The sequence below is a fragment of the Impatiens glandulifera genome, chromosome 6 (assembly GCF_907164915.1).
Source record: "Impatiens glandulifera chromosome 6, dImpGla2.1, whole genome shotgun sequence".
Taxonomy (NCBI): Eukaryota; Viridiplantae; Streptophyta; class Magnoliopsida; order Ericales; family Balsaminaceae; genus Impatiens; species Impatiens glandulifera.
The window spans coordinates 35,939,650-36,011,738 of NC_061867.1; the positions used below are offsets into that span (position 1 = coordinate 35,939,650).

The window sequence follows — 72,089 nt, forward strand, 5'->3', positions numbered from 1 at the left end:
TTTGAACTTTCACCAGCCGGTGCAGACGAACTGGTTCCTTTTGATGACTTGGTTCTGGATGACTTCGGCCTAGCCGCTTTAGTAGTTCTTTTGCTCATCTGCTCAGAGTTTATAACATTACCGGATGGAAGCGGTTCACCTTCACCGAGTTCAACTTGAAGGAACTGCAAGATCTTCCCTATTTGCACAGCGTATGCATGAACCCGACCGTCCTTCTTCACCACCATTTCGCAGAATTGTTCGAACAGAACGGTTCCCTAGTCAATCTTGTCACCGCGGACAATTGCCATCAGCATCTTCAATTTCAGTTTTGTCAGGTTGTCGAAGTTTCCTCCTTTACCCTGAAGTGATTTGGAGATTATATCCACCAGCCATCTGAACTCTAGCTTGAGTTTGTTCTTTCGGCTGGAGTGAGACACCAGATCCTTGTCATCACTCGATATGGCTAGCCGGACAACGTTAGATTCCGCATCCGACAAACTTGTTTTGAAGTCCAGCCCGGTGTTCGGCAAACCAAGCGCTTCTGAGAAAATTTCTTCAGTTACATTAACCGCCTTGCCGTTCATAGTGGCGGAGACCTTCCTCTTCGTTAGAGTCGCCGTCGTCAAGAACTCTTCAACTTCCGTCGGATGCACGACGAACGGGCCAGAAAGATACGTTTCTAACCCAGAATCTCTAAGTGATTGCATCACATCCTTGTTTTCTTCTGCAGCGTGTTCATCGATGTCGTTTAAATCAACCTGCAACATGTTTTTAAACGGTGTTTTATCTAGATCCATGGCGAGATTGTGAATAAAGGAGATGAAGAACAAAGATGATCGGAAATCATGAGAGTTTAAGATTTTAGAGAGAGAAAGCTTTTGCAAATAATGAACTGTTTTTGGTCTTATATAGGGAGCGGTTTTGAACGGTTAGAAGTTGAACTGTCACGTTGTTTTGAGTTTTGGCGCCAAATTTCCCTCCAAAAGTTACTGCAGTAACTTTAGGCGGTAATTGCGGAGAGTAACTATGGGCGGTAACATTGTGGGCGGTAAACCATGGGCGGCAAATTTTGAACTCTTTCAGACATTGTTTGAGATTTTGATTTATTGTAAATTTTGTTAACCGGAAACTTTGATTATCATGAAGTCTTTTGTTTATTCAGAGTAGAACCGGAAGGAAACTAATGTGAAAAACCGGAGACTTAAGACATGAAATTTTATAAATAAAGCCGAAGCAGAAAGAGATTAAGTGGTTATCTAGTCTTACAATAAAATGACCAGATAACCGGAAAGTACATAAACTTAAAGAAGATCGAGCCACTCCCCCTCGATCATTTTGTCAACCCACTTATCCACAGTGTTGTAGGTTGTTCGTTCTTCAATCCTCGATATTCATCTGTTCAGCATGGATAGAGTCATGGTATTGGCCGGTCTGACAGGAACACCGGACCCGAGGTTGCGACGATGAACCTCCAAGTATCGGGTGATTTGGGGAGCGAAGCCGATCCTTCCCCTTAGAGAAGAGACAAGTTTCTTCAAGTTGTTGAAGAGATAGATAGCCCAGTTTATGGGAGATTTACGGACGATGGCTATCATGATGTTGATAGCCTCCCGGTTGTAGTTCTGGTTAGGCATTCGGCCCATGATAGACTGCTGGACCAAGTCATGAAAGACTTGGTATTGAGGAGCAAGGTCGACCTTTTCTCCGTGGTCATCGACCGGATGAATGGAGCAGGAAAAGATGAAGGCATAGTCTTCCTTAGCCGGAAAGTATGGCGTTGGGAAGTCCGAAAATCCTTCGGTTGGAAGATCGAAGAACTGAGCAAAATGTTCTTCGGTGATCCGAAGAAATCTCCCGTCAATGATGGTCCTTAAGTTGTCATCATCAAGAATGTGCCCATTGTTCAAGAACTCATACACCTCCTCTTCGAGAATGGTGTCCGAGCCTTCGAGAAATCCTTGCAGCCCCAATTCTACGATCGGTGAGAAAATGGTTTCTTGAAAACGAGATCTCATCATTTCGTGGAAGTCGACAACTATTGTGTTTCTCAACTCAACATTCATTTTGGAAGAGGATAAGAGTAAAGATCGAATGAAGATTTTGAAATTTCGAACTTAGAGAGAGAGAGGAATATCTGAAGTGTGTTTTGATGAAGAAGTATGAGACCCCTTTTATAGTGTGGGCGGTTGGTTGCATTTAATGAGAATATTTGAAAAAATCAGACCGTTTATGTCTGGTCATAAAAGCTTCATCAGTTTTCAAGAGGATAAAGGCTTGTCTGGTCTAATCGGATCAGGCATGCTTCTTGGAAAGTGAATAATTCAGTTTTTCAAGACTAATTTGATTTGGTTTGATACGGCGCAATTAATGTTGGTTATTTCTTTAGGATTCCTTTGTTTTTGATCGAAAAGGAAAGTAGAGATTTTCATTAATAAAGCGTACCAAACCGGTAGTACAACAAAATTACCGGTTTGGTGAATGGGAAAAGAGATGAAGAAAGTTTAAACAATAGATGAACCGGCAACTTGATTCCTCTTGGCCTTTGCTGATTCCCACCGGTCGATCAGTGCTTCGGATGGAGAGTGACGAAGGGTCCGGAGTGGATATCCAAACTAGCACAAAAACCGCTTAGCTAAGGAGCATTACCGGTTTTGTTTGAGAGAATCATCTTCTTCAGATTGCTGAAGATGATCCAGGACCAGTTTACTGGCGTCCCAACCGTGACGGCAATCATCATCTCAAAGAGCCTCTGGGTGTAGTAGTAGCTTTTCTCTCTACCCAGAACTGACTTTCCCAGAATCTCACATAGAATCTGGTACTTGTGAGAGAGTTGGCTCTTAGCACCCCAGGGCTTAATCGGGATGTTAGAGTTGGAGAACCGATGACACATTTATTCAATGGTCACCAGGGAATAAGTAAGGTCGGTTACCCCTTCAGTGGGTAAACTGCAGTATTCAGCGAAATCCGTCTCGCTGAATAAGAAAGATTGACCATAGACCCGTGCCACGATTATGTCTCGGTGCACCTCTTTTGCAGTTTTGAAGAACTCATCGACTACTAAGTAGTCGATGATGAATCTGTTCTCCAAAAATCCTCTTAGCCCGCTTCTTTCAACGGCTAAGAACATGTCTTTGACTTCATGGTCTTCGTATTGGTAGATAGAGTTGAAATCAGCCAACAGGATTTTCTTGACAAGTGGATCGGAGTTCATGATCTTAAGGTAGTCTTAGTTCAATAGAGTTTTTGTGAATAGTGAATTTTGTGAAGTGTTGTGAGGATTAAAGGGTTGTTTATATAGCCAGGGGTCCGGCTAGATCAATAGGTTAAGCATGCTTAGTGATGTCATCGATTAGTTAATAGGTTTTAACTTGTTGAAGTGTATAATGTTTATTTCCAATGCAAAGTTAATCATTACTAAGATATTCATGATGACAAATAATCTATTGACAAGATGTTAGTCTCCCTCTCTTGATGATGGACACATGTCGTCATCTCGATTGAGATAAACTATTTTATTAATTACAGGCTTCATTTCTCAAGGTTTGCATGAAAACACGGTTAGTTATCCCAAGTTAACCGGAAAAGTTCAATTCATCTAAACCATGATGCATTTATACTAATCGGTTTTCCGTGACCGGTTTTTGTTTGATATTTTATTCCGGTGTGAAGAAATGTTGAATCGCATCAACATTTGTTCAGCTTTGGATTAAGTTTATCCACTTTTGTCAGGTCATTTCAACCGCGTAGTAAGTATACATGTGGTTTGATATCATGAAGTAATCAGGTATAATCGGAGACTTCCTCCCGGTTAGCATCCTTGAATGTTTAATGGCCTATTTGAATATGGTTTGAGAAGAGAGAGCTTCTCCCTGAACACATATCCCGGTTTTTCATGATAATGTATGTATAAACAATATGCATGTATGATCATGGTATAAGTTGCTTGATATCAGTAATTCCTAGAATGTTTCTGAAATGAGAGAACTTAGTTTCCTGTAGCGGTTTGGTGAAGATGTCAGCTCCTTGTTGCTCAGTTGAGACATATTCCAGTCGGATGTGCTTCTCTTGAACATGCTCCCGGATGAAGTGATGTCTTATGTCAATGTGTTTCGTTTTTGAGTGCAGCACCGGATTGTATGTGATCGCTATCGCGCTGGTGTTGTCACAAAATATTGGTGATTCTTTAGCTATTACACCAAAATCCCTTAGTTGCTGTTGGATCCAGAGGAGTTGTGCACAGCAGCTTCCGGCTTCTAGGTACTCTGCCTCTGCGGTTGATGTTACAACTGAGGTTTATTTCTTGGTGCTCCATGTAACGAGTCGGTCACCCAGGAATTGGCAAGTTCCACTTGTACTCTTTCTATCGATTTTGCATCCTGCGTAATCTGCGTCTGAGTAACATATGAGATTGAAGCTTGAGTCCTTTGGGTACCAGAGTCCCACATCTTGAGTTCCCTTCAGATATTTCAATATTCTTTTAGCCGCAGTGTAATGTGATTGTTTTGGATTGGCTTGAAATATCCCGCATACTCCAACCGCAAACAGGATGTCTGGTCGGCTGGCTATTAACTAGAGCAAGGATCCAATCATTCCCCGATATGCTGTGATGTCAACTGCCTGACCATCCTCATCTTTGTCTAATTTTATGGAAGAGCTCATTGGTGTAGCCGCCTCAGCGCATGTATCCATTCCAAATTTCTTCAGCAGTTCGGCTGTGTACTTTGGCTGGCTTATGAACGTTCCGGTCTCAATCTACTTAACCTGGAGTCCTAGGAAGAAACTCATTTCTCTCATCATACTCATTTGAAATTTGTCAGTCATCATTTTTGAGAATTTATCACATAACTTTGGATCGGTTGATCCAAAAATAATATCATCAACATATATTTGAACAAGTAATATGTGTTCCTTTTTCTCAAATTTGAAAAGAGTTTTGTCGACTGAGCCTATTGTAAAATTGTGATCAAATAAGAATTGTGTTAACGTGTCATACCAGGCTCTTGGAGCCTGTTTCAAACCGTAAAGGGCTTTTTTTAGCCGATAAACATGGTTTTCATATTCTGGGTTTTTGAAACCTGGAGGTTGATTAACATACACCTCTTCATTTACCTTACCGTTTAGAAAAGCGCTTTTAACATCCATTTGAAAAACTTTGAAATTTTTGAAAGTTGTAAAAGCTAAAAATATTCTAATTGCCTCAAGTCTATCTAAAGGGGTAAATGATTTTTCAAAATCAACGCCTTCTTCCTATTTATAGCCTTGAGCCACTAAGCGGGCCTTGTTCCTCGTAACTAAACGGTCTTCATTGAGTTTATTTCTGAATACCCATCGTGTTCCTATAACCGGTTTGTTTTTCGGTATAGGGACTAGGTACCAGACTTTATTTCTCTCAAACTCGTTTAGTTCCTATTGCATTGCTAAGATCCAGTCGGGATCTGACAATGCTTCATCCACCTTTTTCGGCTCAATTTGTGATATGAAAGCTGAGTTTTCATAGTGTTCCAAATTCGGTTGCCTGGTTCGTACGGGTGATGATATGTTACCTATTACTTGATCATTAACAAATCGTCTGAAAACCGGAACCTCATCTTCATAATCAGAATAGATATTGAAATTTTCCATTCTGTTGTGAAGATCGAAGGGTAATGCAGTGTTTCGTTCAACCGATTCATCAAAAACAACGTGAGATGTTTCTTCAACTATTAAAGTCCTAGTATTATATATTCTATATACCTTACTTACAGCCGAATATCCCAACATTATTCCTTCATCGAATTTAGCATCAAAAGCGGTCAAATAATTTTTGCCGTTGTTGTGAACAAAACATTTACTGCCAAAAATCCAAAAATACCGTATGTTTAGAATTCGATCATAGTATATCTCAAAAGGAGTTTTGGAAAAACGTTTAGTTACTAAAGACCAGTTTTGAGTGTAACATGCGGTGTTGATAGCCTCGGCCCAAAATTTTTAAGCAATACCCGAATCGGCTATTATTGACCTTGCGGCCTCCTTGAGAGTTTAGTTTCTTCTCTCAGCCAGACCGTTTTGTTGAGGAGTTCTAGCACCAGACAACTCGTGTCTAATACCGGAATCATCAAGAAAAGTAGTTAATTTGCTGTTAATAAACTCAGTTCCTCTATCACTTCTGATTTTGTTTACCCGAATAAATTTTTCATTTTGTATTCTCAAAATCAGTTTGATCAGGTTTGGTGTTGCTTGATTTTTATTTTTAGAGGCTAAAAATATTACCCAATTAAATTTAGAATAATCATCAATAACTACCATGGTATATTGCATGCCTCCTAGACTAGTTACTATAACCGGTCCAAACAGATCCATATGCAGGAGTTCTAAGCATCGTTCAAATTGATGATTTCCTTTGGTTTTGAAGGATGACTTTATTTGTTTACCCATTTGACATGCATCACATACTTTATCTTTTGAAAACTTGACATTTGGAAAACCGTAAACCAATTCCTTAGAACATATGAAGTTTATTGTTTTGAAATTTAAATGGTTTAGCTGTTTATGCCAGAGCCAGTTTGGATCATTTCCCGCTATCATGCATACAAGTTTTTCAAAATCAGTTTTCCAATCAACTTTATAGATGTTTCTCATTTGGTTACCGGTTAATAGAATGTCATTTTGATGATTCTTAACTAAGCATGCATTCTTATGAAACTCAACTTTGTATCCTACATTGCACATTTGACTGATGCTTAACAAGTTAAAATGCAGGTTTTCTACCAATAGTACATTATTTATAGACAGGTTACCATGGACAATCTTACCCTTGCCCACGGTTCTACCTTTTGAGTTGTCACCAAATGTTATGACTGCTCCGGTTTCATATGTGATATCTGCTATTAGCTCACTATTGCCAGTCATGTGTCTTGAGCATCCACTGTCCAGATACCATTCCGAGTTCTTTAGCCGGTTGCTTCTCCTAACCTATAAAAAAGAGATATTTACACCCATTTGGTACCCACATTCAGTTGGGTCCATGGTTGATTAGTCCCTTTGGGATCCAGACTTGAATAAGTCGGATCACCTTCCCGGTATCTGTTCTTATGGTATTCGGCTTAACTTCTTGATCCTTGCTCAAGAATGCCTTATATCGCGGTGATGAGTGTTTTTGAGGTCGAGATGTACTTGTTTTATTTTGTTTATTTTCTATCTGGTTGGCTTTCCTTCTCTTAGGATGAAGCAATTTTTCTGATTCAGTTGGGTTTACATATTTTAGTTCGGTTTTATGACAGTTTCTGCCTTATTATTGGTTGAAGAGCTCTTGACAAATCTTATAAATGGAAGATTGTGTTTGTGAGTTTCATCCTGTTAGGTTGTTTTAGTTCGTTTGATTTGTTTTGTTTATATCCAATACCAAATCTACACTTGGGGTGTCTTTTATAATTGCACATCTGATTTACGACTTGACTAGATCTTTCCCAAGCAACCATAACATACAATGTTCGTTCATCGACTTCAGTTACCGGTTGAACTGTCTCCTCATTTTCTAAGGATAGTTCAGCGGTTCATACACTGTGGTTTCGCATGACTCATCAGCGATACCACTTGACTCTACGGTTTTATGTTCCACCGGAGTCGGTATGTATGCAGATATGTTTCTGAACTCATCGATCATTTCGTTGAGTGCAGAAATCAAATCTTCCTTAGTGAACTCATCATAAGAGAAATCAAATACCTCTTCGTCGTTTGTCATGAAGCATGTTACTCTTTCCTCATCATTCTCGTTGTCAGAATACGCCCATTCACTTCCACCGTCGGATGCAATGAGTGCCTTTTGTATTTCCTTCCCTTCATCGGATTGCTGGTTATCGTTTCTCCGGTAATAGTTATGTTGGTTGTCATTTCTTCGATAATCATTCCCTTGGTAGTTGTTACCCTGATACCGGTTGCCTTGATAGTTGTTCCTTGATAGTTGCTTTCCGGTTTTTTGTCGTCTCTTCTCGGTTTCCTACATTCTGACCTGAAATGTCCAAAACCATCACAGTTATAACATCTTTTATTTGATTTATTGACATAATTATAACTAAAGTTGTTGTTAGATGGCGGCTGGTTCTTCTTAATGAATCTTCCAAATTTCTGAGCGAGCATCGCCATCACATCTTCACTGATCTGATCAGCATTTTTGACTGGAGCCGGAACGGTTGATACTTGGACCGCCGGTTCAACCGATGTAACCAGAGCTCTGGTTGCGGTTGACGTAGATGCTTCGTCTTCGATCCGAGACTTAATCTCGAACTCGTAGCCTTTTAGATCCTCGAACACGTCATGCAGTTTCATCTGCCTGAGGTTACTTGATTCCCTCATCACCATGGTTTTAATATCCCATGTGCTCGACAGTTATCTTAAGGCCTTAATAATTACTTCTCGGTTGTCGTATATTTTTCCGAGTATTTGAAGCTCGTTGACCACGCTGGTGAACCGGTTGCTGAATTCTTTCATGTTTTCCCCCGGTTTCATCCTGATGTTCTCATATTTTTGTGTAGCCACCAAGATTTTGTTCTCTTTTGTTCTTTCGTTTCCTTCATGGATCTGAATGATCGTCTCCCAGGCTTCCTTTGCATTATCACAATCTGATATCTTGTTTAAGGTGTTATCGTCTATAGCCTTGTAGATGTGCCTAATGCAATGATTGTCCAGGTTACTCCGTCTTCGATCTTTAGTTGTCCATTCTTCTGTCTCCTTGTTAATCTTGATTGACCCTTCCTTCAGAAGTCTGCTCATCTCATCATCCAGCGTAATCAGATATAGATACATATGCTTCTTCCAACTGCTAAACGCTTCACTGTTTAGCATTGGTGGCTTGTAGTTGTGGGTCATGCTTCCCATCTTTTTCGGTTGCTTGAGTGCTAAGATCCTCGCTCTGATACCACTTTTTAGGATCGGGGACGCCCTTGGAGGACCGGGGTGTTCCGGTTTAGGAAGGGTAGCCGCTTACAACACACAACACTATTTGGTGATAGTCCGGTTAAAGACTACAACCGTTCTCAGCACTACTCAAACTGTTACAGACTCTTGAACCGGGTTCAAGGGCGGAAATGTCTGTTTCAGTTTGAAGCAACGCACGCGACTTGGATGAGGTTTATGTGGAGTCGGTTTGAGGAATATGAGTAGATCGGTTTTGATTAAGGATTAGGATTATGTTTTGGTTAATGTATTTCGGTTTTAGAGTCAAATATGCAAGGAGTAAGTAAAAGACACGAGACAGGATTTTTTATTGATGTTCGAAGCAAACCCTCCTATGTCACCCCTTCTTCTCAGATTATGAGAAGGATCTCCACTAACTTTCAAAGTTACAAGAATCACACTGCTGGTCGAGCCTAAATCGCTAATCGCCGGTTACACCAACTCACTCTTGATGTAATACACTAATACATCACAATAAAGCTTTCGGTAAATGAAACAACAGTTTTTGATCGCGCGTGAGATTTCTTTCTCTCTCTTAACTATTTTTCGAACCGTCATTAATGAGGTCGCTTCGTCTTCCTTTTATAGTGAAGAAGATCCCAACAGTCACTTTCTTCTCTCACCGTGGGATTGGTCAGTTCAATGTCACGCTAGTTCAGAGAGGTTGCTTGCACGTTTCAACTTCCTAACACTTGGCAAGCATGCATATACCGTTCAGGTATATATGACGTAGCCGACTTGCAGTTTTGGATACGTGTCAGGCATGCACCTTCCGGCTGTCTGAGTCGGATCTTCGGATCAGCCGTTCATCATTGTCTTTATCGCATGCTTCTGATCCGGATCTTATCTTCTTTTATTTTCCTAAGACACGTCTATTTCGTCACAATACGTCATCTTTGTAGTTCTTAGTTCCCGGTTGACTCTTTTGTAGTGTGATTCGGCTGGAATGTAAACTTTTCTTTGCTAGCCGTTCTGTTGGGAATGTTGAAGTACATTGAAACCGGTTTTTCTTAATCATGACTTGATCATCTGGAACTGGATTACTTTGATATGTTCTTCAGCCGGTTTATGCTATTCTAGCCGGTTTATGTTGTTCTAGCCGGTTTATACGAGTCGATCTGTTCTTGCACATAAGAGTTAATAGTAGTTTAGTTTTCTGGCCGGTTTGAAAATTAACTTACTTAATTTTTCTATCAATTTCTCCTTTTTTGATTATTTAAAATAAATATTCAAAAATCGTAATGTGTGGCCGGTTTGAAAACTAACTTACTTAATTTTTCTATCATGGTCGTTCCAGATTAAGGTGCATTGTGAAGAATTCTATGAACACTAAATCCAATTTCTAGGTGGTCTGCTAATATACTACATTTTCTTGGTGATGCTAACATTGAACGACATCATCGAGGTATTGGGGAAATAGGTGGAGAACTATCGGTTCTCCAAGTCGTAATGGGTTCATTGTAGAGGTGTACATATTGAAAAATACAGACGAATTGCTTTATACAATGTACTTGGATATGGCTGGTAACTTGATGCCCATTGGAATGATAGCTACTTTAGCAATATTCATGGCATCTCTCCAGTCGTAGTGTTCATCAATGCTTTTTCCCTTAGCCATCTATTTCAGATAGGCTTGCATTTATGCCTGCAGGGCTTGAACTTTAGCCATTTGGCGCTCATATTTTATAGAAAGTGGTTGTTCAGCCATTGTAATGGGTCTCCCATGTGGTCCAATTGCTTTCTCGTAGAATTCAGGTTCGCCTCTATTTGTCAACAAGATGTAGTTCAAAGATGTGGACCACCTCTTGACTGATTTTATATTTCTTAAAGAACTCTTCAATTATATAACTAGTGTTTGCTGATTTGTCTTTAGAGCCACGTTCTAAACGATTTTTTCTTCCATAACACCTTGGGCTTTTTCAATAATCGGTATATGTTCAGCAGAAAAATATCTCAAATCGACCTTACTAGTCTCTTCCAATTTGGAATCAACATTTGATTTCTTCTCAACACAATCTTTGTGAAGAACCTGTTCAAAAGATGATGTTCCTCCTACGAATGATATTACGATTTTTATTATCCTAGAAATGATAACCAAACTCAATATCACTATATTCAATGAAAAAACACTAATTAGACTTTGGATCAAACTTGTTTCTATCACATTCATTAATATAAAAATATGATAAACAACCAAACACTTTCAAATAAAAGAGGTTTACTTTTTTATTACTCCAAACTTTATCTAAAATTATGAATTCAAGAGGTATATTGGGTCCTACATTTATCAAGTGGACAATAATATTGATATCTTTTGCCTAGAGGTTTTAAGCAACCCAATATGCAATATCATGCTTTTAGCACGCTTGTTGAATGTTCGATTCATTCGTTCATCTACTCCATTCCCTTGAGGTGTTTGAGAAACAATCTTCACCATACTGATCTCATTCACAACACAAAACTCTTTGAAATCTAAATTGATATACTCGCCTCCGTTGTCGGATCTCACACACTTAACCTTCTTATTTGTTTCATTTTCAACCAAAGCCTTCCATTTCTTGAAAACAACAAATACATCCGATTTATTTCATAAATTAAACTCATACTTTCTTGTTAAATCATCTATAAACGTCACATAGCATTGTGATCCGCCAATATAAGAAACATGTGCATGTCCTTAGACATCAATGTGTACCTAATCTAGCCTTTCTTTCTTGAACTCCTTCACAATCTTTAAGAAACTCATACATTTCTGTTTTTTCTATGAATGCAGTTTTCGCATAACGGATGTTCAAAAGACTTATGTTATAGAATCTAACCATTTTTCAAAATAAAATTCATCTATTTTTCTCTCATATGGCCTAACCTGCAATACTATAATTCACTATTATTTGAGTCATCAACTACCACAACAAATGTTTCTTTGCATGTTGAATTTGTATATAACATTCTAGTTTTGTGACATTCATCAACAACTATTTTTCCTTTAGTCACCTTCCACGAATTACTTCCATAATTGAAACCGTGACCTTCGTCATCAAGTTGTGTAATAGAAATCAAATTGTGCATTAAACTCGGAATATGTCTCACCTTATTAATCTTCCAACTAGAACCTTCAATTTGATGTCCCCCATGATAACAATATCTAGTGGCTCACCATCTATGAGATAAACTTTTCCACAGTTTCTAACCACATAATTCTTCATTAATTCTTTGTGAACAGTGATATGGAAAGACACTCCCGAGTCCAAAACCCATGAATCTATTAGGTTATCAACTTATAGAATTAATGCATCAGTGATAATTTATGTAACTACGTTGACTGCATTATTTTTATCACTACTGTTATTTTTCGGTGCTTTGCAGTTCCTTTTCAAGTGACCCTACTTCCCATAATTCCAGCAAGAAATATTTGCCTACATTTGGACTGACTCTTTCTGTTCTTCCACATAGATATGTTCTTACCTTAATTAAAATTTCTATCACTACCTCTACCCTTATTTTCAACATTTTAGGAAGAATTTTTAAACATTTTACCATAATCAATTTTACGAACCTCTTCAGCAAGAATATGATCTCTAATTTCAATAAATGTTAATTTAGAATTTCCAATAGAGTTAATAATTATTGCCCTCATAGGTTTCCAACTATTTGGTAGACATGCTAATAAAATCAGGGCACTAACTTGGTCTCCATAATCAATCTCAATATATAACAATTGATTCACAATTGTATTAAATTCATTCAAATGAATAGTAACAGAAGTACCATCAACCATTTTTAAATTGAAAAGTCTTTTCATTAAATGTACATTATTGTTAGTAGATGATTTCTCATTCATATTATAAGGGGCATTCATTAGAGTCATGCTAGTCTTCTCCTTTTCCACATTGTGAGTAATAGTATCGGCTAGCATCAATCGAATAACTCCCAAAACTTATCTATTAAGGATTTTCCATTCAACTTCATTCATCTTCTCTAGTTTCTCACTCAAAGAAACATGAAGTTTCTTTCCGTAGAGGTAATCTTTAATCTGCATCCTCCAAAACACATAATTTGTTCCATCGAATCTTTTAATGCCACGTTCTATATTGTTCTTGCCTTCCATCGCTTCAAATGCTCTGAACTAGCCTAGTAGCTCTAATAATAATTGTTAGGATTTAGATCCTCTAACTCGGACCTGAATGAAATGATCTAAAAGAATGCTAGAAAATAAGAATACAATAAGACAAGATTTATCGTGGTTCATTTAAAATGAGCTACGTCTACATCAGCTGCCACCCAATTTCACTATGAAGAAGAGTAATGAAGATATTTTTTTTTACCTCACACTTTATCTCTTTAAATTTCGGTCTTTAAATGTTAACCCTTAATAATAACATATTTATAGAGTAAACATTAAGATAATAAAATCTAAATAACTCTTGGTCAGGTACAAGTCCAAACTAAATCTCAAGCACAAACTCAATAAACTATAATTAACTTCTTTAGAGATCCACAACTTAACATATGAGACATTTAAAATAGATTGTGTAGGCATGCTTATTGTTATTGCTGGATATCATTGTAAATTTAGTTAGGGATGAATTTGGTGAATTCTCTAACCAAACCATTAAGTTCTAGGCTAATGAGCAATACATCGAGGGGATGAGTTTAATGTTAACAAAAAAAAATAGAATGATGGTAACCCAACCTAGCATGAAAATTATTTCATGTGTTGTAGGTTCATATGAGTAAGATCAAGTCATTTGTCAATTTGTTGAGACACTGTCACAAAAACTAATGAAAAACTCATCCTTAAAGAGTAAGATATTATATAATACAACGAAGATGATGAGTTTAAAACTCTTAATGAATCTATAACTTATATGTGAGTTGTGTGTTTGACTATATTACACTTAATATATTTCACCTATGTGAGAGTAAAGGTGAGACCACTTCTATGAAAGTTAGACAGTCTTTTTAGAGCTATCACGAAATGCAGGACCAAAATATGTTACATCGTGAGTTCATAGAGGTTTTAATCTAATCGTTATTCCTTTGAATTTTTACTCACTATTATAAGGGCTAGTTCATAGAACAAAAGACACCAGTAGTTATTGTCACGGGCTCAGTCTTTTCACTGACGATCCGTGCGACACTAGTTACGATCTTCTCAAGAACGAGTAACTAGTCAGCCTTACTCGACGCAACGCTCGGCGTTTAATAGAATTGACACAAGAATTCTAGAGAGAGAGTAACTCTTACAAAGAATAGTAGTATATTACTCGAATACTTGGTGATTTACAATGTAATACTTCACAGGTATTTATAGGACTAATTCTAGCTGTTACATTGATTGTGCACTAATTTAGGGATTCCTTATAATTATCAATCAAGGACATTCCTTATTAAGGACATTCCTTTTATATGTCAATTAGTGATGCACTAATCAAGGAATTCCTTCTAACTCTCAATTAGGTGCGCTAATCAAGGACCTTCCTTCCAACTTCCTTCCAGTCTAGAATCTTCCTTGGGTTGGGCTTAAGAGGGCTCAAGCCTCCTCCTCTTCTTGGGCCAGGAGGATTGGGTCGTGACATTCTCCTTAAGCCTCCTCTTCTTGGGCCAGGAAGATTGGGCTGTGACATTCTCCCCCACTCAATCTGGCGACGTCCTCGTCGCTTCCTCCTTGTAGGCCTGGATAATGTCTCCACATGAGATAAAAGTTTTGAGCGACGTGCTGGCTTTCTAACCCGTTTCTTCTCTAAGAAAGGGCCTTCGTATTGCCTCACAAGCCCCTTATGAATTTTGGAAAATTGTCTCTTTTGATGGAGGAGAAGTTTTACTATCACTCGGTTTCCTCCGAACTCCAAGTGTCTTCTCTTCTTTTCCTCCCATTTCTTCATTCTTTTGGCGTTCTTGGCTATTTCGCACTTCTCTTTCTTGAATGGAAACTCCTTTGGTTGCCTCTTCAATTCCTCCAATTTGGGAGGTTTAATGCGATAAAGAACCGTCACCGATGGTTTAGTACATTTGACTAACTCTTCTCTATTCTCCACCTCTCTCTTATGGTGGAGTTTCTCTGATACTCCAGCGGGCATTACATCGTGACCTTTCTCTAGGACAATTGTAACTTCTAGATGTATCTTCTCTTTGGACGCAGTGTTCTCATCTTCTTTCACAATGACAAAAGATGATTGGTAGGTGTCCTTCGCACCTTTTGAGAGTTGCATGGCAGATAGGTGCCTAGTTTCTCTCTTACCCTCTCTTGTTAGAGGTATTGTGCGAGTATTACCTTGCTCTATAATGTATATCATATTGGCAGAAGGGAGTAGGATGGCATTTACCTTGTCTAGGAACTCTATGCCGAGAACCATTTTGTAGTCATCCATGTCGATAATGGAGAAATCCAGAAGGCCGGTCCACTCTCCCAAGTTGATCTTTACATTACGAGCAACTCCATAAGTCGCACTTGGTGCCGAGTTGACTGCTTTAAGCCACCCTTTCTCTTTAGTGTACTTAATCCCCAGTCTTCTCGCCTCCTTCACCTCTAGGAAGTTGTTGTTGGCTCCCGTATCCAACAAAGCTTTAACCATGTGGTTTCTTACTTTAGTTTCCACAAATAGTCGTCCTTTCTTCGCGGACTTTGGCTCATCAAACTTTGCTGTAACGGCACTAATTAGGTTTAACGACCCCAGTCGAGCTTCATCTTGGAGGCGTTCTTGCTCCTCCATCAATGCTGATAGTTTGTTCTTCATAGGGCACTCTCTTGCTCTGTGTGGCCCTTCACAAAAGAAACACTTTATCCGGGGTTTCTCTCCACATTTCTCATCCCGATCTTCTCTACCATTGGGTTTGGTAGACTTAATTGGGTCTTCGTTGTTGTAGATATGGTTTCCACCATTTTCCCCCTTGTCGCTCCTCTCATAGGTCGACTTTGGTTTCTCTTGCCTTCTCATTTCGACGAGTGATTCAGCCACGGCAATAGCGGAGCTTAGATCTTGGACACCACGTCGTTCCAACTCCAACTTTGCCCACATTTGTAGACCATCAGTGAAGGCGAACAAGGCTTCATCGTCTAAGTAGTTAGGGATCTCAAGGAGTGTAGCGATGAACTCCTTGACATACTCCTTGATACTCCCTCTTTGTGAGAGCCACCGCAACTTGGCCCTTGCTTCTCGAATGGCGTTTTCAGGATAGAACTGTCTCTTGAGTTCATCCTTGAATTCACCCCAGGTATTGATAGAACACGTACCTCTTTCAATATCGCTACTCCTTCGCCTCCACCACAGCATTGCGGTGTCTTCCAGGTATGTCGTGGCAGTATCTATCTTCCTCGCCTCTTCTACTAGACCGAGTGCTTTGAAATACTAGTCCAGACTCCATAAGAAGTTGTCGATCTCTTTCGCATTCCTCTCGCCTAAATACGCTTTAGGCCTTGGAATGTCTATCCTTATCGGATTGGGGGCTCCCACAGACGCACGTCCGCACTCTTGCGCAACCGCCTTCTTGAGTAACGCCACATCTTCTTCGGTGGCTTGTAATTTAGATGACATTACCTCGAGTTTCTCGGTCAAGGTATTGATTTCACTAAGGAGGGTCTTCTCCACGATCCGAGTTTGCTCTTGACATTTGAACAAGCCTTCGTTTAGGGCACCTTGCATTCCTTCTCGGAGCTCGTCTCTCTCCTTTTCAAGCTCGGCAATGCGTTCCTCTAGGTCCCCGGCATTATCTTGTCCGTACGCCACGGTGAGTTCTACCTTCTCCAACCTGGCGATAATGTCAACGATAGCGTCTCTTAATCTTTCCCTTTCTTTGGTAGCTTTGGTTCCTCCCGCTTGAACTTTGCGAGAGTTCCTACCATCTTCTCCGGTCCCGTGGGGAAGATTCTCTACTTCATCCACGACCTTTGAATTTTCTTCCGATTTCTTCGTCATTTCAGCTCCGATACCAATTGTCACGGGCTCAGTCTTTTCACTGACGATCCGTGCGACACTAGTTACGATCTTCTCAAGAACGAGTAACTAGTCAGCCTTACTCGACGCAACGCTCGGCGTTTAATAGAATTGACACAAGAATTCTAGAGAGAGAGTAACTCTTACAAAGAATAGTAGTATATTACTCGAATACTTGGTGATTTACAATGTAATACTTCACAGGTATTTATAGGACTAATTCTAGCTGTTACATTGATTGTGCACTAATTTAGGGATTCCTTATAATTATCAATCAAGGACATTCCTTATTAAGGACATTCCTTTTATATGTCAATTAGTGATGCACTAATCAAGGAATTCCTTCTAACTCTCAATTAGGTGCGCTAATCAAGGACCTTCCTTCCAGCTTCCTTCCAGTCTAGAATCTTCCTTGGGTTGGGCTTAAGAGGGCTCAAGCCTCCTCCTCTTCTTGGGCCAGGAGGATTGGGTCGTGACATTCTCCTTAAGCCTCCTCTTCTTGGGCCAGGAAGATTGGGCTGTGACATTATGCATTGATACCTTACATTCTCGAAATATGCATATTTTTTAATTTTGAAATGTGTGGGGTATTGTTGGATAAATATGAATTTATATTTCAAAATAAAATATATTTAATTTTAATTAATTAATATATAACGATTGAGAATTATATATAATTATGGTCATATTTATTAATTGATTGAGTCAATTAATATTTTATTAATTTGATCGTTTGATGTGTTACAAATTTTCTGAATTTCCTATATATAAATGATCTTGGTGATTAAGAATGGACCCATATTTTTTATTACACTCCTTATACTCTTTTATTCTTTTTATACTTTTTCACAAACCTTTCATAAAATATTTTTCAAGAATATAATACAACTACATTATATACATTATTTTGAGAACAAATTCATGCAAGTTGTTCTTGAGTTCTCATCATTCAATTGTAGTACTAGAGAGATAAAACTGTTAAATCTAGAAGATGACCGCCATAAAAATCTTATTGCAGCGAGTAATTTACAAGAGGATTCATTTTGAACAACAGTACTTCTAAATTTTGGGAACTCCTAAGAAGCCCTAAGATTTTGGGGCCCTATGCAAATTTAAATTTTGGGCCCCTAAAATAGTAAAAAAAAAAATTTTAATTTTAATTAATAAAAAAAATATAAATAATTAATATATTATAATACGAGACTAAAAAGGAGATAAAAAAGTTGTTTTTATAATATATATTTAATATTAAAGGAGAAAAAAAAGGAAAAAATAATATTAATAATATAATATTATTAAATATAAAAAATAGGGCCTATAAAAGTAGGGGCCCATGCAAGGGCATTGGTTGTCTTACCCCAGGACGACTGACCCTGCTTTTAAGCATGACTCTTTCATTTAGTGTTTTAACAACAAGCTCTTTTATTCATTGTTTCTTTAAATACAAATATTAATAACGTGATTTACGTTATTTGCAGTAATATTTTCTAACACCAGAGTCTAAGTATTTTTATTATTATGAAATTTACTACTAATTTTAAAATTATTCTTGAAAGACCATCAACTGGATCAATAATTTATGGCCATAGTCTAATAAGAAAAGCATCTATAAGATGCCAACACTCTTGTTCTTTATATGAATTGTGATTTTTTATTGGCTATTCCCTATATATTTATTATTCACAAATGAATTAACTTAGGATCTCAAATATAAGGATACTTCAGTATAATTACTAATTTCATTAAAAGATTAAATTAAAAGATTAAGAGAAAGAAAATAATAGTATCTATCTTTATTCAATATAATAAAGGTATTTATACTTAAATTACATTAACTATATAAGAAAAATATAATATAATATATTATATATAATATTATTATATTATATACACTAACACCCTCCCTCATGCTCAAGGTGGAAGAGAATTGAACATCTTGAGATTGGAGACTAAATCTTGAAAACGTTGAGAAGAATGAGATTTGGTAAAAATATCAACAATCTGAGTTTGCGATGAAATGAGAATCAATTGTATGGTGCCATTAACGACATAATGCTGTGTCAGATAACAATCTATTTCTATATGTTTTGTACGTTCGTAAAATACATCATTATGAGCAATCTGCATTGCACTATTATTATCACAGAATAGTGGAATAGTAGCGGATGAAGGAACACTCATATCTTGAAGTAACCATTGTAGCTAGAGAAGCTCAGAGGTAGTATCTACAAGAGCATGATATTCAGATTCTGTACTAGAACGAGAAACAACAGTTTGTTTTTTACTTCTCCATGAAATGAAAGATGTGTCAAGAAAGAAACAATAACCAGTAGTGGATCGACGATCAGTTGGATCACCTGCCCAATCAGCATCAGAGTATGCTCGTAACTCTATAGGAGAGAGTGAGCAAAATGTAGTACATGAAATAAAGTTCCTCTAATGTATTGTAATATACGAAGAACGATAGAGAAATGAGTTGTACGAGGAGATGACATAAATTGACTCACGATATGGACAACATATGCAATATAGGACTATCAACTAGTTATCGATAAAATGTTTCATCACTTAGTGGAGTACCATCAGTAACAGCCAAATGTTCTGTGGAGTCAAAGGGTTTGTTAATAACTTTTGTGTCAGTAATACCAGCCCGAGATATGAGATCAGTTGCGTACTTAGCTTGTGATAAATAGTAACCGGATTTGTCCGAAGCTATTTCAAGTCCCAAGAAATAACTAAAATGTTCAAGATATTTCATTTCAAATTGTTGATGTAGAAAATTCTTGAGATCACGAATTCCATTCGTGTCATCACCAATAACTATCATGTCATCCACATAAAATAAAAGTAAGGTACCTTGATTTGTTTTGCAAAACAATGCATGATCATAAGAGCTGAATTTGAAACCAAGATTACCAATGGTGTAGCTAAATTTGGCGAACCACTCCCTAGGATCTTGTTTGAGACCATAAAGAGTTTTGAGGAGTCTACAAACTTTATTTGGAGAATGATCATACCCAGGTGGAGATTGCATATACACTTTTTCTATTAGTTCACCAATAAGGAATACATTTTTGACATCCATTTGAAATAGTTGTCATCTTTTACTAGCAGCTATTGCAATGAGGCTACGAACCGAGGTCAATCGTGCGACAGGAGCAAAAGTTTCCTCATAATCAATATCATATTATTGAGTATATCCCTTAGCAACAAGGCGAGCTTTATATTTTTCAACTGAAACATCTTCTCGTGTCTTAATTTTAAAAACCCCATTTACAACCAACAAGTTCCGAAGCATTTCTACAATCACTTTCTACATTCCCATGCAATCTATCTCTTATAATCAAGTAAATTTTAACTCTTAGTTTTGCACTTTAATTTCTAGTTCGAGGCACGTTCAATGATCTTTTATATTAATTTTGTTTAAATGCTCCATGAATTTCTCCTAGAACCTTTGTTAAGAAATGAATAAGGTTATCCCTTCTTTAGACACTTATTAAGATAAACACAAGATCAAACAATTTCTGAACTCATAACATAAGTGTATCAATCATTTAAACATCAACGACCAACGTCTACTTCCGAGTAGAGATCATCCTCTGGACGCACGTGTGAGCCATAACATAGAAAGCTCTTTCCCACATGTAACCAAACACCGAACCTTTTAACATAAAATTTATGATTTTCTTCCCTTAGTTTCTTTGTGAAGTAAACATATGTGACATTTTCAAGCCAATTATTTTTAACATATTGATTTAAAATCTGTACGAGTCAATTTTAAAGATTTATGTTAGAAAACTCTATTTTTAGTTCTTAACATAATCTAAGTAAATACAGAAAACGTTCTTTCATTTGCTTTAAAAGAGTACACGGGTCGAATCTACCATCCAAAATCCATCGTCACATTCCCCTAGACGGATTTTAAACGAGTAGGTAAGACATGGGGTTTTCGATAACTTTCTGTGTACCAACCACCCTTAAAATCGGGGATTTCTAAAAGAAAAAAATGAATTGTTCATGAAATGTTTTTGAAAAGAGTGCGTGATCCATAAAAAGCACATACACCACATTTATGAAGTTAAATGTTTAACTCATATATATATATATATATATTTTTTTTTTAAATTTAGAAATTAAAAGTAAAATCGATATTTTTTTTTCAAAATTTTATAAGTTAATTTGTCGAACTCATCTCCCACTTTATTTATTTTAATAAGTTATGTTAAAACAATATTTTAAAATATAGATAATATATATATTTAAATTATTTTTATTACATTTATTTTTCAAACATAACCAGTAAAAAATTGGTTTTTAAATTAAAATCAATTTTTTTTTTTTTTTAATAAGTAATAAATCATTAGCATGTGCCCGCACTAATGCCTCATCACTGTGATATGGTTACACTTAATTCATTCAGCTCTATTTTTTTAGGAGTTGAATGTCATTTTATTGGGGCCCATTGATTTGTTTGTTAAAATTATCCATATCAAATATCGGCGTGGTTTCAAATATCAACAATGTTCAAGAAAGAAAGAGTTGTCAAATTTTGCAACGGCCACTTTTCTTTTATCATCTATATAAATTTTTTTCCTAATAAGATATTGTTTTAATGCCTAAGTTCACTAATAAATATAGGACTTAATTAGATAAGTCTTCTTAATTCACTTCACGCGGTTTGTAGACTTTTTGCCTCATGTAAAGCATAATTCTTTCTTATTTCTTCCTGCCTTCACAATAGTTTGTTTTTTTGTTTATTATAGTGTTCTTGTTCTTAATTGAACTTATATATTTTATTATCCAATAATATAATTTGACATTGGAACTTCACCGAAATGGATGCTTTCCAATAATTTTTCCAACCGAGTCCTCAGATTTCACCGCCTGTCTGTCTTTTGCATCTTGAGTTTTATCTTGACATATAGCAACACAAAAATCTTTATCAAACAATTAATACACCAAACACCTTTTTAATATGTCTAGTTTAAGAGATTCAAAATTAAGAATTTACTTAAAATCATTCATAAAATCAAAATTTCACTTTAAATTTAAAGAATATTAATTATATATTAAATATATTAAAGTATAAGCGGTTTGATAAGGGTTTTTTTACCGAAAAATTTATCTCAACCGTTGGTGTCGGTTTTTCAAAATCTTCGTCTAGTTAGTAGTTAAACGTTGATTCGGTTTGGTCGGTTATAAGGTCGATTCAACGGTTTTTCAGTTTAATCGTTCAAGAATGAACAAAAAAAATATTATTTATATATAATAAAATAAATTAAAGAATAAAATAATTTATTTGAGAATATTTTTGTAGATATAAATTATGTAATTTTATTTTTAAATCACTACGGTAAGACAATAATTTATCTTAACCAATTATGAACCAGAAAGAACTCGGTTCCGTAAATTTATAATTATTTCAATCATTTTTATTAATTAGTTAAGTTCGATTTTTTCAATTTTGCTTACACGTTTCAAAATAATTGAAAATAATAATAAACAAATTACACTAAAAAGAAATAATATTTACAAAATTACATAAATTCATTTATTTGAATAAATAGAAAAATTTTAATTTATAAATATAAATTATATTTTTTTTTTCTGTAAAATCGATTTTTTTTTTTTTTCAAAACAGTAAAATTTTATTATCGTAAATTTAAAATCATTAATCTCTTTTAAAATCTTAAAATTTTAAGAGTTTACTTAAATTAAACTCATTAATCTCTTTTAAAATCTTAAAATTATAAGAGTAGGAAGATTTTTAGTTTAGATTTTGGATGAGATTAACATATATAAAACCAGCCTATCATTTTTGTTTTGTTTTTGATGCACATAATATATTTAATATATTCATGATATACAAATTCAAAAAATAAATTTTGCAACTAAAATTTATTCATCTAATATGACTTTATCTTCATGACCAATGACCATTCATTGTTATTTCCGTGTTAATAACTAATACTCCTATTGTTGATAATTTTCATGTTCATTATTGTAGCTTCAATTAATTTCAATGATCCATATCAACAGTTTAATGACATGTGATTCTCTGATTTTAATTTTTTAAAATTCACCTATCAATGTAGTTGGTTTAATGTGCCTGAATGATTTGAAGTCGAGAATATAATTTGGCAAGAATATATATATATATATATAAATAATTAGTTAGTTAAACATGCACTCATGTAAACCAATTATTAGGAATTTAACTTGAATGGACTGACTATAGATATGAAAAAGGTTCATTGAAATTGCAGATGCTGACACAGTACCAACTCCCCCATGAAGAAAATTTTTGAGATTTTTTGAAATTTTGATTCTTTTGATTTCTGTAGAAAAAGATTTCTAGTCAAATTCTAACAATCTGATGAGCACTACTGATAATGATGTTCATATGTTATTCTTGCACAACATTTATGAGACAACTTGCAGCAGCTCTTTGGTAGTGCATTTATGCTGGAACTAGATTAGTAGTTTCGTACACCACTAACCCAACTCTCTTGACTTAGTTTCATCATATTCATCAATCTTCATACAATCAATTAGTTTTTGATTCAGGGTCTTATAGCAATTTACTTGAAATATTAAGGACTTGTAAGCTAGGTATGATCTGTTGCAATAGTACAACCAAAAGAAGAAAATAATTAACACTTGATTTCCTTTCAAAACAAGAGCAGGAGAAGAGTCATGAAAAAAATAATTAAAGAGCTCCATCAAGGCTTCAATATAGTGTGGGGTCTAAAAATGCAAGTCCCATATTGCAAAAATATTGAAGAGCCAATTGATACCTTAGTGTTGAGTGGCTTATGTGAACTATGATGCATGTCAGCTCGAGCCATAATGGTTTGAAATGTAGTTTGTTCGAGACAAAATAGACCATCAAGGCATGTTTTGTTTATGTTTATTTTTTTGGTACAGATAATATACGAAATAATCGAACACCACTCCGCACATCCAACAAATCTAGGGACAGCAAATAGATCTATGTTTTTTTTTCTCTCAATTTGATTATGTTTGTGGTTGTCTTTGCATGTTAGTTCTTACTAGTATTTGTGTTGTTCTTATTTTTGTGTTCAATTAGATCAACTAAGTATATATGGTTTCATGTTCTTATCTAATAAAGGGTTTTGTTTCTAAATGATTTTGTATAATTTCTTATTTATTTACATTTATCGAATTTTTAAATAAAAATTTATAAAGATTGAAATTTGTCTTAGAGACGGATTTGACTTGTTTATTTTAGTTATATATTTTTCTACCCAAATAATTTGCAATGTTTTATGTTTTCATATAAATTGTGAGAATTATCCAAAAAAAGTATAAACACCTATCCACTTGTCTTTAATGATTGTTTCTCATTTTTTGATTAGTAAATAATAAATAAGAATTTATAAAGAAAAAGGAAATTAAAGGTATGAGGTTTAAAAGAAAAGAAAATTTCATTTCTTCTGGTGGAGTGGTGCTTTGAAATTTTAGCAAAATAATATTAAAAAGGTATTTCTTTTGAACACACGATTAAGAACATATAAATTAGATTCGGAATAGGACCGACCCGACCCGACCCGTCTAAATGTGTGAGCTGGCTCCGCTGCGTGTACCGTTGACATTAAGGTGTAGAGCATTGACTGTCGATGGGTCCAGACTTGTTTGGTCCGTGGCATGAACTGCTCAACCCTTTTGTAAATGACCTTTTGGGAGATGGGAAAGGTCATTATTATTTATGAATGACTCTTTTAGATCTTCTTTGTTGTGAGTTTTTTAGGATTCTTTTAGATTTTATTCAGCATTTTAGAAATTATTATTGAATGATATCACATTATTCTAATTACAGAATCACTCATTTAATAAATTAAAATATTAAAATATATTTACTTTATTTTTATTAAATTTAAATATAAAATAATATTATTTTTATTAAATATTTTTTTGTTTGACAAATTTCAAAAACAAAAATTAAACAAGGTATTAGCTGTGATTTCATTTGGGTTTATAATAAAAAAAAGATGAGTATGAATATTTAATTTGATATGGGAGGAAAATTGGTTAGGAAGTATTGAAAAATAAAAAAGTTTGAAGAAATAATATAAAGATAATTTTATTTTTTTTTATTGTTAAGCTAATTAGATTGTGTCACATTATTTTTTTCTCTTCTTACCTTCTTTTAAATACTATTCTATTAGCCTTTCTCATATTTAAAATTTAGAGGGATTAATTTTATATTATTTGGAATAAATATTAAAAAATTGTTTTTATTTAATATTTTTATTTCATAAAAATAAATATTAATAATATTTTATTCTATTAAAGAATTAAGTAATTTTATTATTTAAAAATAATATAATAAGAAACTATTTTAAAATAATTCAAATTAACCCAGATCAAACAAGTTTTTAAGCCTTATTTAGTTGTGGCTTACTATTATAAACAAATCTTAAAAGCTTGTTTGATCAAAGGTTATTTGAGAATTTTTATTAAATCTTCTTATATTTCATTATCTTTCTTTCAATTATTAAATTATGTAATTTATCAACTAAAATATTATTTATTTATTTTATAACATATAAATTTTAAATAAAAAATATAATAATTTTATATATTAAAAATTCAAATAATCTACCTTTTGAATAAACAATATTTTTTTATATAAAAAACCCTAAATAATTCGGATCAAACAAAATCTTATGCACTAGCATTTGAATCCAACATATATCTATTTATTTATTTTTATTGTAATTACATCATAAATATCGCTCATCTTTTCAGAATTATGTCTCTAAAAATTATTTTTTTTAACCCATTGAAACTTCGTTAAATAAATTAAAATTTATAATTAAATTTGATAACTAACGTTTATGTGAAATCTCAATCGAGATTGAGAATAAAATGGTAAATTTAATTTAAGTCTATTTTATTTTATCTTTATTTAAAAAATAATCTTTCGACAAATCTATTTTTTTTTTCACAAAATTAGGAAAAGATAAATTGTTGTATGACACCAAAATCTATTTTATCTTTTTATTCAATTTTAATCTTGTCATATCGTCCTACTATAAGTTTCTCATTGATGGTCGGCCCTTACATGAGTTTGTTATTATTATTAATTTTTATGATAATTTAATATTATTATTAACAAATTGAAAAATCATATAACGTTAGTATTGAATTATAAATGCCTTAATTATTTTGGCAAAAAATTACTCTATAATAAAGAGAAAAACGATAAGGTAATGAAGAGGCAAACAATGTCAACCGTTGGATCAATTGATGATTTTATTTAATGGTTTAAGTTCTCAACAATATAAAACTACTCATCTCTAATCTCAAACCACTTCATCCTTGATTATTTTCTCACTCTAGAATTCCAAAGCCCTCTTCTTATTTTATGAGTGTTCTTGGAGTTCTTCACTCGATATTTTCCGTTCAAAGTCGATGATAGTTCAGGTACTTTATTAAGTTCGTTGCGTAGTGATTTCGGTGCTGAATCACTATTAGATTCGTTGTACCATCGGAGACAACCACCTGTGATAAGCTCCAACACAAGGGGAGATGGTGTAACTATTTTAAGAGAAATGTGATAAGCATATGCCTTGAATCAATATTGTATATCGTGATTTTGTTTTTCTTTATATTTTATTTATTTTATTTGTAACATCATTATATATATATATATATTATCTGTTTATTTAAAAACAAGATATCTAACAATATTAAAACAGTGATATGTGCTAAGTTTTTTAGTAGCTTGGACTGTCGAAAATTTGTCTTTGGTGATTAAAAAATACGAGTTGTGATGAAGACTTATTTCAACAAGATAAAGTTGTTCATTTAAAGAAATAGAAGAATTGACTAATAAAGATAAGTCTTTATTTTATATCTATAATGTTAATTATTAATAACATTGTTTTATGAAAGCTTAATTTTATAAACTAATATATGATGTAGATATATAATCTAAAGAAAAATGATGTATATTCATTATACAAAAGTTATCTAGAAAATAAATTAGAAAACAATAATTTGTTTTCTTTTTAATTAAATATATATTGGTTACTAAAATTATTATTAATAATAAATGATAATAGAAAAAGTATATAAAAATGTTAGCTTTTAATTTTAAAGAAAAATGAATTGTTATGATTTATTAATAGTAATTAAAATTAATTATAACTAAAACATACGGTTTCAGTTTTAAAATAATTAATTATAATATATATATATATATTATTAAATTAATTAAGCGTGATAATTAATAAAAATGTAATATTCTGATTGATAACTAAGAATAGATAATATATTTATTTATATAAATATATATATTGTCTTATATATTACATTTTGATTATAATGTTAAGTTATTATTTTAAATGTGTATATATATCATTTGTTGACAGAGTTGAGTCAAATATGAAGAATAAGTTGTCTCCGGAAAGAAGACAAAAGGTCGTAAAAGTGATTGAACGATGAAAGGGCGCATTGGCGCAATGGTTCAAAGTTCAAATGCAATGGTGCGTGGCGAAAGGAAGGTCCCTTGTTCGAATTCGACAAATGAAATGATTTATTTTATAGATATTTGACGTGATAAAATAACTTTAGTCATTCAGAAACTATTCAAATTTCTTATGTAGAAATTATGAGATGAATGGGTAGTCAATGATTTTTTGGTAGAAATCAGTCTCGTTAAAATGACTTTAGTCATTGATGTTGGAACCATTCCAATTTCTTGTATAAATTATGAGATGAATGAGTAGTCAATGATTTCTTGACTGAAACTAGACTCGTTAAAATGACTTTAGTCATTGATGTTGGAATCATTCCAATTTATTGTTTAGAAATTATGAGATGAATGAGTAGTCAATGATTTCTTGGTAGAAATCAGACACGTTAAAATAACTCTATCCATTGATTTTGGAGATGAATGAGGTCGATAATGATTTCTTATAAAAAAAAATGATTTGTCTAAATGACATTAATCATGAATGTTAAAATCATTATAATTTAAAAGGACCGGTGGCACCAATAGAGACAGGGGTCTAACTATTGATAACAACTTCTGGAAAACGGTTTGATAGAAATCCTGTTATAGATTTATATCACTTTCTATTCTTCGCAAATCCTTCGAACTCTTGAAACAGATTCAAGTGCGGAAATGTTCGTCGGATTTGAAGCTTTGAACCGGTGAGAAAATGAATGACATAATTTAAATAACACAACAAGTTGTTTTGTGCATATTCGGAGCAAACTCTCCTACGTCACTCCTTCTTCCAACCACCAGAAGGATTTCACTATACTTCTTTGAATCAAATACAGTTTCAGTGCTAGCTAACACTTTATTGAAGAGAACAATCTTTGTTCAACTTACAACACACTGTTAATGACTATCAAATAGTCCAATAACTTATCTCTCAACTTCACGTAGTGATTTACAAAATACACTTGAGAATAAAATATCTAGAGAGAGAGTGTTGATTCAAGAAATCAAGCTTTTAGAAATCTGTTGATTCAATGAGAGAGAGAGAGAGCTTCAGCTTCTGTCTTGTATTTTTCTGTTGTCCATCCATTGTCTTTATACAGCAATTTATTCTTGAAAAGCTTCAATGGTCGAATCCTCCTTTTGGACACGTGGCACGCGCCCATAGGATGGACGCCTAAAGGACAAAGTACAACAAACTTTGTGCTTCTGGAATGTGGCCGTACTGAATGGTAGTGCGTCAAATATTCTTCTGTAATTGTTCTGCACAGAACAAGTAGTGGGAAGAATATTTACTTACGTTGCATTCATTCATTTGATGCAATTAGCTGGCTGTCAGACTACACAAAAGAGAGTGGAATAGAGTAGCAGACAACTAGTTAACCATGGGTAGACGTATGCTAACTTCAAACAACTGCTGAAGCGAGGCATTAGACGTGCTCCATTAGACTGCCAAGTCTAATGAGAGTTAGACATCGAACCTAAGTTTCCCATGTGGCATACTAGTGTACTTACCACTACACCACATACGTTGTTGATATTAAATATATATTTGATATGAATAACAGTTATTGAACTTAATTTTATCCATTTATTATCAAAACCATTTCATCAGTCATTAAAATCAAGATTGTTAAGTTATTTTAAATCAATTAAAAATCTTAACCCAACAATTTCTCCTTTTTTGATTATTTAAGCTAAATTATCAAAACCAGTTTAAATATTAAAAATCTTAACCCAACAATTTCTCCATTTTTGATTATTTAAGCTAAATTATCAAAACCAGTTTAAACATTAAAAATCTTAACTCGACATAATTTCTTATGTAGAAATTATGAAATGAATTGAATATCCTAACAATTTCTTATGTAGAAATTTAATTTGCTAAAATAACTTTGTCATTTATATATTGAAGCATTTTAATTTCTCTTATAGAACTTGTGTGATTAATTATTTGATGACATAAATGAATTTCATTTGTGTTAGAGATCATTATATTAATGCGTTTAAAGAGACACGACTATGCGAGTCGAAATTATCTTCGTAAAAATTATCTTGGTGAGAACGATCTATCTAGATTTGGTTTGAGCATTGTTGCTTCACGTGGATTATCGGTCAAAGAACGATAATGTAACTATTTTGATTCAGACATGAAGTACATTTATAGTTATATATTGTGTTTCTAAGTGATTGCTTATATATATAACATGCATATTAGCTAATAATATGATAATTTGTGTTAATTCATAATAAGTATGATTAACTAGTTATTTGAATATATGCATGGATAAAGACTATTGTATATATATTTCATTTTAATTCAAAAATTCTGAAAATATTTCATAAATATTATGTGTCTTTTGGTATAAAAAAAACTTTTATGAAAAGTTAAAAGTTATCTAATTAATTAAGAAATTGACGAATTGATGACATGAATAATTATTTATAATAATTAGTTAGTTTTGTATTTGATTGAAAATAAATTGTCAATATAGTCTAATTCATTGTAATAATTAATATTCTAATTAATTATAATAATTAGTATTTGTTTAATGATATATAAAGTAGTTATAATATATATGAATATATTAAATAAAGACTTACTTAATTTGATATTTTTGAATCAAATAATTACAAGAAAATTCTTGTTCGATTTGAGAAATAATGTGGCAAATGTGTCGATATTATGGGATGCAAACGTGCAACCAAAAATAAATATTTAATCGGCTTCGACCAAAGATTCTTGAAACAGTATGATTTCTTTTGTAGAAATCATGAGACATGGTGAATATTAATTTGATTAAATATTCTAATAATGTGATGAAATAAATATTTTGATTTATTAAATATTATAATTTTTATATAGAGATTATGTAAAGAATGATTTATATATGAATAAACATTCTAATATCTTGTATAGATTTTTTATTCAATTAATATTTATAATATAGTTATCTTATTCATTGCATGATAAGTATAACAAAAGAAATTTGTAAAAAAATTGTGTGATAATTTCCATAATAAAAAAATCATTGATTTAAATAATATAAACGTGTGTGATTTAAAAAAAAAGGTACCAACACGAATGTGGGGCAAATATTTTTATTGATAATAACACAAAATTATTGTGTATATTATGATAAATAAAAATATAATTTATTGGTAGAGAAATATGTTCTCTACAAAAGATAAAGTTACGCAACTTTAAAAAAAAATGACAAGAAAATGTCTTGTTTATATTTGCTAAGGTGGTGCTAAAATCGATATTTTAAATTTGTGAATTTTGAAATCAAGAAACATGTAATATTTTGACATTATTTTCATAAATATTTGAAGAATCAATGTCTTCGAAAGAATTTTATGAAATAAGTGAAAATGAAAGTTTATAAAGTCTTAATATAACTTAAAATAAATTTTATAATAATGATAGGAAAATTTAATCATAATTTGATTAAAAGTGAATGTGACAATTATATATATAATGAAGACAATGAAAATTATTTCATTATGTGTCTTTTGTACAATATATTTATCGTTGAAAATAACGATAAAAGTGATTAAATCCACTAAGGGTATGAATTGCACTACACAAAATATCATGTTGTTATCAAATGATATATTAATATTATTAATTGAAAGACTTTAAGCCTACAAGTGAATATGTTTCACTTGAAAGTGCAATTTACGTATTGAAATCTTCTAAGAAAATTATGATTGATAGATTAAACGTTATAATCTATAATTTTGACTTATGTCGAAAAATAAAATATTTGTATGCAAAATATATAATCGTTTACAAGAAGGCATAATAGTTCAAAAATAATTTTGTCTACTAATTATCCAAGTAAACAATATTTTTATAAAATAAATGTTTAAATGATAAGCATGTACGAATGACTATGCTTCTAATTAGAAGATATTCCAAGATTATCTAAGAATGTACCAACATAAACTTCTAATTATTATGATAGTATTTTGAAATTGGACAAACTTAGATTGAATAACAAGTCTAGACATAATGTCATTAGACTATACTCTCTAATGGAGTTATTAAATTTGACTATGTAAGTCAAAGATAAAATTATGGATCCACTAATCAGATTATTGAATAGAGAGATAGTTAGAAGTCTTTTGAGACATTAGCCTACCATAAGTTGGTATGAAAGAAAATTCAACCTATGTAAACTCGAGATCCCTAGAACTAGATTCAATGGGACAAACTAATTTTATTGATTGGAAAGTTATTGTTGATGATTAATCCTATAACGAAATAATATATATTTTAACAAAGATAATCATATCGTTTTTAATTATTCTTTGTGAGAAAAGAGATCACCTGTGTGAGGGAGAAGTAGGGCTGCTTCAAAAAAATTGTACGGATCAATTCTAGACCTTCTCACAAAACCAGGCGCGTGTTCCATGACCAAAACGAACACAACCATGAGAGTTGACATGTATTACGGAGAATTTTATGTGAAAGTATGTAATCGTTTACACAAATGGCAGAATAGTTCAAAGACATCAAGTCTACTAATCGGCTAGTAAAGTTATATACTTTCATATGGGAAGGTTCAAAGGGTTACACATATCTATCCTATGTACAATTCAACTGTTGAACCTTTTACCAGGTTAATTTTTCAATTTTCATTAATATGGGTGATTGTTGAAAATTTTAAACTAGTTCTATAAATTTCATTAAAGAATGGAAATTAGAATGTGAGTAATAAAATAAAATCAAATTCACAAAAAATTCAAACGTGAAATAAATGTTGAAATTTGATCCAAATGTATAATTTGAATTAATTAATAAAAAATTAATTGATCTGAAATGCCTTGATGACCAATTAATAAAATATTATTAATTTGTAGTGTAAATTACATGAATCTGTTATTTTTATTATTATTAATTATGATGATAATTTAATATTATTATTAACAAATTGAAAAACCATGTAACTTTAGTATTGGATTATAAATGCCTTAATTATTTTGACAAACAATTATTCTATAATGAAGAGAAAAATGTTAAGGTAAATGAAGAGGCAAACAATATCAACCGTTGGATCAATTGATGATTTTATAAACTAATATAAAAAAATCACAAGTTATTTCAAACCCTAAGGCCTTAAATCTCTATAATCTTTTATAAATGTACCAATAGATGTCTATGCCTTACTGAAAATTATTGTCTAATCAAAGAAGAACCCGTGTGTCGCACATATAAATCGGGAAGGAGTTGATGAAGAACATTAAGAACATTTCAGTTAACCCTATAATGCATAGGCATGTATTACATGGGTCAGAACTCTAGGCCGTGTCCATGTTAGAGTCGGTCGCTAGGCATGCGTTCCGCATGAGCATGGGTCTGGACTCGCGCCTGAGCCTAGTTTTTGGCTTGGTTGACCGTCCATCTTGATCATTGACTTGGCCCAATAATGCCTTGTCAATGTGTTCTTTCGACTGGCTTGCTGGAGGCTCGCCGATAAAGACTTTTCCGGCTAACTTAGAAGGTATTTTTTAATATACTTTCAACAATACATAGAAAACAAATAAAAATACCATAATTAATAGATAAATATATAACAATTTACCCTATTCTTTATTTTATACCTAAAATTAATTATTTTTAGAGTTCAATTGCTACAACAATGTCTCCACAATAATTATTTATTTTAAATTTGTTTAACGAGCCTTTGAATAAATTCTTGAAAATATTAGACTCGGGATTAAAACTATAATATTAATTTGGGAGAAAAAATGGGTGTCTAAAAATTATACCTCTTGGACAATGTTTGGAGAAAGTTTTTGGTTTGTAATATGCATGTCCAAATTTGAGAAATAACACACTTGAAACTCCCAATTTATAATTTCTTAAGGTTTATTTAAACAATAAAAAAGAAAAGAGAGCAAACTTGACATGTCCATTGGGACACAAGTGAAATGACTTCAATGGTTCGATCTTCGCAAATTTCACTTCATCTTCAACGTGCACATGGTTCTTCCGATACGTGTACTTGAAGCTTTCCAATGATATCATATCTACTTTCGATGTGTGAACCCACCATTTCCTCACCTAGAAGATTCTTAGCAAGGTAGAAGATTTTGTAAACAATAATGTTAACACTATTGTAACTCCATGCGTTGAGCAATATTTAAGATACTAGACCACACATGATTGAGACTTAAGACAATGCCTCCTAATTTTATAACACGCGATCAAGATTCAAGACAATAATTCCTAGATTGATCAACCATTATCAGGACTCAGGATAATGCTTCATATATCGATAACACATGAATGATGCTTCCTTAATTGATCACACATGATCAAGACTTAGGACTATGTTTCTTAAATTGATCAAACACGATCATTATTTAAGACAATGATTCCAAGATCGATCACACATTATCAAGACATATTACTATGATTACTAGATTGATCACACATGAGTAAGAAGATGACTCACTCTTTCATTACTTAGTAATTTTATCCTAAGAGATTACTTCCAAGCATTTTCAAGTGAACAAATTTCTTCATTTCAATTTATTTAAATAAAATGCCTCAATAGGTTCTTTTTTCGTTCTTCTCATTTCATTTTATTTTAAATAAAATTCTCCTAGTATTGAGTTATCGTTATTTTCGTCATTTCATTTTATTTTCAATAAAATACCTCTAGTATTAACATAGGATCTTTTGCGTTTCGTTCATCTCGTTTAGTTTTATTTTAAAACAAATGCCCATAATATTGACTCTTTGTTATTTTTGTCATTTTCATTCAAGTAGAGAATTAGACCATTTTAACCCTCTAGGGGTTAGTGTATTTCTTATTCCTTTTTGAAATGATTGAAGTCCGATCAAAACCTCTTCAACAATTAGTTTCGTACATCATTTTCAAATACCAAATGTAAATGATGTTCTTCAAGATGAAGGTCGTCAAATTATAAATTCAGTCTTTTTCACAAATGCTTTGTCCTAAATTTTCTCTAAAAGATTTGTTTGCTCGAATTTTGTTTTGAGGTTCGAATTACGCTTAGTTTTTCAACCATATGTCACGAGGTTTAGTCTCACTTCTCAGATTTAGAGGCTAACGTGCTTTGAACTCTATGCCTTGAGCTTTTCTTCATACTTTGTTTCTATTCGATAGAATCAATAAATTTTGTTTTTTTACAAACTAGACAAGAGTCTAGATGAACAATAAATGACGATTTCAATATCTCATCCTCTTTGATTATTTTAATTATTTCTCTCGCCTATTTTCTTAGTAACTAGGGTATATCTAATATAATCGAGGCACTTTGTTCTTACTTTTCGCAAACTGAATAATAGTATAGATGAACACAAGAGGTGATTTCAATATCTCAACCAACATAGTCTTTTTTTTAAATGATTTTATCTATTTTTTCTTCTTTTTCATGAGGCCTTGGGTTATTGCACACAGCCATTGTCCGAGACAATACACCGCCTTTGTCGTCATCTTGATTCTGAGTTTGGGTGTTCATCTTCCACAAACTTCATTTTAAACATCAGAATTTTAAGCTTAAAGGCTTGAGAAATATCCAATTGGAGAGCACTTTGTTTGAATCTCAGAAATTACATTGACTCGTTTAGAGACAATGAGTGGAACATATGACCTTCCCAAAATATTTATTGGTTTTCTAAATCTCGATTTCACGTTTCTTCATTTCCACTATGTGCTTTCAGATAGAGGTTTCAAAGTGCGTCATTCTTCTCGATACCATGATATGAAATGTGTTTCATTTTAGTTTTTATTTTAATCAAACCTTGTGAGAGGCTACCTATGTAATCTCATAAAAGGAGAAATCATATTAGGCGTAGTTCAATATTGAAAATTATAATTTAATTTTTTCATTTTTTATTGGGATCAAACCTAGTGATAGTTTGTCTTTGTATTCTCATAACAAGAGAGATCAAGTCCGGATGTAGTTCTCGTCACTTAATTTGGAATGTCGTTGTTTTGTTTTTATCACCATATTTATTTTAATAAAAATGCCACTTGTATTGACATAATAGTTTTATTTTTTTTAAATTCTGTAAGTATTCAAGATAAACTTAGATTTAATCATTTTCAAAAGATGGACAAGTCATGCCTTTCATCGATCCACATTATGTATGCTCTAAACAAAATATCTCTTGGCTTATCGACACATTAACTAGGGTAAATAATTTCTCTCCATCTAGTGTTGTAACTCGGGTCGCACTACCTAAAAGAACTTTCTTGACAAAGTATGGTCATTCCCATTGAGTTTGGAATTTGTCTTTTGCGTCAACAATCATTAATTATTTTTCAAATTAAGTTTCCTTCTTGGATATTTTGTGGTTTCACCTTCTTGTTAAATGCTCTTTCCAATGGACTTTAATACATCTAAATAAGACACAATGCATCTAATCATTTATCCTCCGTCAAGGCTAGTTGGCTATACCGGGATCATACCAGTCCTCCTAGACCACTTAATCTTGAGAAGTTCTCTCAAAGTAAGGAACTCAATCCCGATTGGCTGTACAACATCCATGCCATAAACCAAAGTGAATGGAGTTTCACCTATTATTATCCAATATCCCTAGAGTGCGTAAGAAAACTTCTCATGTCAGTCTTTGTACGTCCAAGTCATCTTCTTGATGATCTTGATAATTTTCTTATTCACTACTTCTATAACTCCTTTATTCTTGGGACGTTAAGGCAACGACTTATGGTGATACTTGTCAAGCACTTTCAACACTTCCCCTTGTAAATATCTACCATTATCCGAAGTCATGGCGTGAGGAACTCCATACCAATATATGATGTTGTTTCATATAAACTTAGCAATATGAGATGACTTTAGGAATTTGTAAGATGTTTTTTCGACCCACTTAGTGAAGCAATCAATAACAGAAAGAATAAACTTGTGGCCATTAGAAGCACGAGGATAAAACATACTGATGGTGTCAATACCATAGAGAAAGACCATGTCTATTGTCATGTTGTTTAACAATGATGTTAGAGTATGCTTTAGATTAACATACACTTATTGATGACATTTTTTTATGTAAGCTACACATTCTTGTTCCATATGTTGTTAATAATAACTAAAACGAAGAATCTTCTTGGTTAATGTCATTCAGTTCATATGAGAACCACATGTTTGAGCATGAGCTTCATCCATGATCTTAGTTGACTCTAATTGATCAATGCACAACATGTTATGGCTATCAAAGGATCGTCAATATAAATTCTCGACTAATAACACATAGTTGGTAGCTTATTGTCGCAGAACTCTCCTCTCTTTATTTTAGAAACGAAAAGGATAATCTTTGTGCTCGACATATTTTTGCAATGGTTCAAACCATGCCTAATTCCTATTTCTACTTTTTATGGATCTTTAAAGGCTTGACCTTAATTCCTTCCGGATTTTGATTCATAACTGTGAGTGTAGCTAAAGCATCGATGAATCTATTATAATTCCATAGGTCATGGGTAAATGTCATGAGTTTGAATTTATCTATTAACATGAGAAGGTATTTGTGATAAGGTTTAAGATTTTATTCTTTAATTTGCCACTCGTCTCGAACTTGAGAAATGAAAAAGTTAGAATAACCTACTACCTCTAGACGTTCATCCCCTCTTTCATAAACTATCTTTATTCCTAATAGACACACTAAATACTCGACCAAGTTGTTAGTAACATGATATTCAATTTTAACTAAAATTGGATCCTATGTATCCATAGGATCAATGGGAAAGATTATGATTCCATAGTCCTACTTTCTAGATTCCCCTTGGAACAATAACCTTCAAGTTGTCAGATTTTTAGTCATGACTTCATCATCTAGAAATACTAATTCGTCATCACCTTCTACTTCGATAGATTGATCAACTAGAAAGTCTTCTACTACACTTCCTTTGACGAATTTTTGAGTTGTGTATACGATATCGTATTCTGAGATCATCATCATTCACATGTCTAGACTTGGTGATAATTTTTTTATATGAAACAAGTGACGAATTGGGTCCAATCTCAACACCAACGTAACTGTGTGGGTTTGCATATAATTCCTTAGCCTCTTTGTGACCCAAGATAGGGTTCAACACACTTTTCCACCGGAAAACACTTAAGCTCATAGCATTTCATTCGCTTGTTCATGAAGTAAACGACTACTTCAGCCTTATTCTCATTTTCTCGAGCTAATAGATTATTCATCGCAATTTATATGACAATAAAGTATAGGATTAAAGGAACACCTGACCTTATTAAGATTAATGGGTCTCTAGATACTCCTTGATCCTCTTGAAGGCGCACTAACAAGTGTCATCCTAGACAAACTTTTTGTCCTTTCTTAGGACTTTTAACAAGGGATCACACATAATTGTGAGCTTATTGATGAAGAGAATTATGTATTGTATTTTACCCAAAAAGTCTCTCACTTTTTTCTCACTTCAATGCCTAGTTGTGTTTGGGAAACCTAACATTTTCCTTATTATCATGCCAAAAGTACACTTATTCAAATTGAGACGAAGTTGGAATCTATCTTTTATTGAAGTCACTAGAATTGAAAGCATTGTAATTAGATAATTTATTTACGTTTTAGCTTTTTAGCTTTTATTCAGAAATTGTTACGAACTCAAAATCGTTCTAGGCCTGTCTAGAATGATCCCTTAAGACTCGTAGTTTTTTCCCTTTTTTGGGAATTTTTAATGAAATAACGTGTTACGACTTGTTTCGTAAGGTGTGTTTTGGGTTCAAGAATTAAGTTCTTGATCTCTAAGACCGTTCATCCCCTCTTTCATAAACTATCTTTTCCCTTTATCGAAGAACGTTGACTTAATCTCTTTAATCAACTTTACGGAGAAGGCACTTCATCAACGCCTCAGAGGACGATATACAGAAACCATGAAGCAGGCCATGAACGTCTAGTGAGAGATTATTTTGTGGAAAATTTAGTGTATACTCTAAAGACATTCCGAATGAGGTTTCGAATGGGAAGGCATATTTTTCTTCGTATTGTGGAAGCTCTTTCAAATTTTGATCCATATTTCCAACAAAGGGCTGATGCATTGGGAAGGAAAGGCTTGTCGCCTCTACAAAAATGCACTGCAGCCATGCGTATATTGGCTTATGAAGTATCTGCCGATGTTGTTGATGACTATGTGCGAATTGGTGAGTCCACTGCGATTGAATGTTTGAAAAAGTTTGTCACTGATGTGGTTTTGGTATTCGAAAGTGAATACTTGCGAAAACTAAACTTGAATGATGTACAACGTCTATTACAGATGGGGGATGCTCACGGTTTTCCCGGTATGTTAGGTAGTATTGATTGTATGCATTGTCAGTGGAAAAATTATCCAAAAGCATGGAAAGGGATGTTTATGAGTGGTCACAAAGGGATACCAACACTCCTACTTGAAGTAGTTGCATCGTCCAATCTATGGATATGGCATGCATTTTTCGGAGTTGCCGGTTCTAACAATGATAAAATGTATTAGATCGGTCACCTTTATTCGATGAAGTACTAGAAGGTCGTGCTCCAGAAATAAACTACACGGTGAATGGTAACAACTACAACTTGGGGTACTATTTAGCTGATGGAATATATCCTGAATGGCCAACATTCGTCAAAACATTTTCACGTCCACAAGGTGAAAAAAGAAAATTATTTTCTAAATATCAAGAGGGTCAAAGAAAAGACGTTGAATGAGCATTTGGTGTGTTGCAATCTCGTTTTGAAATTGTACGTGGTCCTGCACGATTCTGGGATAAAGGAGATCTAGCAAAAATAATGAGAGTATGCATTATACTTCACAACATGATTGTCGAAGACGAGAGAGACACATATGCTACTCCATTTGGTCCGCTACCATCTTACGATGACACGACAAACGGATTAGCACAACCAGATTTGGGCGAGGAACCTTTTGCTCCGTATGAGAATTATATCGAAAAAAATATTCAAATTCGTGACAGACATAAATATCGTCAATTACAAACCGATTTGGTGGAGCATATTTCACAATTTAATGTTCGTCAAAATGTTTAAAATTTTATGTATTTTATTGTACTTGCATTATTCTTGTAATATTTTTAATATTATAATATATTTTAAATTATAAAAATATTTTCTATTTTCTATTAATTACATTAATATGTTTTAAGGGTGAAATTCTCAAATTTTCCTATAATATAGGAATATTAGTTATATATTTAATTAATAAATATTTATTTTAAATAAATTAATATATTTTTTATTAATTATATTAACACGTTTTAAGGTTTAAATTCTCAAATTTATTATAGAAATATTAGTTATAATAGTATAAGTTATTTATTTATTTAAAATAGTATAAATAAAATTCACATTTAAATTATTTAGAGAAAATGGCGGGCGGAATCATTGGAGTGTTTTGCCCAAGTACAACATGTGCCCGCTTTCTGAGTTAGACGTGCGGTCTAACAGACGTAGTTAGACGTGCAGTCTAACTAATTAGAGTTAGACGTGCGGTCTAACTCCATCAGATTAGTCTGGAGGGATGTATATTTAGACGTGCAGTCTAACTAATGGAAGTTAGACGTGCAGTTTAACTAATGGAAGTTAGACGTGCAGTCTAACTCCTTCAGATTAGTCTGAAGGGATGTGGTATTAGACGTGTTGTCTAATCCCATTAGACCAGGTGGTCTAATGGATCCTGCTATTAGACGGGGGCGTCTAATTTCATTAGACGAGGTCGTCTAAGTGAAATATGTTTAATGCTATGTCTAAACAATTGTTTGAAGCTAGCACCCGTCTACCCACGATCAACTAGTTGTACACTACTCCTGCTCCACTTTCTAGTGAAGATCTGTACGACAGCCAGTTACAACCAATTGATTAATTCCATGTAAGCAAATATGCTTCCCACTACTCGTTTTTGCAGGAATATCCTAGAAAAATATTTGGCGCACTACCAGATTGGTATGGCTACGATCCTAGTGCTCAGAGTCTGCTGTGTACTATAGAGGCGTTCCAATAGAAGCACGGCATGTGTCATTATGAAAGATTTGACCATTGGTACCTGCTCCTTGTTTAAAGATTCTGAAGGACAAAGGAAGAACAACCGGAACAAGAGAACTTATTGAACACTGCTAGAATAACAGAGTATTCAATCTAAGCATACAAATTGTCATACTGAGCGAGTTGCTTTCTTGTTTTTTTACTTTGTGTTTAATCAAGAGAGAGTTAGAATCAAAACATTGTTTTAGCTGAGTGATATTCTTCATATTGTAAGGTAAACAGAGTCTGTTATGTTTAACAGTGAGCTATTCGTGCAACTGTATATGTTTCAAAAGTATAGTGAATCCTTCCAGTGGTTGGAAGAAGGGGTGACGTAAGAGCGTTAGCTCCGAACATCCATAAACAAATTGTTGTGTCTTTTTCATACTGTTATCTTCTTATTCTTGGTTCTTAGCTTCAAACCTAAGCAAACATTTCCGCAATTGAATCATTCAAGAGTTTGCAAGTGTTTGTGAAAAATTGAAAGTGATTTAAATCCCTAACAGAATTTCTATCAAACCATTTTTCCTAAGCCGTCATCAATAACTAGACCCCGTCTCTATTGATTACGCCGATTCTATCAGATATTCTTAGTGAATTTCTTGAAAACAATCTCATATATATCTAAATAATTTCACTCATATTTTCTCGTATTCCTGACAGCCAAAGACTTCTTCATGATGTAAAGATTTTCTTCGTCACTATTAATAGTGTCTTTAGAGTTAGAATTTGTGTGTATCAATCCTTATGGCTGAGATTCTCCATATAGTTGCCATAAGTTCTTGTTTGCTCACTCACTTCAGCTCGAATATATTCTTCCAATTGTAAGGTCCCCTTGGTCACAGAAATAGGACTTAGAATTTATAATACAATCAAATAAAATATTGAAACTAATAAATATGCATTTCGAGTATGAATGAATGAAAGGCTTAGGAAATTTGAAATAAGATTTTCTATATTTTACGAACTACTCATTTAGAGTGGGTAGAATTGGAATATATATGTTAAGGATTTCACTTTTTCTTTCAACTTCGTCGTAACCCAAATCTTGATAATTCACATTCCCTGTCATCTAAATCAAGCGTAAAATATCTTGTGGTAGAAGGATCCAAACCAAAACCTGGAAAATAGTTTTTTATGCTCATCATATTAAGCATTGTGGATGAAATAAAAGTCAAATATCAGTATCTTATATGGATTATTATGTGGATGAAACGAGACCAATACCAAAATCATTCAAATAGACCTCTTGAGTGTTCACATGAATAATACCGAAACCACTCATAATATAAGTATCACCGTTGAGCATAAGAATCTTCCCTTCTAATATAAATCAATTTTTTTGATGCAAAGTTGAGGCGAAAAGCCCTTGCTTAGTGCAACCACAATTGTCCTAGGATAAGGTTTAGGATGATTGTATATTTATCAAAACAAAGTCTACTTCGAATGATACCCTTGTCATTTTCACCGTGGTCTTAAAACTACCCATTACTTCTTTTCAAGTTCTATTAAAGCCACACACAAAGGTCTTATAGAATCACACTTTCCTTGAACATACACATCTTCTCTAACGTTATCCACAAACATATGTTCGTGGACCCATTATTGATTAGATCCATGAAGGTTATCTTCCATTCTATGCTTAAAGACATGTAGAGGGCCTTAGCATGACTAGTTCCATAAGTAGGAAAATCTGAATCATAAAATGATACCTTCTACTCAGAAGCGATCTCATAAACTTTCCCACTAGTTCTTCAGGTGAAGTGTTAACAAAATACTTACATTGGATAGTTGCTTTAGTACAACCTAACGATGCTCCATAGAGTACATAATCAACTCCCAGATTGATATGTTTACATTCGTCTTCTTTAGTTGTTTAAGTAGACCATCCCGACATTTTGTACCTAGGGCATCTCAATTCCTTTATCAGTACCTTTTACATTTTCAGATCACCTTCCCAATGGCGTGTTTTTTATAAACCGGACCCGATAGTCTACGCACTTTCGTGTTGTGTTGAGACATGTCCCTACCAGATTTTTTATTGGTGCCTCCGTCTAGATTCTACCGATGGTTGGCATCAATATTAATTTTACTTCCTCTACTTATTACCATAATATTCGACCAATTCAGAAGCAGCCTGGACCGACTCATTCTTATGGCTCCGCCAATCCTTAACAAATTAACAACATAGATCCTCATTAGATATCAACTATCAACCATTCTTTTATACCAATAATATCATATACATATCCTCAACCATTAACAACTTCCTTTACCCAAATTAAATTTACCATGTGGATCGGTAACAAATTAGTCTTCACTTTAGGAATTGGGGTGACCTGGTTATAAATAAGGTATTGAATTTGATGTTTCAGTGCAAAATATTGGCCCAGAAAAAGAATCACTCACATAACTTGGAGAAAATTCTATAAAATCTTTAATATCTTAAAAAAAATTACAAGAGTTTTTATCTCCCTCTTATTTTTCTTCTTATCTAATGAGAGCAACGTACACTTTATTTATACTAAATAAAAAATGCTTAATTTTCTAATTTAATGAAATTTATTTCAAATATTCTATTTTCCTCATTATTGCAAATATTTTGTTTTCTTCATCATTGCAAATCTGTCGTTTTCTTATTAATGCAAATCTTCCACTTATTTGTAAAAGTTGTAACAGCCTGGAATAATCCAACATTCTCCCCCTTAGTCTTTGCGTGGTTCGAGATCACGAACACCGATCAACCTTCTTCGATCACAACAACACGAATCACATGGATCTTGTCATTTTGTGGTTCGAGCAACCTATGTGCCTTACTTCTTTCTTCGACAGCAAAATTGTCATCTAACTTTTTCAGATGGGAAGTGGTCACCTTGGTGTGCGTTGTACACCCAAACACAGGAAGGTGCGCTAGATGAGACTTCATTCCAATCCACATCTCAAATGGGGTTTTGTCTTGAACAACTTTGGTTGGAACCTGATTGAGAAGATAGACTAAATGACGAACTGCCTCCCCCCAATATTTGCTCTAGACTTCCATACTTTTGAGCAACGACCTAGCCATGGCCATCATTGTTTGATTACGCCTCTCCACCACACCATTTCAAAACACTAGACCTAAGTGTATAGTGCCTTGAAGGTATCGAAGCACCTTCTTCACTGCCTTGTGATGTATCTCAGTTGGCCTCTCCTTGAATCTGCTGACAACACCAACATTATAAGAAAGATATGGCTTTGTATGAAAGAGATAGCACAGACAACCAATGACTCTTCGATATTCAGCTGCATCAACCGGTTGTCCTTCAGGATCCTTATAGAGTTGAGCCCTATGTTCCATTGGTGCCTTTGTTGAGTTACAATCAAGCATTCCAAACTGATCTATCTCGAGACACCTTCAAACTGATCTATCTCGATTCCAATGTAGTATGAAGGCAATCCGAGATCACTCATCTCAAACTCCCCCATTATTTTCTTTTTGAAAGGTTCGACACCCTATAGATTTTCAAGATTAGCTAAAAGGCAAACCGATTTTGCTAATTTCAAGCAAATTTGATATAGTCGATTATGAGTTCGTCTCACTTTCATGATAAGGCATGAAGGGTTCTTAGCGAAGACTTCAAGCACTTCTCCGTCCATCATCACCCCATGACTTGTCTCGGTAAGTTGCCCGAGACTCACTAGATTACTTTTTAAAGAAGGAATGAAAAAAACTCCCTCGAGAAACCACTAGTCTCCATTTTTGCATTCGAACATGATAAAACCTTTTCCACAAATTTGTACCGTGGAACCATCTCTGAACTTCAAATTTCCGGTGACTGCCTCGTCTAGTTCAAAGAAATTCTCTTTATCGCCAGTCATGTGATTGCTAGCACCATTTTCCAAGAACTAAGCATCTCTTGATGTCTCGTCGTTCTTAGTTTCTAGAATTTCTGGAGTCAACTTCATTTTATTCAGCATGACAACATTGATTGGCGGAATCTCCTCTGAGATTTCTATAAGCAATGCTGGGTCGACATTGTCTACGTGGGTAAGGTGTGTTACCTCGTTCTTCTTTGCTCGACATTGTGTTGAGTAATATCCCATCTCGTTGCAATTAAAACACTGAATCTGACTCTTATCTCGAGGAGCTCCTCGGCCTTCTCTCCCTTGGCTTCTACCTCGGGTTCTACCTCCTTGACCACAGGTTCCACTATTTGTGGAATCAATTTTCCAATGATTCAACGAGTCTTTCTCGTCCTTTTTCAACTGTGCATTCCACTTCTCTTGAGTGAGTAGCACATTTCCTTCGTTTTCTCCAGTGCTTGTGTGCTTCTCTTGCGTGTGCGCTCCTCGAAGGCCTTCAGCCTTCCAATTTCTTCCTCGAATGTTAATGTCTCGAGGTTTTAAAACTTTTCGATGCCGGCTACCACACTGATAAACCTTTCTGGCACGGTGTCGAAGAGCTTCTTTACTATCGCAACATCATTTAGTGTTTCTCCAAGGCTTGAGTACCTGACCGATATGGATGTGAGTTGACCAGCATATTGATCGAGCAACTCACTGTCCTTCATATGCATCCTATCAAACTCACTCTTCAATGTCTGCAATCGTGCATTCTTTACACGGTCTGTGCCGACGAACCTCGTCTTGAGACAATCCCACACTTCCTTTGTCGTCTTCTTATTTACCACCTGCATGAGAAGAGCCTCCGTAAGTGCTTGTAGAAGATGTGACATCGCCTTCTTATCAAGTCGGACATTAATCTTTGTGCCTTCTACTGACTCGACTGCCTCCCATACTCTTGGTCCTCCAACATAGCCTGTACACGAATCACCCAACTGATGTAGTTCGTGTGTGCTAACTATGGATAGTGGAATATGCCATTATTTTGTTGCACCCTTGATGATCCTGTACACTTTGACATTTGATCCCACCGAATGATTTTGGGCATTCACATGATACTCTGATATCAAATGTTGGCCCAGGAAGAGAATCACTCACAAAATTTGGAGAAAATTTCTATAAAATCTTTAATATCTTAAAAACAATCACAAGAGTTTTTATCACTCTTATTTTTCTTCTTATCTAATAAGAGCAACGTACACTTTATTTATACTAAATAATAATTTAATGAAATTTATTACAAATATTCTATTTTCATCATTATTAAAAATATTTTATTTGCATCATCGCCGTTTTCTTATTAATACAAATTTTCCACTTATTTGTAAAAGTTGTAACAGCCAGAATAATCCAACAGCACAAATCAGTCTTGTGTCATTTATCTTGATAGTACTCACAACATTCATTTAGGAACTTTCATGCTACAGTCCTCCCTAGAAGCGCTTCTTGAACCTTTATAAGCATCATTTCTTTTAAAACCTTCAAAACATTTAAAAATGATATACCTAAATCGTTAAACCTCAAGGAGGGTTTAGGAAAAAAGCGTACGGTGGCTTTCTACTATGGTGGGTATGACAACTTAGGGAAAGTGGCTTGTGTCACAGAATATTCAAACCAACCATCCCCGTGGACATTATTACCTAGACATTCTCAATATAACTAATCTATGACTTCTTCATTGGGTTGTATTTTGGGTTAAGTTGGTAGGACGTCTGTCCATCCTTAGCTTCTTTCTTAAGGGAATCATCGTAACCCTTCTCTTGCATTGAAGCATTTGATGCAAAACACAAATCAGTCCAGTCATGTGTCTTATAGCTTGATTGTACTCACACCATTGATTTGAGAACTTTCCTACTAAAGTCCTCCTTAGTTGTACTTTTTGAACATATACAAGCTTCATTTCTATTAATACCTCCAAAGCCTTTAAACGTGACATACCCAAATCGTTGAACTTTTGGGTGGCTTAAGAACAAAGGATACATAAGCTTTCTACGGTGGTGGGTACAATGACTTATGGCCAATGTCTTGTTTCACGGGGTGTTTAGACCCCGTAGATATCACATCCAAAATATTCTCAACACATGTAATCTATGGATTCTTCTTTGGGTTGTATTTTGGGTTAGGTTGGTAGTGCCTCGTTCCCTCTTGAGCTTTTCTTGAGGGAATCATTGTAACCCTCCCCTACACTAATCAATCCCTTTAAATAATAATACTTGTTCCTTGATAACTTCTTGGTTTATAGTACATTTATATTTACGTACACCATATCTATTTACACCTGCTCACTACAAATTCATTAATCTTTGTAGTATTTTCCTTCCAACTGTTGGCATAAGCCCTAAAGGTCTCGTTTTGTCCTTACCGAATAGATCTCAATTTTATATCCAACCTATCAACTTTCATAAACATATCGAAACATTTGATAAATACTCTCGCCAATTCTTCTACTATATGATCTAGCCAATATTCTGGCGAGTATACTACTTTAGAGTTGTATCTGCTAAAACCGAGCAAATATTAAGAGCATGGTGGGATCTCAAAGTTGAAGAGGCAATACAATAGTGAGGTACTCGTTCATGATAAATGAAGGGTCTCTCCTTCCCGCATTTATGGATATTGGACAATTTCAGCTCGTATGGAACAATAGCCTTCTTAGCCACCTCTATCTTGTACCTCCACATTTCAGATATTTTAGTAATTATGTGTTTAGGGTTCTCCAAACTTTTCAGAATATTGACATGTACCTCATCATTTGTGCCATATCATCGGAATATTGAAGAACATGCATTAGACACTTTATGATACTCAAAACTAATCCCACTTGTCCTTCTATAAACCTAAAATTCTTAGCTCTTAACTGATGTCTCCTCCTCTTGAAGGTATTTCTAGTAGCTTCCCCCAAATTTGTATACTATAGCTTTGGCCCTTTAGTGGCCTACTTCTTCTCATGAGTCATCTGTTGAATCTAAGTAAAAAAAGAATAGTGACATGTGAAAAAAATCCTCGGCGTTATCGCCCACACGCTCGTCTAAAATAATGGTCTATACTCCAAAACAATTGACCTTTTAAAACATGAGAGTTTGTTAGATTAAATTAAATAAAGAAAAAGAGAAATATTAATTAAGAGAGAAATAATTAATTAACTTAAGAGAATAAGTACAACATGATTTTAATGATGTGATTAAATAAAACTAAGTTGTGACTTGAATAAAATTAAGTTGTGACTTGAACAAAACTAAGTTAGGAAATTTACTTTTGTGCAAGTACAGACCTAAACAAGTATGTCTATTCATACGTGGTCTGAAGCAAACGTATATATACGTCGTCTATCTTCATTAGACGAGGTGTGAAGAAGAGAGCGAGAATACATTGTCTATCTTCATTAGACGAGGTCTGAAGAAGAGCGCGAGCAGACGTCGTCTATCTTCATCAGATGAGGTCTGAAGAAGAGCGCGAGCGGACGTCGTCTATCTTTATCAGACGAGGTCTGAAGAAAAGCGCGAGCAGACATCGTCTATCTTCATCAGACGAGGTATGAAGAAGAGCGCGAGCAGACATCGTCTATCTTCATCCTGAAGAAGATCGCGAACAGACATCGTCTATCTTTATTAGATAAGGTCTGAAGAAGAGCATGAGCAAACGTCATTTATCTTCATCAGACGAGGTCTAAAGAAGAGCGCGAACAAACATCGCCTATCTTCATCAGACGAGGTCTGAAGAAGAGCGCGAGCAAACGTCGTCTATCTTCATCAGACGAGGTCTGAAGAAGAGCGCGAGTAGACGTCGTCTATCTTCATCAGACGAGGTCTGAAGAAGAGCGCCAGCAGACGTTGTCTATCTTCATCAGACGAGGTTTAAAGAAGAGCACGAGCAGACGTCGTCTATCTTCATCAAACAAGGTCTGAAGAAGACCGCGAGCAGACGTCGTCTATCTTCATCAGATGAGTACTGAAGAAGAGAGCGTGCAGACGTTGTCTATCTTCATCAGACGAGGTCTGAAGAAGAGCGTCTAATGCCTTGCTTCAGCAGTCATTTGAAGGAAGTATTCGTCTACTCATCTAGTTCATCTTAAGTGTTTGTTTTCAACAGTTTGACAAGCATGACTGACGGCCACATATGCCTTTATTAAAATTTTCCACGATTTGTTGTACGCTTTAGTACAACACAATATCATAGAATATTCGGCGCACTATCAATTTGGTATGACCACGATCCCAATGCTTATGCTCTACTGTACTTTTTTACTATTAGCGGCCATCCAACAAAAGGAGGACACGTGTCCACAAAGAAGATTCAACTGTTGTTGTAATTCAAGTAAAAATAGATACCCAAGAACAACGAACGAATCACTTTGTGACTTAGCTAATCTTGAATACATTTGTTCTTACTATCTGAATCTCTCTCACTCAAAAGCTCAAGAGAAAAGTACTCTTGTTGTGAATATTCGGTAATTCATCTACTGGTCATTATGTTTCAAATTTTAGTATTGTAAGTTGAATAGAGGTTGTTCTGTTCAACAGAGAGTTAGTTAGAAGTTCAGAAGCAGACGGTTGTTTAGTTCTGTATTTTCTGACTGGTTTTATGTATAGTGTGTTCTATACCAATCAAAGTCTTCTATTGAATATCCTTCTTGTTGAGGAAGAAGGGTGACGTAGGAGTTTTATCTCCGAACATCAATAAAATTCCCCGTGTTCTTTTCTTTCTGTTAATTGCATTAATCTGTTTGACGTTTCAAATCCAACAAACTATTCCACACTTAAACTTGTTCAAAAGTTTCTGAAGATTTGCGAATAATAGAAACAGATCTTAATCCCTTAGAGGATTAACATCGAATTGAATGTCACAAATTGTTAACAATAGTCAGACCCCCGTCTCTATTGTCGACATCGATACTAACAAGTGGCATCAGAGCCTTGCTTTCTATTCTCAAGCATCATCAAACTCCTTATCATGTCTACCATCATCAACAGACTTCCAATATTCTCTAGAGAAAACTATGACAATTGGAAGATGCGAATACGGGTACATTTGGTTGCTCTCGATGATGACATGTGGTATGTCATCACCGATGGCCCAATAAAGATAATGAAGGCCAGCTCCACCGTTAACCCTAATGGCACTCCTATGATGATGGAGAAATCGAGATCTGAGGAAGAGCAACTTTGATAACATGGAAACAAACATTCTATACAAGACACTGAACGATAATATGTTTAGTAAGATCACCACTTGCACTACTACCAAATAAATTTGGTATAGGTCTGTTCAACTGTGTGAGGGAAATGAGCAAACAAAAAAAAACAAACCCATGGTTGCCACGCAGTAGTTTGACACCATTAAGATGCGCTCTAGAGAGAAGATGGAAGAATTTGATGAAGGATTCAGTAAGATCATCGTCGATCTCTCCAAACTGGGCAAGATCTACAGCAATAGAGAGGTTGCAATCAAGGTCATGCGTTCTCTACCCAGGGAGTGGGACATAAAGACGCTGGCTATGAGGGAGTTCAATGACCTCAACAAGATGGAACTGCACGATTTGGTTGCCGATCTGAACGCCTAAGAGTTTGAGATAAACTATAGGAATGAAGAGGAGTCATCCACATCTTCCATCACTACCAAGACGCTGGTGACTACTGAAGAGCCACCTACCGCTATAGTTGACGTGAAGGATGCTAACGAGTAGATCAACATCGATTCCATGGCTCTCTTCGTGAAGAAATTCGGCAAATTCATGAAGAAGAGCAATCATAACTCAAGCTCTTCAAATAATAACAAAAATGATAAGAGTAATTATAAGGCTAACTTGAAGTGTTTTAACTATGATAAACTAGGACACTTCAAGGCTGAATGCAGGAAGCCAAAGCGTGATGAGAAACACAAAGATGATAATAAGAACAAGAAGTAGAAGGCTCTAATTGCTTCTGCAAGAAAAGTAGTGTCGGCCGATAGCGATTCGGACAACTCCTCATCCAACGATAGTGATAATAAAGTTGTTACCTACTTCATGGCAGATGATGATTCTGAGGTATTTGACTTTTTCTCAAAAAAGTTTACAAGAGATGACTTAACTATTGCACTCAATGACATGGTCATTGAGTACAAGAAGTTGTCAAATTCTATCAATGAGATGAGATTGAAAAATGAAACTGTTAACATCTCTTCATCTCGAACTTCTGAACCAAAAGATTTTGAAAACAAAATAATTGAGGTCTCATTTGAGAATGAGAAGCTCAAGGAAAAGTTTTAAACACTTTCTTTTGAAAACCAACGATTGACTTATGTGGTTAAAAGGTCTGGGGATGTAGTTAGGTAGTAGATTAGTCTGTTAAGGCCTTACGGATGTAAATCCGGTTTAGGATTTGACAATGCCAGCCCAGACAAGTCTGGTAAGAAGTGAAACCTGAAGAAAGACAAGCTTAAGACTATAAGCTTTGTTAGGGATAGTTTAACTAAGAAAGGATCTGATCCAACACTGGTAAAAAAGGGATCTTTACCGAAAGATTTTACCGAGGGTTTTATAGAACTCTCGGTAATGGTCCCGAGAGGAATAAAACTTTCGTTAATAAAAATAGATTACGAGAGTCGTGTAAACCTTGGGTTTACTAATTAGTACCGAAAATTCTTCGAAGAACTTTCAGTTTTGACCTTCCCCAAAAAACCAAAATAATTCTAAGTGTTGGAAGTGGGGTAATTGCGAAGGTTATTCAAAAAACTTTCAGTTTTACCTTTCCTGAAATTTTTAATTGCGAAGGTTTTCCGATAGACCTTCGGTTTTGACTCATCCCAAAATAAATGGAAAATATTCTAAGTTTGAGAATGATTAATTGCGAAGGTTATTCAAAGAACATTCGGTATTTACCTTTCCTGAAATTGTTAATTGCGAAGGTTTTCCAATAAACCTTCGGTTTTGACTCATCCCAAAAAAATGAAAAAAATTATTTTTCGTGATGCTTATTTCCGAAGGTTTATTGGAAAACCTTCGGTTTTAAGGAGGGGTCAAAACCGAAAGTTCTAAAAAGAACTTTCGGTAATGACATTTATAAGAACAAAACCCTACCCCTTCTCTTCTTATTTCCGCCTCTCTCTTTTTCCCCTCTCTCTCTCTCTTCCTCCCGCACCGCCGCCTACTCCTTTTCTTCCTCTCTTCTCCTTTCTCTTCTCCTTTCTCGCCTTCGCCGCCGCCCATTCTCATCTTTGTCGCCGCCGCCATTTCCAGGTTATATTTAAATTATGTGGTTATGTTAATTAGATTTAGATTTTTTATTTGTTAGTTTTAGGTTAGCTAGATTTAGGCTAGTTTAGATTGTTTTTTCTTTGATATATGTTATATATTAGGTTAAATGTAAGTATAATTTTGTTTGATATATATTTGGATTAAGTTATAATTTGGTTGTGTTATATTATTTGTTTGGTAATTTTATGTTAGATTTATATTCAGGATGAGTAGTTGGAAGAGTATTCGGAAAACACTAGAGAAACTAACCCGATCATTCCAGCACTTGCTAGCACAATCAAGTTCTGACCGAGGGTCTGTCGCGGATGACCCAATGACAACTGCGAATGTTAAACGTGAGGAGGATGCAAGACACCTAGTGTCGGCATTGGAGCAAATTCAATTGAGGGATGCGGAAAGAGCTTAATTGCTTACTGAAATTAAAGCGGACAGGGATGAAATGGCTCAAAAATTGGAGAATCTTGAACAACAAATTGAATTCTTCATGAGGTAGAATCAAACACCACCTCCTCCCCCACCTACTAACTTGATTACAGTATTTGAATAATTATTTGTAATCATTTTCATTGACTGATAAAATGTTTTGTATAATTTGGTACGTTTTGACCTTTATTTAAATCGACTTATGAATTATAATTATCTTTTGGTTTATTAATTGGTTTAGGAATGTTTTTTCTATATGTATTGGTTTTCCTTTATTTGAGAAATTTATTCAACATTTTCGATTACACGGTTGTCAAAAAAATGGTGAAATAGGGTAATTGCGAAAGTTATTAAAAGAACCATCGGTTTTAACTATCTAGAATTAGAATTTATGAAAGTTTTGTAATAAACTTTCGCTTTTGACCCTTCCTTAAAAAAAGTTGGGAAGGGTCAAAACCGAAAGTTTATTACAAAACTTTCGCCTTTGACCTTTGTTTAAAAAAAGTTGAAAAAATTCTAAGTGTTGGGAATGGTCAAAACATAAAGTTTTCAAATAAACTTTCGGTTTTGACCCTTCCTTAAAAAAATGTTGAAAAAATTCTAAGTGTGGGAAGGGTCAAAACCGAAAGTTTTCTAATAAACTTTCGGTTTTGACCCTTCTTTAAAAAAAAAAACTGAAAAAATTCTAAGTGTTGATAAGGGTCAAAACCGAAAGTTTATTAGAAAACTTTCGGTTTTGACCCTCTTTAAAAAAAGCTGAAAAAATTTTAAGTGTCGGGAAGGGTCAAAATTAAAAGTTTATTTGAAAACTTTCGGTTTTGACCCTTCCTTAAAAACCTCTGTTTAAGGTCAGGACCGAGAGATTTTTGAAATTCTCTCGGTTTTGATAGTTATTTCTAAAAGTTTAATAATAAACTTTCGTTATTCATTCCATATTTTATTTGATTTTTTATAATTTTTGGGTCAAAACGATTTAATCACATCATTTGTGTTATTAAGTAATAATCAAGATTGAGGGTAATGTTATAAATGTATATGAATGTGTTTGATAATATAAAGAAGTATATATATGTATGTTTGTGTATGATGATATTAAGGTTGTGTGTAAAATTTAATTTTAAGGGTGTATTGGGATTGTGTAATGTTTTAAGGATATGAAATTTGATAAATTAATGTTGTTCAAGGTCATTAAAAGGTGAAAAACTAATTAATTTAACAATTTAAGAAGTGATAATTCTGAAAGTTAATGGTATAACTTTCGGAAATAATAATTAAAATCGAAAGTTAATGGTATAACTTTCGGTTTTGACACTACATGATTTGTTAATTTAATTTGCATTTCACTTTCTATTTTAGACTCCTAACTAAGCTAATCAAGTGTGTGTTATTTTTTAAGAATTCAATTTGTGTTTAATTTTAAATTATATATGATTGTGTTTGATTATATAAAGAAGTGTATATGTGTGTTTATGTTTGATGATCATATGAATGTGTGAAAAGTTTGATCATATGAATTATGTAATATTTTAAGGATATCAAATTTGTTAAATTAATTTTTTTTTTCAATGTTATTAGAAGTTGAAAAACTATGAAGTGTTAAAACCGAAAGTTAATGGTATAACTTTCGGAAATAATGATCAAAACCGAAAGTTATACCATTAACTTTCGGTATTACCACTTCATAAATTGTTAAATTAATTGGGTTTTTATTTCCAATCTATACTCCTAAGGGCATTTGTAGCAGAATCCTTAAAATGTGTTCTATCTCTATTATGAAGATAAATAATATAAAAGTTGTAAAAAAAATGCTTTATCAAATTCCCTATCCTTATAATTTTTTAGGGATGATGAATAGTGAATCTTTATATTTAGGGATTACTTTAGCATCCCTAAATAATAAAATAATATATTTTCTCTTTCATTAATATTTAAATATATATGAATAAGTAATTAAGTGGTTGAGATGGTTGAAAAGTTGGTTGTTTTAATGAATATTTAAATGATATATGGATAAGGATAAGGAAGCTGATGTAAAATAATTTATATTTTTATTCTCTAAAATAGGGATATTATTATTTTATATTATTTTTAGGGATACAAAATAGGGAAGCTGGTACAAATGCCCTAACTAATCTAATCAAGTGTGTGTTGTATTTTATAAATGAAGATTATGTTTAATGTTAAAATGTTTATGATTGTGTTTGATTATATGGAGGAGTGTATATATGTATGTTTTTGATTGATGATCATATGAATGTATGTAAAGTTTGATCACATGAATTATGTAATGTTATAAGGATATCAAATGTGTTAAATTATTGTTGTTCAAAGTTATTAGAATGTGGAAAACCAATTAATTTAACAATTTGTGAAGTGGTAATTCCGAAAGATAATTGTATATCTTTCGGTAATAATCATCCAAACCGAGAGATATACACAAATCTCTCGGAATTATAAAATTGATCAAAACCGAAAGGTATATGAAAAACCTTCAGAATTAATCAATTGATAAAAACCGAAAGTTTTCATATAACTTTTGGTTTTGACCTTATTTACAAAACCATATCCCTTTCTTATTTTCCTTGATTCCACTCTCTCTTCCCGATCGCCTCTCTCGCCTGCGCCGCCTTCCTCCTTTGATTAGAGGACGACGTCGCCGCCGACTTGCTCCTCCGATCAGACGACGACGCCGCAAACTTGCTCCTTCGATCAGACGATGATGCCGCAACCTTCCTCTTCGAAGAAGCTCCGCCAACACAACACTCCAGAGTCCTCTACCGCCGCTCCAGAGTCCTCTTTCGCCGCTCCAGTCGCTCCTACCGCCGCCTCAAGCTCGCCTTCAATTACAGCCACTGCTTCCGCCGCCTCCTTCCAGGTTAGAATATATATTGTTTATATAATTTTATATGATTAGATTAAGGTTCTTGTTGATTAGATTTAGGGTTTGATTTTGATTAGTTTAGGTTCTTGTTGATTAGATTTAGGGTTTAATTTAGTTATTTGGATTGATTTAGGTTGGATTAGGTTGGAATTATGTTTGATTTTGGTTAGTTTAGGTTTTGATTAGGTTATATTTTATTTTGATATATGTATGATTTTGATTGATTTAGGTTAGATTAGATTGGAACTACGTTTGATTTTGTTTAGTTTAAGTTCTTGTTGATTAGATTTAGGGTTTAATTTGTTTATTTGAATTGATTTAGGTTAGATTAGGTTGGAATTATGTTTGATTTTGGTTAGTTTAGATTTTGATTAGGTTATATTTTAATTTGATATATGTATGATTTGGATTGATTTAGGTTAGATTAGGTTGGAACTATGTTTGGTTTTGGTTAGTTTAGGTTTTGATTAAGTTATATTTTAATTTGATATATGTATGATTTGGATTTTAATTTGGTTATTTGGATTGATTTAGGTTAGATTAGGTTGGAACTATGTTTGATTTTGGTTAAATTAGGTTGGAATTAAGTTTGATATATGAATGATTTTGATTGATATTATTTTTGGATTAATATGATGATTATTTGGATTGATTTAGGTTAGATTATGTTTGATTTTGGTTAAATTAGGTTGGAATTAAGTTTGATTTTGGTTATATTTGGTTAGAATTATGTAAGAGAAATGTTAGCCTAATTAATTTAGATGAAGTTAAGTACAATAATAATGCGGGTTTTTTTCCATCTTATTAGAAAGATAAAAGTACTCAATAAAAGTTGGATGACCTTACGTCGAGATCATCCAGATTATGAGGAAGGTGTTGACAAATTCCTCGAGTTTACTGTTATGAGTACATCCCGACAAACAGTGAAATGCCCATGCATGCTGAACACGATGTTTATGGAAACAGACGATGTGAAGACTCACCTCATCATTTATAGAATAAATGTTCATTATGAGTACTGGTATTGTCATGGAGAAAAGAGACGTACTACTCACGTGGTTAATGATGATGTCGATGACGATGCCGATGACTTGGATCATGATGATGATGATGCGTCGGAGGATGCCATGCCGGAATTCAACGATTCGAGAACAGAGATGAATAATATAGTTAATGAAGAGGTCAATGAAAAACGTTATATGCACGATTTTAAAAACGATATGTTCTCTAACGTTAATGATGTCCCGAACAACCATGAACTATTCGAAGATGTGTAGAGATTTTATAAATTGCTTGATGATTCCAAACGGACATTGTATGAAGGTGCTCGAATAATGAAATTATCAGCACTACTTAAACTACTTCACATAAATAATGTCTGTCAATGAAAAAAATTCGTTCGATATGTTGCTACATCTGCTTAAAGACTATATATTACCGATTGACGCTCAATTGCCAAATTCCTACTACGAAAGTAAAAAATTCATTACTGATATCGGGCTTAAGTATGAAAAGATAGACGCATGTAAGAGTAACTATATGCTATTTTGGAAGGACGAAAAAAATGTAGATTCTTTTAGTGTTTGCGGTCATTCAAGATGGAAAGTCGACCAAACAAGAGGGGCAGTTCGAAAGAAGCAAAATGGAAAATTCATTCCAACTAAGGTGTTGAGATATTTCTCACTAATACCAAGACTGCAAAGACTATACATGTCCTCAAAAACGGCTCCAATGATGAGATGGTATAAGGAAGGAAGAGTTGATAGTGATACTTTGAGACATTTTGCTGATTCCTTAACTTGGAAAACGTTTGATGAAAATTATAAATATTTCGTATCGGAATCTCGAAACGTAAGACCAGGTTTATCAAGCGATGGGTTTCAACCATTTACAAATGGGAAAAAGTCATACAATGTTTGGTCGGTTATTCTCGTTCCTTATAATGTGTCACCCACTACTTGCATGGATTCTAGCAATTTCATTCTATCTTTGTTAATTTTGGGTCCAAAGAGTCCGGGAGATGCAATTGACATATTTATCCAGCCATTGATCGACGAGTTAACTAAACTGTGGTAAACTGGTGTGAGAACGGTTGATGCACACACCTCGCAATACCTTAACCGCCTTAGTATGTTAATGGAGTCATATTGCTCCACTACCATCCGATTCATTCATGGCACTGAGTCCTCTCGATTGAATGCTCTTCGAAACAAACCATCACGTGTAGAGCTCAATTGCCTATAAGATGATGAGTCAGTGATAAGAATTTATGACATGCCGTCTCCTCAAGGGGAGTCTCGTCAGATCTTCATGGATGAGCAGATTCTCTCTAAAGATGAAGAGAAGGCATCTCTTCACGTCATCGAGCAGGCTAAATCGTCCGTTGAGGAAAGAAGATTCCTTGTCTGACATTATATTGAGCAAATGCCCCTCCCATCTGAAGTTCAACGAGAACTTCCTCTTGCTAAGGAGGTTAGTTCTCATGCGTTTGAGCAGACACCTATGCCTATTCATAAGGGGACGTCTGAAGTTCCCCTTTGTCTGAACCAGAGTAGATACCATCAATTGAGGGGGAACCCTCAAAGCCGTCTAAATAAGAGCAGACCCTATCTGCTGAGGGGGAACGTGTCCATTCCCAAAGGGCGTCTGAAGCCAAAGTTGTTGAGTCTTCTTCTTCGTCTGATAAGAAGGAATCTGAAGAAAGGCTGCCTTCTCCTCAATAATCCAAACGTCGGTCTCCCATACAATCCTAATCCAACTCCCTCCCTGATCATCGTCTTCGATCTGAAAATATATCTGGCTACGTCATGGATTTATGCGCTGAGATCCAAGGAACTATAGATGACTCCAGGGAAATGATCAATGCTCCCCAAGCACCAGCCCAAAACAAAGAACCATAGCATTCGATACAAGTAAGCTTTCATGTCAATCCTCTTTACTCTATTCCTTATGATTTTCACATTGTCTCATCTTCCCATACTTCTTCTGAGGAAGCTTTTCCTGGAGCTTCGAGCTTCCACAAGATCCTTTTGGATGTGTTGGCTCCGATGTAGAAGAATTTATAAGATATGTCTCCCAGGCTGTAAAATCTTGAAAGAGGATCTACAACAACTACTGGAGCTAATTTTGCTTTAGCTGCTGCTCAGAAGAGCATTAATAAAAACCTGTTACAAAACACATATGAAGTAAAGATCCTTCACACTCAATATAGGAGGATGTAGGAGAATATGCACAAACTAAATGCTGAGATTCATGACCAGCCAAGTCCTTCAGTCTTGAGCTTCACAATGAGACAAGGTCTTTGACTAAATCTCTAAATCTTCATTTGCTAGAGGTTGCCAAATATGTGAGGAGTGCAGAAGCCAAACACTTAGAACAAGAAGAAGAAGCAGTCGCTAGGCATTTCCAGGCCGAAGAAGATGCTCAAGCTGTAGCTGCCAAAGGTAGAGCCCTTGTTGATGCAAACCCTAATAATGTTAAAAAGGGGGAAGGTAGAAATCGAGGGAGAACAAGCGCTCGTGGCACTCGTTCTAAAATAAAACTTGCTCAAGGCAGCCGAGGTAGCTACCAATCAAATCAACGTGGTCTTAGAAATGGTTGTGGAGGCGATAGAGGTGTTGGCGATGGTAGTTGAGGAGGAGGTCGATTGGAACATCTTATGTTCGGGGAAAGGGATCTTCAAGACGTAACTCCAAGAGTTAAAAGGAAAAAACCTTAATCTATCATCTTATGTATTTTACTATTGATTTTTAAATTATTGCCTAGTGTTTGAGTTCATGTTCTTACTTGATATGTCTTTTTAATTTTATTTTAACTTAATTTTAACATCATAAAAAAAGGGAAATTGTTAGATTAAATTAGATAAAGAAAAAAGAAAGATTAATTAAGAGAGAAATAGTTAATTAATTGAATAGAATAAGTACGATATAATTTTAATGACGTGATTAAATAAAACTAAGTTGTAACTTGAATAAAATTAAGTTGTGAATTGAACAAAACTAAGTTGGGCAATTTAGTTTTGTGTAGGTACAGACCTAAAGAAGTATGTCTCTTTAGACGTGATCTGAAACAAACGTATATAGACGTCGTCTATCTTCAACAGACGAGGTTTGTAGAAGAGCGCGAGCAGACATCGCCTATCTTCATTAGACGAGGTCTGAAGAAGAGCGCGAGCAGACGTTGTCTATCTTCATCAGACGAGGTCTAAAGAGGAGCGTGAGCAGACGTTGTCTATCTTCATTAGACAAGGTCTGAAGAAGAGTGCGAGCAGACATCGTTTATCTTCATCAGACAAGGTCTGAAAAAGAGCGCGAGCAGACGTCGTCTATCTTCATTAGACGATGTATGAAGAAGAGCGCGAGAAGACGTAGTCTATCTTTATTAGACGAGGTTTGAAGAAGTGCGCGAGCAAACGTCGTCTATCTTCATCAGACTAGGTCTGAAAAAGAGTGCGAGCAGACATCGTCTATCTTCATCAGACGAGGTCTGAAGAAGAGCGCGGACATACGTCGTCTATCTTCATCAAACGAGGTCTGAAGAAGAGCGCGAACATGCGTCGTCTATCTTCATCAAACGAGGGTTTAACGTCTAATGCCTTGCTTTAGTAGTCGTCTGAAGGAAGCATCCGTCTACTCATCCAGTTCATCTGCAGTGTTCATTTTTAGTAATCTGACAAGTGAACTGACCCTAACAAATGAACGACTGCCACGTACGCGTTTATTCAAATTGTCCACGATGTGTTGTATGCTCTAGTACAACACAATATCAAAGAATATTCGGCGCACTATCTATTCGGTACGACCACGATCCCAATGCTTATGCTTTGCAGTACTTTTGTACTATTGACGGTCGTCCAAATAAAGAAGATTCGACCGTTGGTGTACATCAAGTATAAATAGATACCCAAGGACAATGGACGAATCACTTAGTGACTTAGCTAATCTTGTGTACATTTGTGCTTACTATCTGATCTCTCTCACTCAAAGCTCAAGAGAAAAGTACTCACGTTGTGAATATTCTATAATTCATCTACTGTTGTTTTTTGTGAAATTTCAGTATCGTAAGTTGAACAGAGGTTGTTCTGTTCAATAGAGAGTTAGCTAGAAGTTCATAAGCAAATGGTTGTTAAGTCTTGTGTTTTTTTACAAGGTTTGTGTAGTGTGTTCAATACCAATCAAAGCTATCTTGTGAATATCCTTCCTGTTGAGGAAAAAGGGGTGACGTGAGAATTTTATCTCCGAACATCCATAAAACCCCATGTGTTCTTTTCTTTCTATTAATTTCATTCATCTTCCTGACGCTTCAAATCCAATAAACTATTCCGCACTTGAACTTGTTCAAGAGTTTTTGAAGATTTGCTAAGAATAGAAACAGATTTTAATCCCTCACGGGAATAACATTGAATTGAAAAAAAAAATGTTAACAATAATCAGACCCTCGTCTCTATTGTCGGCACCGATCCTAACATAATTTGTTACACTTCTAAATAGATCAAAACATAAGCATGTGTTTAATGTGTTTAATGTTCTATCCTACATCTAAGAGACTCTGCTTGTTCCATTCTTAAACATGTGTCTATGGTGTACATACGTGACTTAAAGTAAAAAAGATGTTAGATGCTACCTGTTGCGAAAGGGCCAAAATAAGGTACAAATATATTATTGTCCAAAAAATTTCTGTGAACTTTTCTAATTATTTTTGGAGTTGTAAAATTTAATATATGATCTCTCAAAAATTAAGAAATTTGAAAAAATATCTCAAAGGAGTCTGAAAAGGATAATTTTTTTTAGGTTAAGAAAATTATTCTGATTATATACTTATATTATTCATAATATTATTTTAAAATTCTTTAACTTTAAAAAATTAAGACTTTGTTTAATTGTGTACATAAAATTTAGCTTTTTTGTTTTTTTTACATTGGTTTATGGAGGCAATGGCGTATCCAGGAATTGTTTTTTCCCTGGGCTATGAAGATTATACGTTTCACTATTACGGGTAATAAGTGAGAATATTAAATATATTAATCGAACTACTAAAATAAAATGAATATACAAAATCTAAAAATTGATGTGAATACCCGATTAAAATAACAAATTTATATATATAATTGTATCTCGTATTATTGAAAATCTAAAAAATAAGACAAAAAAATCTAAAATAAGATAAAAAAAATTATAAAATTTAACAAACGTTTACATATTATTTAAGTTGTAACATTCTATTCTTTATAGAATAAAATTCATCTATTATATAATCTAAATCAATACCTTCAACAAACTCTCGTTCAATATAAATTATCATAGTATCTGTTAAAAACTTGTATTCCATCTTTTACCGTTGAATAGTTTTCAAATGTTTCATTGTTGAAAATGACTTTTCTATAGTGGCAGTAGAAACTGGTAAAGTCAAAACAAGTCGAATTAATCTATCAATCAAATTATAATTATTATAATTTGATGACTTGTTTGTTTCAACTAATCTGCGACATAATTTAATGATGGAATAGATATTTTGAAAATTCTCATTACGAGAAACATCAATTTTATAATGTTGGAGTTGAGATCTCAAATATTGTATTTCTTGTTGACTGAAGTCTACTGAATAATACTTTTCAGTCAATTTATAAATATCTCCAGCTTTAAATGCTTTAAAATTATCACTAAAAATATAATAAATTAATAAATATATATATTATATTTAATAAATAAGAAGTTAAATATGAAAATTATTATTTGTTTTTTAATCTAAATTAATTACTTTATTTTGCATTAAAAGTTTATTAAATTATTTATGTGTTTATATTAAATTAAATATATATAAATTAAAATTTTCTTCTTTTAAATTGTTTGAATCTTATTTTTCCTTATAAATCTCTTTTTTTTCTATTTTTTTTTCTCATAAGAAGTGTTAAAAATTTAATTAATCTAGCACATAATATTATAATTTCTCTTTTATATTAAAATGTTTCTTTTTATATAGGTTATATTATATTTTAAATATTAGTAAAATAGTTTGTAATTTGAGTTGAATAATCTTAAACTCTTAATGATTAAGAATTTATTTTGTTTCAATTTCAATAATCATCTAATTTAGTGAATATTTATAATAGTTTTATAATAAAAAATAAAGAGACAAAAATTATTAATAAATAAAAAGTTGAAGAAATAAAATTATACTCAATTATTAAATAATTTAAGTGACTGTATAAAATTAAACAAAGAGAAAAATTGATATACACAACCTCTATTTCTAAGTTGACATTTTCAATCATATTTATATTATAGGGTGACATTTTCAATTTCATATGCCCACTAAGTGATTAATAATTTAATATAAATAATATATATATATATATATATATAATTTTTTTTAATTAATTACCCTGGACTACGGCCCACCCCAACCCGCTATGTGGCTCCGCCATTGTATGGAGGGGCGCGACTTTTATAGTGGATTGAGTAACTAGATTAATAATATGCAATTGAGATTATAAAACACTTATTTTAACTTAATATGTTAAATGAACTATTGAGCAAACCTATTTGCTAATAAAAATAACAATTAGATCGCCAACTAATAAATAATGAAATTTTTCATATATATATAATTTATTTATTTTTCTTTTCATATCCTTAGTTGGTGCAACTATGCCGTTAAAGAACATGAATATGGAGTTAACAATTACTCACACATGCACATGAAAATCTTTTACAAAAACCGTCTATATTTTGAAAAGATTCACTTAAGCAAATATGTCTACAAATGTCCCTCGAAAAACACATTCCTTTGAATTTAACACTTAGTTGTTCACATGTTGACATTACCCTCCCGTTTTCTGTAAAAATAAATAATCACAAATGTTTTTATTATCAATTTTATAATTGAATTTCAACTTAACTGAATTTGAAATAAAATTATTAAACTTACGTGAAACAAGTAGAGCTAACATCAAGACAAAATTGAAGAACAATTTGTTCATGATATCTGATAAGAATGACTTTGTGCTAATGGATTCAAGAACTAGAGGCTATTTAAAGTAATGACATCCGAATTTGAAAATAAAATCATTTATTGTAGATAGAGAAGGTAAAATAGATGTATAGATTATATCAATCTCCTAGTATAGATTAGATCAATCTCCTAAATAATTAATGTTGTAGATAGAGAATGTAAAATAGATGTATAGATTATATCTATCTCCTAAATCTTAGATAGATTTTCATAATTTATTTTAAAAGATAAATCCTATATAGATTTTTAAAATCTGAAGAATGATTTTAAATATAATTATTTAAAATGACAATATTTTTTTTAATATTTTTTAGATATTAAAACATCAAACAGGCTTTTAAAAGTTTTAGAGATCTCAAAATGCCATTTAAATGGTATGAACTTCAATCAATCAAGCCCTTAGTTTATTTCAAATTAACAAAATAATTGGGTATATTTGTTGACTAGATAGAGAGAAAGCCAATTCTAGGGTTTAATTCGATTCTATCTGTACATATATTGTCTTAATCCACTAACTCATTTTTACGATAAAAAGAGAAAAAAATTTAACAAATAAGTAGGTGATGCTTCACTTTTGTATATAAGTGTCACTTTATGAGTGACATAATGTAGTAATTGTACTCCCAATTCTAGGAATATTAGGCTACATGGATCACGTAGAGGAATTAACTATGCCATGTAAATTATTTGAGTGCCACTAAGCCATTATCAAGAGAAATATTTCAATGCAGACTAACGAACTAATTTAGATCTAGGCCATGACCACGTAGATCAATCATAAACCATAGTATACGCATTTTTGCTCTAGGAGATTCTTCATTCACCTAAATCAATCAACATAAATCATGATCAAATTGAATGAGCTTCTTCCTTGGTTATTAATCGACATACGCGAGAGTTTATGATTGTTAATAGTGTAGGTAACAACAGGGAAAAAGTATTTCTTCTTATACATCTTAAATGTATTCTTACAAATCTTTATATAAAAGCATTGACTCTTCAAAAACAAAAAATAAATTATGATGCATATTAAATAAGTCTTCAACCCAAATCTTTTAATTATCCCACTCACCCCTACAACTATTATTATTATTATTATTATAGGAATACTAAACATCAAAAACAAAAACTTCTTAATTTAAGTTTATTCAACAAATTTTCCCTTAAACTTAAATCCTCTTCCCATCTCTCATTCCAATCAGCCTTTTACAAATCTTCAACAGTGTGGTCGATAGTGGCTTGGTAAATACGTCAGCAGCTTGAGCTCGACTTTCAACATTCTCCAGCTCAACATTTCATTCACTGAATTTTTCTCGGATGACATGAAATCAGAAGTTGATGTGCTTGCTCTTTCCGTGATTAACTAGGTTCTTTGCCAACTCAATCGTCGACTTGCTATCAACTCAGATCATAGTCCCTTAATCTCAGATCACTCCCAAATTCCTTAGTAAATTTGAAATCTAAACTGCATGACACACGCTCCAAGAGGACGCCACATACTTTACTTCGCAGCTCGGTAGAGTTACAATATGTTGCTTCTTTGACAGACAAGTAAAAGTCGTATTCTTAAGTAGGAATACATAACCCGAAGTATTTTTCGGACATCAACATCACCACATCAATCACTATTCGAGTAATCCACTAACCGGTAGTCATCTGATTTTGAATAGAAAATACCTAGTAAAATCCTTCTAATGTGTATAGCTTGGATCCTCCATGAATCTACTTGCTATCCCAACACTAAACATTAGGTCGGGTCTCGTGTTTTTATGATACCTTATACTTCCGATTAAGCTTCAATATCTCCCAACATCAACTAGTTCTCCTTCATCAAACGTTGAGAGTATAGTGCATGGTTCCATTGGAGTAGAAAATGGGTTGCAATCCTCCGTTTTAAACTTCTTTAAAATTTCAAGCGTGTATCTCTCTTGGGATATAAAAATGCCTTCCTCCAACTGCTTCACTTGTAGGCCAAGAAAATATTTCATTAGGCCTAACTATGTCATCTCAAACTCTTTCTTCATTACCTCGTTGAACTCCTTAATTAGTTTTGTGTTGCTACTAGTGAATATGAGTTCGTCGACATAGAGATCGACTACCATTGTATCTTCTTTGTTTATAAACCATGCTCGTACCCATTTTTTCTTGAAATACTCATCAATTCACTAATTCCAGGCACGAGGAGCCTTCTTCAGCTCATAGAGGGCTTTTCTCAATCTCAACACCTTCTTCTCATCTCCTATCTTCATATAACCTAGTGGTTGTTCAACGTACACCTCATCCTTCAACATTCCATTTAGAAACACAAATGTCAAATCCATCTATAGAATCGGCCATTAGTTTTGAGCAACTAATGAGATCAGATGTCGAATTGACTCCATTCTCGTGACAAGAGGAAATATTCTATCATAATCAATTCCCTTCTTTTGTCTATACCCCTTCGCCACAAGTTAAGCCTTATCACGCTCAACCTCTGTCTCAACATTCATCTTTTTTTGTACATCCATGTTAATCCAATGGGTCAAACTCCTTCATGAAGTTCGGTCAGCTCCCAGGTTTTATTGCGTTCAATTTCTTCATCCATAGTTGATCTTCATTTCTCGTCTTGTACAACTTTCTCAAAATTCAAAGCTTTTGAGTCAGCCATGAGACATACTGTCACGTCCTAAAATCACGCTTTTATTGACCGAGGAATATGCGGTCGTGACAGAGATCTACGACCGTGGATGCTGGCACCCAGGGCTGAGTGGTCCGACCGATGATTCTGCAAACAGTGCTATTTATTCGTGTATTTTATGTAAACGATGCATATGGTTTCAAAGCATGTTTTCATTGCAAGTCAATGGTTTTCTAAAGAATGATGGTTTTAAGTTAAGGGATATGGAATTTAAGAGATAATCATGGAGGAATTGACGGATACGAGAGGATGGCTACCAGGATGAGCTCTAGTGGTCCGATGCTCTCAAAATATGGCTGGTGGAATTGACGAAGGGATGCCCACCCTTGAGGATCAGCTCTCCGGGCTAAGGATCCCGAATATGTGCTTAGTATGCAACTATACATGATTGGCTGATGAGATACCCTTACAAACCCTCATGGATGTAATGTCTTAAAAGTGTTCTTATAAATGCTTGCTGGGTCCCTAGACTTACTATGCTTGTGTGGTGTAGGAATTCAGCCAACAGATTTTATGATAGGTGAAGGAAGAGTTGGAGTGGAAGCGTGGTGTCAAAGATGTGTGTGGAAGGAGGGACCGAGACCGTAGGACCGACTTTTATATCAACCTTTTCAATGATTGGGTCAAATAGGCACCTAAAGCTTCCGCATTTATGTTCGAAATCACGTTGATTTAGGTGCGTGAAAGTAGGAAATTAGGGCGTAACACATACAATGTGGACTTCATATGTATTGTCCTATATCTCCCGCAGACTTCTTATTCTGGGCTTTTAAGGCTCAGATTCATCTTCTGAAAGCTCGGTGGTTGTTGATATTAGAGGCATAACAATCTCCAAACTTGTTTCTTCCTCAATCGAGTTACTCCATTTCCATGCCATTAATTCCTCCATGTGAACATCTCGACTCACCGCCAATTGCTTGTTAATATGATCAAACAATTTATATGTCTAAGATTTTTCCGATCTTCTAATTTTGTCCGATCTTCTAATTTTATCCTTGTTGACTTGGTACTTGACTATAGACCACACTACCGAACACCTTGACATGAAATACATTCAGCTTCATACCACTCCAAATCTATTTAGGCATCTTCTCTTCTATATTTGCATATGGACATCTATTTTGCACATAGACTGCGTACAACACTTCATCTTCCTAAAACTTTTTCGACATATTTTTTCCTTTCATCATAGATCGAACCATATCAAGAATAGTTAGGTTTTTATGTTCTTCTACACCATTTACTATAGAAAATATGGTGTGGTCAAGAAATGTTTGATCCCATGTTCCTTATAGTATTTGTTGAACTCAGTAGAAGTGAACTCACCTCTTCTGTCAGATCGGACTACTTTTATGACTTTGCTTATTTCTTTCTCCACCATCACTAAATTTCTTGAAGATTTCAAACACTTTTGACTTCTCCTTCAGAAAAAAAACAATCCACATCTTCCTCGAGAAATGATTGATTAATGAGAGAAAGTATTTTTACCATTAAATGATTTTAGAGTTATCGACCCACATAAATTAGTATGGATCAGTTCGAGTTGCTCCTTTGCTCGGTATTCAGAACTTCTTAGGAAAGAAGTCCTCGATTGTTTCCCAATTAAACATTATTCACAAAACCTATTTTCAAATATAATATTAGGGAGTCTAAGAACCATATCCTTTTTCACCAGCTCGGTCAACCCCCCGAAATGAAGATGACCGAACTGGTAATGCCACTTCATGGCCCCATCCTCTAGATCAAGTTGCATACATTTATCTGGAACTATTTTCAATTCAAGTTTGTACAAGTGGTTTTTGTTCATTTCTACATGGGAAATTAGCCTCCCGAGTTTATCCTTCAATTGTAGTTCTCGGTCATTCATTAGAGTCGAGTATCCTTTCTCCATCAAGTGTCCATGCACTTTCTCCATCAAGTGTCCCATGCACTGTATGTTGTATTTGAAATCAGGTACGTAGTAAATATCTCTGATCTCTCTAATTCCCTAATTTCTATGTTGATAAATGATCTTTCTTCGACCTTTGACGACTAGTTTTGAAGCATCGCCGGAAAAAATGGATATGGACTCCATCCATGAGAGTATTTTTATTGACCTCTCGTCACCACACATGTGGTTACTTGCTCTAGTGTCCAAGTACCAAAATGAGTTATCAAAAGAGCTTAGTTTGATCTCGGTTTCTATAATTTTTTTCACCAACAACAATCCTTCATCTTCTTTATCAACAAAGAAGTTTATTGGTTCCACCTTTTTCTTCTCATATCTATAATATTTAAAAATATGACCCAACTTTCCACAGTTATAGCATTTTATCGAGTAACAATCCTTGACAAAATATTCATACTTTTCACAATTATAACACTCAATGTTGTTGTTTTTGTTTGTCCGGCCACTCTGAGCTTGACCTTGACCATGCTAGTGTTTTTGGCCGACTTTCTCACTTTCTCGTTCTCCTCTTCCTCTACCACATAGAAGGGACATACCCCAGATTTACGGTTGGAGTGAGCTTGAAAATAATTTGGGGTGGCTTAAAAAAATAATGATAAAATTATGAATAAAACGAGTGGATAAATATAAGTTTTCTATTTTAATAATTAGATAAACACTAGTGAATTAAATTGTATTTTTTTTTTAAACTTAGCGGGTATTGTCAAATTTGAACTGTAAAAAAAATTATTTTTATATTTTTTTCGGAGTATGCTTCAGCACAATTAAGCCCCTACATAGATTCGTCCCTGCCACCTAGGCCTATGGTTCTTCCTCAGAGTCTACTAGTACTCTTAGAATAGAGCATTTTTTTCTCTTTTATTATCACCTTCTCTTGTAGAGCATGTTCAAGGGACTCCCCCTTCTTATTTTTCCTTCTCTACTCATGCACTTCCCGCATCCAAAACATCTCTAATTCACGCTCCTCCCGCATTCTTAGCATCTCTAATTCACGCTCCTACCACATCCTCTACATGTCCTCCTATAAATCTCGATTCTCGTCACGTAACTACTGAGTGTTAGTGTGTTGATTGCTCGAAGAACTCCTCCATCTACTCTAAAAGATGTAGGTAATACGCTTAATCCCATACCCACGACTCTACCATCTCCTAAGACCTGAACCCGTACTCCATCAACTACATCTCATTCTGACTCAGATCTTCTTCAATGGCAGTGCGCAAGGCAAACTACAAACACAAATTAATTTTTGATTAGTACATACTCAAATCAAATTAAACTTATAAATATAACTTACCACTTTCTTAAAAATAATAGCGGGGACCTTTGCAGTTGGATCCTGGAGAGTTGGTTTCTTTGTATAATGTGGATAAATAGTTCAGCGAAATTAGGGGAGTGTTCAATAGTCCTCTCCTTTATAAATTCAATATTAGACATTATAATAAGAACGAAAAAACATTGGAAACTTCATATTAAATGATAAAACACACCAGCTGCCTTTCGAATTTTGAAAATGAGATGTTACCCAGGTGATTCTTGTACACAACATGCGTCCTATTTCTCGAATTTGACATACTTCTTTTCTGCAATTAAGAAATTTTGTTAGATTAATAGATGTTGTACTAACATGTGTATTCGACAATGTTGTACTAGTGTGTATCGATACTTCTCGCAACTCTTGATCCTTTAAATATCTAGCACACAAGCTCATACTATGATTGTCATTGTTCACATTAGGGTACAAATCAACAATAATATCTTCCATTAGCTAAACATCACAAATTTTAATAGGTTTGTCGATAGTATTACTCTAGTTATTATGTTTTACATTGATCAGTTCGTCTATAAGCTCGTGATCTAATTCATCTTCCCCACTCTCAATAATAACATTTACACTCTCACGTTCAATTATTCTTTCCTTGTGAAAATATCAAAAACCATAATTCAATCTTATGCCGAATACAATTCGATGAGTTCAAAGACCGTCTTGTTCTCATATAGTCGATCTGCACATTTTACATAGGTGCATGAAATCGAAGATCTACCCCTAGACATTTCTGCAAATTATATGAAATTGTCAACCCCTAGATATAGTTTGTATTAGTCCAACGTAGAGTCATTCATGTTTTGTCAGTAACTTCCATTGGAACTAAAAAAAATATTACTATGTCAAATAAAGCATATCTTTTCTAAATCATTCATATACTTAGGCCAATAATCTAACATATAATCCAAAAATTTACAATCAACATATCTAATTAACATATAATCCAATAATCTAACATATCTAATTAACATACAATTCAATAATCTAACATATCTAACAGACAATCCGATAATCTATCATAATCTAATTAAAATACAATCCAATAATCTAATATACAAATAATCTAACATAATCTAACATATCTAACATACATATCATCTAATAATCTAACATATCTAACATAATCTAACATATCTAACATACAAATAATCTAATAATCTAACAAATCTAACACAATCTTACATATCTAGGAAGCAGCAACGCACGGAGCTAAGAAAGAAGAAAAGAGATGAAAGACTAACTTGAGCAACAACAGACGGCGAACAAACAGATGGTGTTGGACAACAGTGGCAACAAATGGTGACAACGGTAGTGGAGCGCAGTAACACGTCGAACGACAGCGGAGAGGAGAAGAAAGAAGAATAGAGAATAAAGAAGAAAGGCTCTCTAGTTAATTAAAGGAGTATCAGTAACAACTCGATAAATCAGAAATTGAATCGACAGAAAGGGGTATTTCTAATATATTTTCAAAGAATCGTTATTGATATTAAAGAAGTTTTTGTAACGACTATCTTAAAGAGACGTTATAGATACCCTTGTTTCGGAAATTGAATCGACAAACGGGGTATCTGTAACGGCTTTTCAAAGAGTTATTACTAATATTAAAGAAGTTTATGTAACGACTTTCCTTAGATCCGTTATTGATACCCTTGTTTCGAAAAATGGATTGAAAACTATGGTATCAATAACGACTTTCCTTAGAGTCCCTAATGATATCTAGTATTCGTAACAAATTTATAAAGTCGTTATTGATGCTAGATATTAGTAACGGTCTTATAGGTTCGTTACTGATATCAATTATATGTAACAACCATATAAAACCGTTACTAATATTCGTTACTGTAATCCCCGAAAAACCTTAAGTCCAGAAAAGTTCGAGGTTCGAGAATTTCAACCAATGTTTGCGTGTAAGGAATTTTCTTATAAAATAAAAATTTTGTAAAATGATTAATTTTTGGTTCAATTTTAAAATAATACGAGGATTTACGGTAATTAAATCACAATTTGATGTTTTATAAATTCTTGAGTTTAAATTAATTAAACATAATTAATTTAAAAGATTATCTATTTCGAAATAGAGTCACCAATTGATTTTTTGGAAAATCAATAATAGTTGGCATACGTGCACAAACGTATTGGCTAAAGTTTCTTTTAATTCGTAATTTAGTGATACTCGGGAAAAGGCTTTAGCGCTTCATCCTCTGTATCTGTTTTAAAAATGGTCTCTACTTTTAAATTTGGCTTTTGAAAATCGGTTGAATAAAATTTATTTTTACCGATTATTCTTCTGGTCCTAAGCATTCATAAGGTTTGTGTGTTATTTAAAATATTATAACAACAATATTTAAAATACCGGTACCTGTCACTGATGTCATTGACTTAGGGAGAAAATACATGAAGAACATCAGTCATTTTTAAGGGTGTTAAGGTTTAGAAATAAACACCAAATAAGTCTTAGTCAAAATATTTTTTGTGGAAATATTCCAAAATTATTTTGAAATTATTTAATAACTTTTTTGGGATTTTTAGAAAATAGTTTGGGGCTCAAAAATTAAAATAATTTTGGGTTTTGAAAAGTGGAACCAAACAGGCATCACCGGAGTCCTGAGCCTTGGGTTTGTTTTTATGGGTCGCGGTCTAAAAATCCTCGGTTTGAGTGATAAGGAATGTCAGTCCTTGACTGAGATAACTAGTCTGGGTGTATAAACCCATCGATCCTGGGTTAACCCTGTACTAAGTTCATCGGTCTGGATGTATAAACCCATCAGTCCTAGGTTAGTTATGGACTAAGTTCATTAGTCTAGTTTCGAGGATCCTCGGTAGAACTTTTTGTCCTAGCTCAAGAACATCGGTCGGACCTCTCGGTCATAGCTCAAGAACATCGGTCAAACCTCTTGGACCGAAACCTAGGACCGAGATATTCGAACCTATTAAAATGCATGGTCCTAGGAATTGGTTCTATGTTCGAATTTCTCGGTCCTAGGATTTGGTCCGGACCAAGGATCCTCAATCGGTATCTCGGTCCTAGGCTAACAAGTCTCGGTCCTCAAGAACACCAAATTTCATTTTTTTTAATTCATTTTTATCATGGATTCATTGATCTAAGGGTTTGGGTAGCTTCATAAATCTCCCAAGAACATATTGATCAACATCTCGAGGTATCAATCAACCTAAATGATAATCAAATCGTTCAAAATAGTTTGTGATCAAAATTTGAGTTTTTGATTTTATAACTGTTTTGAGGAGAAATGATTTATCCAATAAAGTTCTTATATCTCATATATACTTGATTGGTACCAAAACAAGAACACTGTTTGTTCATTTTGACAAAATTAGTACTAAATTTTTTTAATTATTTTGAA

At 33.8% G+C, this 72,089-nt stretch overlaps 1 pseudogene; it reads left to right on the top strand.

The window, feature by feature from the left end:
- Positions 1-24,487: 24,487 nt before the first annotated feature.
- LOC124943554 lies at positions 24,488-39,358 on the top strand (annotated as a pseudogene).
- Positions 39,359-72,089: the final 32,731 nt, after the last annotated feature.